This window comes from Elaeis guineensis, chromosome 1, assembly GCF_000442705.2.
Source record: "Elaeis guineensis isolate ETL-2024a chromosome 1, EG11, whole genome shotgun sequence".
Lineage (NCBI taxonomy): Eukaryota > Viridiplantae > Streptophyta > Magnoliopsida > Arecales > Arecaceae > Elaeis > Elaeis guineensis.
In genome coordinates this window covers 153350325-153413637 of record NC_025993.2, presented here as the reverse complement: position 1 = coordinate 153413637, position 63313 = coordinate 153350325, and the positions used below count along the sequence as shown (strand labels likewise).

General features: G+C 39.4%; 3 protein-coding genes across 6 annotated transcripts; 2 read left to right on the top strand and 1 right to left on the bottom strand.

Moving 5' to 3' along the window:
- Positions 1 to 27979: 27979 nt before the first annotated feature.
- Positions 27980 to 32511, top strand: LOC105039083 (uncharacterized). Of its 2 annotated transcripts, none has more exons than XM_010915080.3 (5): positions 27980 to 28488; positions 29449 to 29526; positions 29796 to 29885; positions 30025 to 30084; positions 32178 to 32511. In XM_010915080.3, exons 1-5 carry the CDS (start codon positions 28081 to 28083, stop codon positions 32334 to 32336), a joined length of 795 nt encoding a protein of 264 aa, XP_010913382.1. In that variant the 5' UTR covers positions 27980 to 28080; the 3' UTR covers positions 32337 to 32511. The 2 variants fall into 2 exon arrangements, with proteins under 2 accessions (XP_010913382.1, XP_010913383.1); XM_010915081.3 differs by having other exon boundaries at positions 27983 to 28488; positions 29823 to 29885.
- A 4257-nt stretch (positions 32512 to 36768) lies between these two features.
- LOC105039082 (aberrant root formation protein 4) lies at positions 36769 to 44993 on the bottom strand. 3 transcript variants are annotated; one of them, XR_830831.3, is made up of 15 exons: positions 44769 to 44993; positions 44466 to 44645; positions 44226 to 44375; positions 43933 to 44005; positions 42729 to 42907; positions 42575 to 42634; positions 42285 to 42438; positions 42114 to 42173; positions 41705 to 41976; positions 41554 to 41625; positions 40670 to 40747; positions 40381 to 40584; positions 38434 to 38543; positions 37989 to 38040; positions 36941 to 37025 (listed from the first exon to the last, which is right to left on the bottom strand). XR_830831.3 is itself a non-coding variant. In XM_010915078.3 (14 exons), exons 1-14 carry the CDS (start codon positions 44886 to 44888, stop codon positions 36805 to 36807), a joined length of 1875 nt encoding a protein of 624 aa, XP_010913380.1. In that variant the 5' UTR covers positions 44889 to 44993; the 3' UTR covers positions 36769 to 36804. The 3 variants fall into 3 exon arrangements, 1 of the variants encoding a protein (XP_010913380.1); XM_010915078.3 differs by lacking the exon at positions 38434 to 38543 and having other exon boundaries at positions 36769 to 37025; XR_012134760.1 differs by lacking the exon at positions 36941 to 37025 and having other exon boundaries at positions 37988 to 38040.
- A 3820-nt stretch (positions 44994 to 48813) lies between these two features.
- Positions 48814 to 51891, top strand: LOC105039383 (peptidyl-prolyl cis-trans isomerase CYP28, chloroplastic). The gene is made up of 2 exons (XM_010915523.4): positions 48814 to 49598; positions 51542 to 51891. Exons 1-2 carry the CDS (start codon positions 48839 to 48841, stop codon positions 51748 to 51750), a joined length of 969 nt encoding a protein of 322 aa, XP_010913825.3. The 5' UTR covers positions 48814 to 48838; the 3' UTR covers positions 51751 to 51891.
- Positions 51892 to 63313: the final 11422 nt, after the last annotated feature.

The window sequence follows — 63313 nt, the reverse complement described above, 5'->3', positions numbered from 1 at the left end:
GGTGGTGAACCTTGCAACCATAATTCAACTAAGCAGTGCTGACAATGTATTGCAAGAGAGATGGAGAAGTGGGATTAAACGGTTCAGGAGGGAATAGGACTGTTGTGATTTGTTGAAGATGATATGTCACTGAGAGTAAAGCAGAAGCATAGAGTTTTTAACATAATCATGACATCCATGGATTTCTGTGAGAGAATCCTACCATTATGCCCTTTCTAAATATAATTTGATGGAGAAGTTTTTTTTAACCTACTCAACTTAAATCTCTTAAATTAAATTATAAAAAAAAAAAACATTAGAAGTTTTAGAAATTTGAGCTTTAAGCCATTTTGTTTTATTAATTTTTATGTTCCATAACTTGTGATACATATCGGAGATAGAACGTAGATTTTATGCTTTTTACTTTTACGCTCTCTATTAATATTCTAGTAGATAGGAAGTAGAGTGTATACTCCTTGATTTCACTTCCTCTATTCTCCTTCTTAATATATTATCTATTTATATTAGCAAGATCTTCCTTATTTGAGTCGAATTCTCTTCTAGCTGAAAGTGGGAAAATTATAAGTCCTCTACTATTCTATAAAGATCCACTCTCTTTACTTAAGTTGGATTCCCCTGTTAGTAGAAGAGGATGAAAATTTTCTTATTTTTATGTTAGTGAAGTCAAGCCCAAATTGGATTGGGCTCCTCTCATAATTAAAAGAAGATACAAGATGTGAAAATAATAAAAATAGTTTAGGAATTCAAGTTTGGTTAGGATCTAAATCTTGACCCCTACATCAACTTCATCTTCAAGTGCATTTCTAGATTCTTCTTAGATTAAAAGTTATGACTTTCCAAAATTTTATTTCTTAATTGAGTCTTAGCTGTGGTAAATCTTGCCCCGAAACCTATCCAACTGACTCAAAGTATCCAGATTAGTCCACATCAAGTTAGATAATTCTCCTAGATCATAGCTTTCCTTATTTGGGGAATTTAGCTCTCCTTGAATTAAAAGTAGAGTTGGAGAAACTCCTACTTCTCCTCTTATGAGTGAGCCTCTTGATTTTTCGATTTGAATTTCATTCTCTATTGTGAGTATCTACCTCTTTCAACATTAATAAAATAATCTTCTCGTCACATCTTCATCTACAGAGGTAAAAGAAGCAACCATCCACACCTTAATCTTTTAATATACTTCAAGCACTGAAAGATTTTCTCTCATTTGCTTGTACTACTTGCCAATCTGGACCATGTACTAGAGCTCCACAAAAGAAGGATCTTAGGCTTTGACACCAAATGGATCGGAGTAGGAAAAAATGAAAAATTTCTTTGAACCCTCTCAACTCAAATATCTTGAATAAAGTAATTAATAACAATAATTGTAGAAAGTGAAGCCTTAAGAGCTTTGTTTTCATTAATTTCCCCTATCCACAAATTGTCACACACATATATACATTTATATTAATAGAAAATTAGAGCTCATACTCTTTGCTTTACTTTCTCTTTCAAGGCTCTAACAGATGGAAAGTATTGGTGCAAAATTCCGCCGACGTCGGAGAAGCTGGATTCGAGAGGATCGCGGCCGCCATCGGGACCTGCAAGAAAAGTCTAAACCGAAGTTGGGGGTGCTCCAGTAAGACCCTCCGACGCTCAAGTCAGTACTCTGTTTCAACAGAAATGGAGCACTCGAATGGGATTTTAGCAGAGTTTCGAGATAGAGTTTAGAGCTTAGAGGAGAACATATCTGGGGAGTCTCTTTTATAAATGGGAGAGTATAACTAATTGACAGCGACGTCTGTAACAGCCTGACAGTGGGCCGTTCGGGGCCACGCGGAGTTTGTTACGGAGAGTAGTGGTGTCAGTGGGCCGTTCGGGGCTACGTGGAGTTTGTTATGGAGAGTGGAGTGGTCTCCGTTGTCGCGACTTACCAGAGAGTGGTGAGGCCATGTGGAGTTTGTTACAGAGAGTGGAGTGATGTCCGTTGTCGCGACTTGCCAGAAAGTTCGGACCGGATGGCTGAAGCTCGATTGGGACGTCTGGTGGAGCGGAATAGCTCCCTGTCTCAGCAATTTGAGAGAAGCTCGGATATCTCCGAGGTTGCTGACGGGTCAACTGTTATTGGGTGCTTTAGGTGCTGATGCTGCAGGCGGAAGTCATCTGCTGTAGAAGCTCGGACGAAAACTTTCTGCTGGAGAAGTCCGGCAGGAGTCCGATCGCTAGAGAAGTCCGTCTGAAATTTGTCTGATGTAGAAGCTCATCTGAAGACTGTCCGCTGGAGAGGTCCGATTTCATAAGGAATCCAGCAGAAGGTCGACCGATAGTGGAGTTCGGAAGGCATTGTGGAAGTTCGTCCGCTGAAGGAGTCTTGAGGATACTGTAGAAGGTCGACCGCTGGAGGAGTCTGGAATTTAATTCTATTGTAGAAATTCGGACGAAGATCGGTTACCGTGGAAGCTCGGATGGAGACTTCTTATTGTAGAAGCTCGAATGAAGTCCGCTCATAATAGAAGTTTGGAGTAGAGATCCGGCTGGTGGAGCCCATCCGTTGTAGAAGTTCGTTTGGGATCCATCCGTTGTAAAAGTTCGGACGGAGTCCGGCTCTTGTAGGAGCTCGGATGAAATTTGAAAGGCAGTCGACCACCGTAGAAACTTGGATGGAGTCTGGTTACTGTAAAAGTCCTGCTGCTGGAGAAGCTCGGTCATTGACGAAGTCCAAAAGAAGTTCGGAGTAAAGTCGATCATGGCTGAAAGAAGTCTGGAATAGATTCGGAGAGTAGTCGATCACTGTAGAAAATCGACTGATAGTGAAGCCCAGAGAGCATTTGGAGCAGTCCGATAGATGAATGGAGGAGCTCATTATTGGAGAAGTTCGGATGGTACGATAGGAGTTCGTCCGTTGGAGGAATCTAGAGGACACTGTGGAAGGTCGACTGCTGGGGGAGTCCGGATGGTATTATGGAAGCTCGGACAGCCAGGGGAGTTCAGAAAGACGTCACACAAGGTCGGAAGCCAGAAGAGCTCTGGGAGGGTCGGTCTCTTACGAACTTCGGCTGGGGTTATTTTATACCCAACACCAGTCGCCCTACTTCCGAGTTCGGATTTCGAATGAAGAAAGTACAGAGAAATTTTCACAGCCGAAGTTACCTCTCTCGATTTTCATACTCGATTGTTTCCAGATATTTTGGCGTTTGGCGCGCTGGTGCTGTAGTCTTTTCAAATCGAGACGATCCGAAAAGATTTTTTTAAAATTTTTGCTGGAGCGTTGCTCTAGGTATGGCGCAATAATGATTCTGTCAGTCGTCAGCCGCCTTCAGCCGTCTGCCATGATGAGTGGGACACGTGGCGGTTGTAGATCGGCCAGAGAAGATCTGCAATCATCATTGCGCCGGACTCCGTTGCCTATTTAAACCCGCTCCCCTCCTTCTGGGGTTTCACTTTGCCTAAGGTTTTCTTCGATCCCTCCTTCTTCCCGAGAGTTTCGTCCTTCTCCAGCGTCCCTCTCGGCCTTAGACGTTCTTCGAGTCGACCCCCATCTCTGCATCTCTCAGACCAGCCTAGGTTAGTTTCAGAACCCCCTTCTTTTTTTTTTTTGCTGTTCTTTCATTTTTCCTCCTTTGCATTCCGCCTGTTCGGTTTTTTGCGAGCACCCTGTTTCTTATTTTTTCCAATTTTTTTGGGATTTTTAGGATTTTCACTTGATTCAAAATATCCTCCAACACTTCCTCCTCTAGTAGTTATAGGAGTTCGTCCGTTCTAGCCCCCCAAAATCTTAGTTCTGTAGATGAACCTCATCTGATTTTTGTACCAGACACCATTTCCAGCTCTCTGACTCCGGATGAACTCTCACTGATTCGAATTCAGTACGAGGTTCCTCCGGAGTACGAGCTGGAGCTTCCCGGGCCAACTGGCCGGGCTAGCGCCCCTCCCCCCGGCTGCTTCTGCTTATATCAAGAGGCTTTCCGCGTCGGACTTCGACTTCCGCTTTCACCTTTTGTTATTGCTCTTTTTCACTTCTTAAACATTTCTTTAGTTTCTGTAGCGCCAAACTCCTTTAGATTTCTGATAGAATTTCTTTTCCTCTATAGTTTAGCTGAAGTTTGGCCAACCCTTTCTTTGTTTAGAAATTTTTATACCTTTAAGCATCACCCCTCGGCAAAGGACTGGTGGTACTTCTCCTCCCAGTTCGGTAGAAAGGAGTTGCTAAAAGGCACCCCCTCTTCTATCCACAACTGAAAGGAGAGGTACTTCTACGTCCGATATCTGACCTTGGAGCTGGGGTTGCCCCCTTGGGGCTCCCTGAGGGATTCCGTCCGTCGGGCTTCTAGCTTCGGACAGGATGACCTTGAAGCCTCCAATAAACTCGAGGCTTATCCAGCTCCTCTCCTCTTCGACCTCCTGAAGGAGCAACTCTTATTTAACGTCGGCCTAAGCCCTCTCAACCCTGTCGGTTTTTTTTTTTTTTGGTCATTCGCTATTTTTTCTTTCTTCTTGTTCTTTTTCTAAACTGTGCCGATCTTCTTTTATTGCAGATATGGATGCTAACGCAGCTCGAATGTTAGCCCAGGGTCTTAAGGCCCACAAAAGGAAAGGCGCCGCATCCTCGAGGGCGACGAAGAGGGCCAGGGTAGAAGAGACTAGCTCGGTCGTGCTTGCCCAGACGGCCATTGCCGTCGACGCCCCCTCCGACATCGAGCTCGCAGTCCCCCGGGCCTCTTCAAGAAGCCCTCCGACCGAAGTTCCCGCTCCAGAGGCTCATCCCGAGGAGGCACCGGGGGCCGAAAGGAGGAGGAAGAAGACGTTGGCCTGCAAGAGCCGCAGCAGCAGGGCTGCCATCGAGGAGGCCGACGGCTCCGAAGAAAATCCGAAGGAGAATCCCTTCAATAATAGGGATTTAATAAAGAGATTGGTCAATGGGTGCATCCTGCCCGAGGTCGTCCATAGGATCGTCCACGTCGATCTTGACCAGTGGGTCTGGGACTCTCTGGGGTCCTTTCTCGAAGTAGGTCAATTTACTTCTTTTTTCTTCTCGCTTCTTTACTTAGCTTATTCCTTAGCTTTTATATTGACTCCCTGGCCGCTCTTGCAGATTGGACACCAGCTCATCACCAACATCGAGGCGATGAACAACGCTAAGAAGGAAGCGGTCCAGGCGGAGGAAGGTCATCTGGCCAAGGCCGCCTGCCTCAAGGAGAAGATTGCCGAAGTCGCGAGTCTCCAAGAGGCACTGCAGAAGGAGGGACAAACCTCGGCATATCTGAGGGCCGCCTTGGAGGAGGAAAGAAAGAAGGTGGAGGCCAAGGTCTCCGAGCTGAAGGCGCAGATCCCGACCCTGGTCTCGGAGGCAATGGTCCGAGCAGTGGAGGAGTTCAAAACCTCCTCCGAGATGAGAAATTTGAAGGTCCAGTTCGGCCAGGCTGTCTTCATCAAGGGCTTCAAACTCTGTCAGGAGAAGGTGGTTGGAAAATTTTTCGAGCTAGACCTCGGCTTCCTGGATGAGGTGTCCGACGACGAAGTCGGACCTTTTGAAGCCGCTGTCGATCTTCCTCCAGTCGGGACTTCTTCGACTGCCGCGGCTGCCGTGGCCGACCTTCCAGGGGCGTTGAGCTCCTCCACTTCTGCCCCAGAGGTCCGAAACCTCTAATTTTACTTTTTTTCTTTGTTGCAACTTTTTTTCGTTCTCTTGTACTTAAGAACTATTTAATCAATGAAATTGAATTCTTCTTTACAGAGAGCTCTTTTTTCTTACTCTGCATCTTTTTTCTTCTCTTTTATTTTCGTGCACTAATTTGTGTTGTGACGCTCTTGTCTCCCAACAACAATGCCCTACCGAAGCTCTTCCCCTACCACAGAGGATTTCTCTGAAGTCGATGATCTAGGACCTCAGAAGGAAAGTTCGTCACCTAACAAAGAAATCAAAGAAGTTGGATGACAAACTTCACCAGCTGAAGAAGAGCCATTCAGAAGCCACCACAGAGGTTACTCGCCTTCGGGACCTCCACAAAAAGGACTTCATGGACTATATTTGGAAGAAGGCTAACTTCGTGAAGAAGCTTGAGAAACTCCGAAAATACGCCAGCGACCGATCTTGGACTCAGGCTTCCAAGATCAGCTCCCTTGGGGTCGAGCTGGCGGCTGCACGGGAGAAGATCGATCAGTTGGAAGAGAGCTCGTCCTGGCTCACGACTCAGGCCAACCACGATCGGGACTGGTCGAAGAAATTCTCCGACCTCCAGAAGTAGCTGTAGGACGTCGAGGCGAGCTACAATGCCTACCGAGTCGGCTGGTGCGGATAAGTAGACGACTACCGAAGGAGGCTCAAGATGGCGACCGACGAGGTTGCCCGCCTTCAGAGGCAGTTGTCTGAGAGAGTCTAGGCCATTTCGATACAAGGCTCCGACGAGCTCCGTTCCTTGAGGGGGACCATGGAAGAACTGTCCATGGCCCTTGGGCAGGAGAAGGCCGAACTGCAGCAACTGAAGATTCAGCTGGCCTACGGCAGCAGGCGGTCAAGGATGTCGAGACGGAGTCCGAGGTTCTGAGGAAGAGGCTTCGAAAGTCGGAAGGCGAAAGCCGGCGGTTCCACCAAATGTACCGAGAGATACTTTTAAGAAAGAAGGAACTGGGAGAAGAAGTTGAGAACTTAAAGCAATCCCTGACAATGGCTGAAACCGAGAGTCCGAAGTCTGAAGAAGCCGAGCTTTCTTAGAGCTTTTTTACCTTTTATTCTATGTATTCTTTTCATTTCTGGTTGTTTCTTTTTTTTTTTTAACCTTCAAAAACTTCTGTAATGCATTCTTTACTAATGAAATAAAATAAAATTTTCTCATCACCTTGTATAATATTGCTTTGTGTTGTCGTTTACCGAACCTCTCTTGTTCATGACCAAAGGTCTTTTCGAGGTCATTTGAGTTTAACGCTTCCCGATGTTCGAGTTTGGGGCCCGAACTTTTCGTTACTTTGAAGAAGTCTATTTTCTCCTGCTAGTGTTGGGCTCCCCCTTAGAGACTGAAGATTTTTGACAAGGGTTTTCTTCCTTGTCGAGATGAGGTCCCTTGAGTCTTGGATGTAGTTCATTTTTTTCTTATCTCTGGTGTAGCTCGTCGCTTTTTCTTTTTCTCTCCCTCTTTCTTTATGTTTGGGCGAGGATTTTTCTTCTGCTCCTAACGGGATTGTAGGGGTGTAGAGGAGCTGATGAGGGGCTTTTCCCCTCATCCGACTTCAAACGATCAGATCTTCATTTGTGTCAGGACGAGGTTCTCCTCCTGTTCCTGACACAATCAATTTTAGCTCATGTTAGGATGAGGTCTCCCTCCTGTTCCTAACGGAGCTGCGGGGGCACATAAGGGCCATTGCAAGGGCCTCTCCCCCCATCCAGTCTCTGAATAATCGGGCCTTCGACCTTGCTCATGTTAGGATGAGGTTCTCCTCCTGATCCTAACATGACTGTGAGGATGCATAAGAGCCGTTGCAAGGGCCTCTCCTTCCATCCAGTCTCTAAATAATCGGACTTTCGACCTTACTCATGTTAGGACGAGGTTCTCCTCCTGTTCCTAACATGACTGTAGGGGCGCATAAGGGCCGTTGCAAAGGCCTCTCTCCCCATCCGGTCTCTAAATAATCGAACCTTCGATCTTGCTCATGTTAGGATGAGGTTCTCCTCCTGTTCCTAACATGGCTGTGGGGGCGCATAAGGGCCGTTGCAAGGGCCTCTCCCCCCATTCGGTCTTTAAATAATCGGATCTTCGACCTTGCTCATGTTAGGATGAGGTTCTCCTCCTGTTCCTAATATGACTGTGGGGGCGCAGAAGGACCGTTGCAAAGGCCTCTCTCCCCATCCGATCTCTAAATAATCAGACCTTCGTTTGTGTCAGGACGAGGTTCTCCTCTTGTTCCTGACACGCTTAATTTCGATTGTCTGAAGGAGCTACTCCCTGTCGTTATAAGCTCATACCAAAAGAAAAGATATGCGAATATGAAATTTTTATTTAAGACAAAGTTATCGGTAATACATTCGTAGATTTTTCAAATTTCATGGTCGTAGAAGGTCTGCTCCTTTGAGCTCTTTTAGATAGTATGTTCTGGATCGGACTACCTCCTTGACTTTATACGGACCTTCCCAGTTCGGGATAAGTTATCCTTGGTTCTGAGGTTGTGAAACAGCGGCTCGCCGAAGTACTAAGTCCCCCGCTCTGAAGGCTTTGCTCTTGACCCGAGAGTTGTAGTAGCGGACTGCTTTCTGCTTGTAGGCCACCATCCGAACTTGAGCTGTCTCCCACTTTTTTTCTAACAAGTCGAGGTTGGCTTTGAGATCCTGTGAGTTACGCTGCTCGTCGAATGCCACGACTCGCACTGACGGAAGCTTGAATTCGATCGAGATCATGACTTCTGTGTCAAAGGCTAAGGCAAAGGAGGTCTCCCCTGTGGACAGTCTTTGGGTAATTCGGTATGCCCACAACATATGATAAAGCTCATCTGCCCAAGTTTTCTTTGCCTTTTCAAGTCTCGCCTTGATTCCTTGCAACAGAGTTCTGTTAGTAACCTCGGCTTTGCCATTTGTCTGTGGATGGACTACTGACGTGAAGTTATGGAAGATGTTTAAGTCCTCACAAAATTCAGCAAACTTTACTCCAACGAATTGTCGCTCATTATCAGTAATGAGAGTTCTGGGTAAGCCGAACCTACAGATAATTGACTTCCAGACGAAGTCCTGCACTTTAGCTTCTGTGATTTTCGCCAAAGGTTCCGCTTCGACTCACTTGGTGAAGTAGTCAATTACCACTAGGAGAAACTTTCGCTGTCCGAATGTCATGGGAAAAGATCCGAGGATATCCATCCCCCATTGTGCGAACGGCCATGGAACACTCAAGGGTGTAAGTTTGGAGGCGGGTTGCCTTTGGATATTCGCATATCTCTGACATCGATCACATCTTCTGACATATTCGATGGAGTCGTGGTACATTATAGGTCAGTAATAACCTTGTCGGAGTAGTTTGTGGGATAAAGATCTGACCCCCAGATGACTTCCGCAGACTCCTTCATGTACCTTCCACGTGGCAAAGTCGGCTTCAGAAGGCCAGAGATATTTCAGGAGGGGCAAAGAGTACGACCTCTTGTACAGCTTGCCTTCATAAATGATGTATCGGGAGGTCTGGTTCCTAAGCTTTCGAGCTTCTTTTGCATCATGAGGAAGAACCCCATCCTTGAGGTATGCAACCAGTGGGTCAATCCAGCTGGGTTTATGACTGATCTCCATCACAAGCTGCGGTTCTTCCATACTTGGATACTTCAGAACTTTGAAAAAGACTTCCTTGGGTAGTTTAGCCGGAGCCAGTGTAGCCAACTTGGAGAGAAGATCGACCCTGGTATTTTCTGCTTTTGGAATCTGCTTAATGTCAAAGTTGCAAAAGGCGGGGATGATCTCTTTTACCTTTTCGAGATATTTGGCTATACTGTCCTCCCGAGCTTCATAGTTTCTGCTGACTTGTCCCACTACCATTTGGAAGTCGCTGTAAACTTGAAGCCGATCTACTTCTAACTCTTTGGCGATCCTCAGTCCTGCAATCAGAGCTTCATATTCTGCCTCATTATTTGTCGCAGAAAATTTGAAGCGCAGTGCGTACTCCACGATAATTCCTTTCAGATTGATCAAGATCAGGCCTGCACCTGCGCCTGACATGTTGGAGGAACCGTCCACGTAGAGGGTCCAAAAATCATCAGAGAGATCTGTTCTTCCTTCAGGGGAGTTTGGCTGGAGCCTGGGTTGTCAGCTTCACCTCGTTCAAGTTCGGCCTCTTCCGGAATAGTGCATTCCACTATGAAATCTGCTAATATCTGGGTTTTTATCGTCGGTCAAGGTCGATAGTTGATGTCGAATTTTGTGAGCTCGACTGCCCATTTCGTTATCCTTCCGGAAGCATTCGCTCGATGTAGAACCACCTTAATCGACTGATCGGTGAGCAGTGTTATGGTGTGCCCTTGAAAGTAAGGTCGAAGCCTTCGAGCTGCAATCAACAAGGCGTAAGTTAGTTTCTCTAACTTAGTATACCTGATTTTGGCGTCTCACAATACTCGACTTATGTAGTAGATCGGCCGTTGAATTTTTGCTTCTTCCTTAACCAGAACTGCGGCGAGAGCCACAGGAGAGACCGCCAGATACAGGAACAACTCCTCTCCGAGTTCGGACTTTGTCAATAGCGGAGGTGAGCCGAGGTAGCTCTTTAATTCTTCGAATGTTTGCTAACATTTAGTGGTCCAACAGAAGTTCTTCGGCTGCTTAAGAGTCTGAAAGAAAGGTAGGGACCGTTCGACCGACCTTGAGACAAAGCGATTCAAGGCTGCTACTCTCCCAGTAAGGCGTTGAACTTCTTTTATTGACTTTGGAGCGGTCATTTTCTGGATGGCACGAATCTTTTCCGGATTTGCTTCAATCCCACGCCCCAATACTATAAAGCCCAAGAATTTTTCTGAGGTTACTCCAAAAGCGCACTTGGCTAGGTTCAGCTTCATCTTATATTTTCGAAGGACACTGAAGGTCTTCTCAAAGTCGGCGATGTGGTTCATTGTGGATTTGCTTTTTACAAGCATGTCATTCACGTAGACCTCCATGTTGTAGCCGATCTGTTCTTTGAAGATTTTGTTCACCAGCAGTTGATAGATCGCCCCTGTATTTTTTAGGCCAAAAGGCATGACCCTGTAACAATAAAGACCACGGTTAGTAATAAAAATAGTTTTTTCTTCGTCCTCTGGTGCCATCCTGATTTGATTGTAGCCGAAAAATACATCCATGAAAGTGAGAAGCTCGTGGCCCGAGGTTGTATCCACTAATTGGTCAATTCTGGACAGAGAGTAACTGTCCTTCGGGCAGGCTTTGTTCAGCTTTTTGAAGTCTATACACATCCTTCACTTGCCGTTCGCCTTCTTGACGAGAACCATATTGGAGACCCAATTCGGGTAGTTGACTTCTCTGATGAATCCGGCTTTCAAGAGTTTATCAACTTTCTTAGCTATTGCTTTCTGTCTTTCCGGTGCATGACCTTGAATTTTTTCCTTCATCGGCTGATGTTTGGGATCAACAGCTAGACGATGTTCCATGACTTCCGCATCAATCCCCGGCATGTCCACCGAAACCCAAGCAAAAATATCCATATTTTTTTATAGAAAATTGATGAGCTATGTCCGTACCTCATCTCCCAAGTTGGAGCCGATCTTCACCACATGCTCCTCATTCCCATCATTCAAAGGAATTGAGACAAGATCTTCGATTGGCTCACCCCGTTCTTCAGCAAGATCGTCGCGGGTGTCTAATCCATCAACTGGACAGGGGTCAGACTGACCATTTTTTTGTAGGGCTATATTATAGCAGTGTCTCGCCAGGACTTGATCTCCTCTGACCTCTCCGACCCCTTAGCTAGTAGGAAATTTTAATTTCAAATGGTAGGTCGATACCACAGCTTGGAGGGCGTTGAGGCCAGGTCGGCCGAGTATTGCGTTGTAGGCAGACGGTGCCCTTACTACCAGAAAATTCACTTGCGCTCTAGATTGTTTTGAGTACTGATCTGCAACTACGATTAAAGTTATTACTTCTTCCACCGACACAGCATCGCCAGTGAACCCCACCAATAGAGAGCTTATCGGTCCTAATCGACCATCTAGAATCAATATTTTTGAGAATGCATCGTAAAATAAAATATCGACAGAGCTTCCACTATCAACAAGAATGCGGCGTACATCATAGTCAGTAATATTTAAAGAAACTACAACCGCATCATTATGGGAGAATTGAATCTCCTTGGCATCTTCTTCAGTAAAGGTTATAGATTCTTCAGTCCTCTGCCGCTTGGGCGGTCTGGCCGATCCACTGGCTGCTCCCCGCCAGGGTCCTCCAGAGATGGTATTGATGATCCCAATTGGAGGTCGATCTTCAGACTGTTCTTCCCTCCTTGACGGCTCTGGCTGTGGTAGGGCCCTCGGTCGATCCTCCCTACCTTCAGGTCGGTGTCAGATGAATCTATCAAGCTGACCTCATCTGATGAGCTCCTCGATCTCATCTCGGAGCTAAATACACTCCTCCGTGTCGTGGCCGTGGTCACGATGATAGAGGCAGAACTTGTTAGGGTTGCGCTTTCCGAGGTGTGTGCGCATCCTTTCCGGCCTTGGCAGCTGCTCCCTAACCTCCATCAGCACTTGAGCTTTTGGAGCATTGAGAGGGGCGTAGCTGTGGAATCTTCCTAGGGGAGAGCTCCGTCGAACCCTACGGTCCGGACTCCTCTGCCTACGAGCTCGGAGAGGAGTTCGGACATACTTGTGTCTGGGGGGAGTTCGAGAACATGGCTGAGCTTCACTCAGCCCTTTTTCAGCTGCGGGCTTGCTGGAGTCATCCGCCTGCCGCTCTTTCGCGGCTTCCTCATCCTTCAGCTTGAAGGCTTCCTCTTCTCGGGCATATCTTTCAGTCCGAACCAGCAAATTAGCGAAGTCTCTGGGATACTTCTTTTTCAGAAAAAATAGAAGATCGTTCTTTTGAAGATCGCTCTTCAGAGCGGCCATTGCAACTGACTGGTCCAAGTTTCGGACCTCCAATACGGCGACGTTAAAATGGTTGACGTAAGTTCGGAAGGATTCTCCCTCCTTTTGCTTGATGTTGATGAGGGACTCCAAACCTCTCCAGGGACGCCGGCTGCTGACGAAATGAGCCGCAAACTGATGGCTCATTTGATCAAAAGAGAAAATAGTATCCAACTTCAGTGCCGAGTACCAATTTCTTGCTGCTCCCTTCAAGGTAAATGGGAAAGCTCGGCACAGGATGGCGTCTGGCACGTCATGGAGCAGCATCATTGTCCGAAAGACCTCCAGATGGTCAATCGGATCCGAGGTTCCGTCGTAGCTCTCAAATTGGGGTAGCTTGAAGTTCGACGAGATCGGTTCCTGCATAATCATTTGAGAGAAAGGAGGATCAGTATAGATATCCTCACCGTAAGCAGGGAGAGCATGGCGGAGCTCTTTGATCCACCGGTTCATCTCCTGAAACCTTTGATCCAGGAGATCCTCTCGACTGTGAGTCTCAAGGGTCTTCTGGCAAAATGAAGGTAGGAACCCTCCAGGGGTGGAATCGTGATCAGACAGAGGGCTCTCCACCCTCTGCTTCCCCTTTATAGGGAAGACAGGGCGACTGGCCCAAGTGGGCCGCCCGATCATCGAATTCTGAAACTCCGGTGATGCTCTTTCCAGCCGTACAGATGCCTGCGGCTGCTGCTGCTGCTGTATGGCCTACACTACTTCGGTGAGGCCCCTGACCTGTTGAACCAGCAAGTCGAACTGCTCCATGCCGACTGTCGTTGCCGGAGGAGGAGGAGCCTGAGAAACTGGAGACGAGGTCGGAGCTTGCAGATCTCGCTGAGATCTGGCCACGGAGGTCGTAGATCACCTGGTGGATGCCTTTCAGGGAGGCATCAGGTGGGGATCTGGCAGGAGAAGAGGAAGAAGATGTCGAAGAAGATGATCGGAGACAGTCCCGTTGAATACTCCTTTAAGAACAAGGATTTTGCGAAGATACAGTGTCCTTCTTCTAGCACCAATTCTGTTGGTACAGAATTTCGCCGACGTCCGAGAAGCTGGAGTCGAGAGGATCGCGGCCGCCATCGGGACCTGCAAGGAAAGTCTAAACCGAAGTTGGGGGTACTCCGAAAAGATCCTCCGACACTCAAGTCAGTACTCTGCTTCAATAGAAATGGAGCACTCGAATAGAATTTTAGCAGAGTTTCGAGATAGAGTTTAGAGTTTAGAGGAGAATGTATCTGAAGGATCTCTTTTATAGATAGGAGAGCGTAATTAATTAACAGCGACGTTCGTAACTGCCTGGTAGTGGGCCGTTCGGAACCACGCGGAGTTTGTTACGGAGAGTAGTAGTGTCAGTGGAGCGTTCGGGACCACGTGGAGTTTGTTATAGAGAGTGGAGTGGTGTCCGTTGTCGCGACTTGCCAGAGAGTGGTGGAGCCACGTGGAGTTTGTTACAGAGAGTGGAGTGATGTCCGTTGTCGCGACTTGCCAGAGAGTTCGGACCGGATGGCTGAAGCTCGGTTGAGACGTCTGGTGGAGCTGAATAGCTCTCTATCTCAGCAATTTGAGAGAAGCTCGGATGCCTCCGAGGTTGCTGACGGGTCAACTGTTGTTGGGTGCCTTAGGTACTGATACTGCAGGCGAAAGTCATCTGCTGTAGAAGCTCAGATGGAAACTTTCTGTTGGAGAAATCCGACAGGAGTCCGATCGCTGGAGAAGTCCGTCTGAAATTTGTCTAATGTAGAAGCTCATCTGAAGACTGTCCGCTGGAGAGGTCCAGTTTCATGAGGAATCCAACAGAAGGTCGACCGATAGTGGAGTTCGAAAGGCGTTGTGGAAGTTCGTCTGCTGAAGGAGTCTTGAGGATACTGTGGAAGGTCGACCGCTGGAGGAGTCTGGAATTCAATTCTATTGTAGAAATTCGGACGAAGACCGATTGCCGTGAAAGCTCGGATGGAGACTTCTTATTGTAGAAGTTCGGATGAAGTCCGCTCGCAATAGAAGTTCGGAGTAGAGATCCGACTGGTGAAGCCCGTCCGTTGTAGAAGTTCGTCTGGGATCCATCCACTGTAGAAGTTCGGATGGAGTCCGACTCTTATAGGAGCTCGGATGAAATTCGGAAGGCGGTCGACCACTGTAGAAACTTGGATGGAGTATGGTTACTGTAGAAGTCCTGCTGCTGGAGAAGCTCGATCATTGACGAAGTTCGGAAGAAGTTCGAAGTAAAGTCGATTGTGGCTGAAAGAAGTCTGGAAGAGATTCGGAGAATAGTCGATCACTGTAGAAAATCGACTGATAGTGAAGTCCAGAGAGTATTTGGAGCAGTCCGATAGATGAATGGAGGAGCTCATTATTGAAGAAGTCTGGATGGCACGATAGGAGTTCGTCCATTGGAAGAATCTGGAGGACACTGTGGAAGGTCGACTACTGGGAGAGTCCGGATGGTATTATGGAAGCTCGGACAGTCAGGAGAGTTCAGAAAGATGCCGCACAAGGTCGAAAGCCGGAAGAGTCCTGGGAGGGTCGGCCTCTTACGAACTTCGGTTGGAGTTATTTTATACCCAACAAAAAGTATAGCCTATGATTCTTTCTTTCACTTTCTCCGTTCCCCTTCTCTAAAACTATGGCAAATACTTTGAGCTATTTGTGCTGGTAAGCTCTTATTATTTGAGTTGAATTCTTCATCTAACTAAAAAAGAAGTTGCAAGTTCTCCACTATTTTTAAAGGCTTACTCTCTTTATTTAAGTTGAATTCTTTTTCTATATTATTCTATAAAGATTCCCTTTATTGGAGTCAAATTCTTTTCCTAGTTAAAAGAGGATAAAAACTTTCCTCTTTTTATATTAGTAAAGCATAATTCAAACCAGATTGGATTACTCACCTAATGTAAAAATGATACAAATTCCAAAAAATAGTAAAGATATTAAAAAAATAAAATAAAATTTGCAATGAAACTAGATATTGACTCCTATATTATCTTTGCCTTCAATTGCATTACTAAATTTTTCATGAATTAGAAGTTATGGCTTTCCAGAATTTTGATGCTGAGTCATTAAAGTAGCGAATCTTGCTCTCAGAGTTTATCCTTACTGATCAGAAGTGACTAGATTGGTCCACAATGAATTTCTAAAGCATGTGGAAAGAAGGCAAGAGGTGTTTGAAGGGAGTCGGTGAAGTAGTCATATATCAAAAATCTCTGGAAGAAAACCATTTTTCTCTTCTGCTTTGCATTGAATTAGGAGAGCTCTCTAAATGGTAGCCGTGTAGGGACAAAAGAACAGTAGATCAACTACAGAGTTTGGTTCTGATTTACAAAGAGGATGATCAGATGCAGGATCCAATCTTCTTTCCTTTTGTTGTTTCCTGTAATAAATTATTTTTTTTCTAGAGCTAGCCATACAAAAATCTTGAATTTTTTTTAAATAATATGCTTCTCAATAGAAGCGGCAAGGGGATAAATAATTCCTCCTTGTTAAGAGATTTGTAGAAAAAATCTAATAAGATGAGGCAGACTTAGATTATATGGATCAGATTTGGATTCAGATCTAGTTAGATCATAATAGGATAATGAGGGATTTATATCGATGATTCAAATCGTTGGATGTGATCTACTACTTCAAAATTATTTGCACACTAAAAATCATATAATACCCATGTATCAAGTGATTAAAAGATATATTTAATTTTATTTTATTTAAACTATTCAATTTTTGACTACTTGATGCATAGATTAAGGATCTTCAAATCATATGATTGTTTGTGTGCATATATTTTTGAGGTAGTAGATTATATTCAATGGTTTGGATCATTGATGTAAGACCCCTATTATAGAGTTCTAATCGGATCGAATCTGACTCCAAATCTGATCGATCTGATTCTAACCTAACTTTTGATAAGATTTTCTAGAAAGAGACTATTTCCAAGCATGTAATTTTACGCCACAAATTTTAAGAAGAACATGTTTCAGTTAATTTAAGCTTACTTGCAAAATGCAAGAAAATAGTCTATTTTTACTATCAATGTAAATGATATGCCTCCATTAGTTCACTTTATTCAAATCATAATTATCAAGAAAATATGTTTTCTAATTAGTTAAAACTTTTTTAAAATATATTCAAGAAAGAATTACCTAAAAAATTCCATGAGAAAAGCCAGCAAAAAATTTGAACATATGTCGGTATGCTGCACGCATGCTAAACAGTAACCACTATTGCTATTATTTTTCGCCACTTCCATTAGTATTACCATTTCTTGTCCGTCTGTTTATCACTTCTTCAACAACTAAAGGTGAAAAATGGAAAACAAAACTATTAGATGTATTGGATATCAGAAATTAAGAATTAGTAAATACAAATCCACATGTATGTATGCTCATATTTGGGTTTGCAAGAAATGAAACGATGTGGATGAGAACTCATTACGTCTATTTTCATTCTCCACCAACCAGCAACTATATTTTGATGAGTTGTTATATCGCACTTCATGAGAAAAAAGATCTTAAATCATAGCTTGTTCACATCGATTAATCATAATCGATCATCAGTCAACTATAAAAAGTAGTCAAAAAATATTAGACCAATCAAGATTCAATTGAGCAATTTATGCATGACACTTGTAAGACTATGTTTGGCCACTTCTCACTATTATAAGAGATCACATATGGGTAGTTTCTTGCTAGAATTATTTTTCTAGCGGAAGCTATTTTGATAATTAAAGTGTTAAACATGCAAGAAATCACCGACAACCACCACCAAATCTACCGCAATAAGAAGCACATGCCAAAAGCTATTGTTGTAAATAACTTCCATTAAGGCAGCAAGAAGACCTCATGGACTATCTCTCTCGCATTCTTACGCCATCTACATGGAATGGAGTACTTCAGCATTCTATCTTAGAACTAGGATTTTTCTCATGAGCGGAGAATCAGCCTATTCTAGAGTACTTCTTTGTTTTGGTGTATCAGAGATGCTTGAAATCAGATTGGTGCATACTTCATTTTACATTGTGTATGCATATATGTATATGTACATATATGTACACCAGCATTTTATGAATGCAAATTATATGAAGGTTGGTTTGGTCCTTCTCATTTTGCGATAGTGATAAAATGGAACATTTCATGTCTAGGTGTTGTCTGAATCCAAATTGAATAAATGTTCCTTCGTTCCCTTTCATTAATTTTATCTCATTCATACCTTTTGTGCATCTTTACTTCCTTTTTCTTTTGATCACTTGGCAATATTAAATCCTCATATTTGAAACATGAAAAAGAATCTAGGTATCCCCTTTTTTTTTTTTTTGTACGTACGGATGGTCACACCACTCCGATATAAGAGCAGTCCAGAAAGTCAGCATACAAAAATTTTCACAGGATCGAGGGATATTATCACCCTGTCACCAAGCCCAGTTTCTTGAGTACTTCGCAACAAAAGATGCAATCCAGTCTACCATACTGTTTGCATCCCAGTAGATATGCCGCACCACCACTTCTGCTGCAAGGCAAAGTATCATCCAGATGTCAGTAAGAAGTAGATGAGCTTCTAGCTACCTCCTGCTATCACGGATCCATCCAATGATGATAGCAAAGTCATCCTCGATAAAGATTCTATCCATCTGCAGCTCCTATCTGACAAAGATAATATCTGTCCAGACGGCATAAAGCTCAGCTCTCAAAACTGAAGGCTAGAAGAGTTGGAAACCTCCAGCCACCAACAGCCTGGCATCTGGGCTCCAGATGACAAACTCCGCATCATCTCTCCCATCTTTAACACTGCCATCAAAGTTCACCTTGAGAAATCTCGAAGAAAGGACTTCCAAGAAATGAAAATGACCCTTCGGGTTACTGCAGGGGCAGCAAGAGAGTCCTAGAGAATGGGGGCATCAAGGGATGGAGTAGCAGCATCAAAATGACTGTACTCCATAGTCAAGTAGATCGCTCTCTCCAGTACCTGATGTGCAGGAATCACCTTACCCTCAAAGACCATGTTGTTTCTGAAAAGCCAAATCTGGTAGACGATGTAGACCAGCCTGCCCCCCCAAGTGGAGATCGTCCTATCAATAGTACTCCGACGGATCGTACTCAAGAAAGACACCAGCCAATGATCTCCGATCTTCTCCCAAGGCTGACCGTCTGTCCTTCTCCAAATTAGCTCGGCCCTCGGGCAACGTAGGATGGCGTGCTTAGTCAACTCATCCTCCAGCCCGCATATTGGGCATGAAACAGGCAACTCCATGCCTCTCTCTGAGAAGCGTGTGCATCGGAAGCTAGTCCCATGCAAGCTTTCAGAGAAAGAGACTCACTCTGTGATGGATGGGTATTCTCCAAATCCAAGCAGCATCGATCCTCCTAACCGTCGCTGATCTGCACATCTCAGAAAGATCTCTCAAAAAAATCCTAGGGACATAAAATCGGCTCCACACCCTCAAATCCTAGCTACGGTAAATAGGAACAGGGGTGGCGAGGATCCGATCAGTAAGCAAACCGTCAAATAATCTGATGATCTCCTATACTCTCTAGCCCCTACCATTGGCGTTGAGTAGGTCGCAGATATGTAGATGATCATCCATCTCACTGCTAATGTAGATCGGCCATCAGAAAAGAGAAAGATTGGAGATCCAAGCATCCTAACTCACAACCACTGAAGTTTCATCCCTAATCAGCCATCTAATCTGAGCCAAAACAGCAAGCTCGTGAGCACAAATTTCCTTCCAAAGAAAAGAGCAACCACAGGGGGCCTCAATCCGAGACTCCTGATTCCATGCGTCATACTGAGCCTTCATCACCCTACTCCAGAAACAGTCTAATTAGTTAAGAAATAGGACAGCATGTTTGAAAATCATAGCCTCCATTCTGACTAACAAAGACTGAATCTCCAGACTACCATCCCTCATAAGCTGACACATCATCTCGACAGTAGATGGATCCCACGCCCGTCATTCCTTGAGCCCCATAGAAAATATCAAAGTCACTGCTCCAGCCTCTAAGACAGGAGCTCGGGATGATCATATTGGTCAGGAGGTAAATCGAGATCAAACTAAGCACTGATCTCATAAGAGTCATCCTGCCCATCATGGAGAGGGTATTAGCTTACCAACCCTCGAGTCAGTCCCAAATCTGTTGCTCCAAGGATCTATAGTCAGCCCTTCGAAGACGTCAACTGGTGTTAAGAGTACCCAAGTAGGTCAAGGTCCTGATCAATTTTGAAATCTCCAATCTTTTTCGAATCACCTGCTTCACCTGAATCTTTATCTTGGGGCTGAAGATGATCGCAGGCTTCTGCAGGTTTACAAGCTAGTTTAACATCCAACAGTAAGCCCCGATAATGAATGCAAAACATCTCGCATTATGCACCGAGATCCATCCAAAAAAGAGGCAATCATCTGCAAAGAGAAGGTGCGAGAGCGATTGTGGCCCAGGGGTAGGCCAGTAAGGCTCCAACACCAACCCTTAAACCACAGCCCTCAACATCCAAGACAATGCATCATCACACAAAATAAAAAGATAAGTGGAGAGGAGGTAACCTTGATGAAGCCCGACAGTTGAGTGAAAAAACTTCATCGAGGCACCATTAATCAAGTTAGTAAAGATAGGAGTCTTCATGCAGTCCATGATCCAATCAATCCATCTCTCCTTAAAATTGAACTCTCGAAGGATCCACCTCAGAAACTACTAGCTCATCCAGTCATACCCTCGCTTCATATCTAACTTGATTACTATGAGGCTTCGACGGACAGAAGCACACTGCAGATCATGCACAAACTCTTGAATAAATAAGACATTGTCAGTGATGCACTAGCCACTAATAAAAGCATCATGCTCAAGAAAAATCAAATGAAGCAGAATCAGCTTCAAACAACCAACCAGGACCCTAGCACATATCTTGTAAAGAGTGGTATAAAGACTGATCAATCTAAAATACCCTAGAGTCGATGCATCTAGCCGTCTAGAGTCTAAGAGTGATCAGCGTCTTCTTCCACTCTTTCGAAAAACCTCTGAACTCAAAGACCATCTACACTGCCTCTACCACCTCCTCTCTGACAATAGACCAATACCGACGAAAGAAGAGTGAGGAAAAATCATTTAATCCTAGGGCCTTATCTATCCCAAAAGACCAAAGAGCCTCCTACACCTCCTCAACCGACACCTGACAGGTTAGAGCCTCATTTTCCATATCAGAGACATGGGTCACAGGCTAGGACCCCTGAAGGGGTAGGTCACTATCTAAGAACACCGTCCAATAGGATCTGAAGAACTAAAGACTCTGCTCTATGATCTCCTCACTATCATCCACCACCCTGTTGTAGCTCTTTCTCAACTACCTGATACAGTTGATGGACCTCCTAATCATAATAGACTGATGAACAAATTTGATATTCTAATCATCCTCCTTGATCCACTAAACCTTGGACTTTTGCCTCCACATCATCTCCTACTGACGTAGCAAAGAGTAGTGCTCTAAGAGCTTATGACAAAGCTCTCTCAAATTAGATTCCTAAAGGCCCCTTCCTGATCCTCCCTTAGCTGTAATGCTACAATGTCCACCTTCACCCCCTTGAGATGCCTAAAGATATCACCAACCTCCATACGGTTCCATCGCAGGAGCCTGTGCCTGGCTAACTCCAACCTCCAGATCATCTGATACCTCGCATCCCCATGGACCAGCATTCTCCACAGTTCCTGAACCAAGTCCCATGATCCGGGATAGAAGGCCCAAAACTTCTCAAACCTGAATGGGGCCCTAAGCAAGCGAAGGTCATCCATTGAAATAAGAATCGGACAATGATCCGAGGCAATCCTCGGAAGATGCTGAACCTGGTGCCCTAGAAATCACTGGATACACTCTACAGTGGCAAGCGCTCGATCGATCCTCTCCCAGACTCAAGTCATCCCTTGTCGATTATTGCATCAGATAAATCTATGATTCGAGTACCCAAAGTCAAACAGACCCACATTACTGATGAAGTCTCTAAATTCTCTAGAGTCAATATTATCCCCAAACTGTCTGCCTCCTCTCTTCTCATAGGACCCCACAATGTAATTGAAATCAACGATGAGAGAAGGCAAATCCTACAAAGCTATCCTGGAGATCTTGGATCAAAGCACCCTCCGCTCCCTATACTCAGTGCTCGCATAGACTCCGAAGAGCCCACCTCAGTTCCAACAGCCATCGAATCCATCGATGACAGGCACTCTCCCTCCTCCTGGATTGCCTACCGCACTCTGGTAATAGCGACCTCATAGGCAAGGTCCTGACCTCCCACCGATGCATCCATGTGAGTGGGGTCCACTCGCTTGAGAGGTGCTAAGTCCCTCTCCATTCTAAGCTTCATCCACTGCTCAACTCCACCCTCCACCACTAGACCCCCTAAAGCAGAGTCCCCCTCTTTCATCCAGATCGAAGTCTCCCCCTTCTCTCCGAAGGTCCTTGCCGAGAAGAAAAAGACCCCAGTGTCATTAGTGCCAACTGCCGCCTCCATGTGGGTCTCCGAAGAGGCCATAGCCTAGTCTTTCCCTTCTTCCTTGAGGAACCTTTCTTGAGCCCCTCAAAACTTAAATCCCTTCTAATGGGCTTGAAAGGCACTTGACCCACATCAAAATCAGGGGGCCGAGCGCTGGGGCTGGGTTGAGCCCACCCTCACCTTCGTGGCCCGCCCAACAACAGTAGGGCCCATGCCCTCTCATTAGCCCAGCACTAGCCCGCACACGGCCCCAGCCAAAAGCCCAAAGTGGTTGGCGCCTGGCCTCAGGCCCACAAAGGCCTCCGCACACATCTCCACAGGCCCCACATCAAATCCGACTATTGGATCATGCCTGGATCTAATCGGAGATCGTTGCCACACAATTTTGATGGGCTGAATCTAGCCGTCGGATCGAGATCCAGCCCTCGAGTTGGCCCGATCTGAGTCCCCATCAGCCGCTTCCTTTTCAGATTGACTCATCTTCGAATCTAGCCGAGTCAAACCGGCCGACATCTTGCTCGAGTTGCCTTGAGTCTCCACTCCGATTGCCACCGACGGACAGCCACCATCCATAGCCCTAAGTACGGCCCCTCCATGGCAAGTCCCCCACCATCCCCTCAATTTGATTTCCGTCGGTGAGATCTTGTCGCCTCTCCCAGTCCGATACACCTCCTCTAACAGGTGAAAGCGGCCGCACTGAAAGCAAATCCCCTCGAGATTCTTATAGACGAACCTCTATCAGAAAACATCAGTCGGCTCCTTGACAAGCACCCCTGGCCTCAATGGTCGGGAGAGATCGACCTTCATGCATGCTCGGATGAAGCCAAGGCATCGAAGCTCCACTATGCAGTCATCCATTGCATTCAAATCTCTGACCATGCGCAGCATCTCTCGGATCGCCGCTTCCTCCCAAAATTTCATCAAAAGCCGTTGAAGTCAGACCCAAAGCTGGGTCGTTCCAATCGCACCCTTCTTTGGAAAGAACCTTGGCCGCCATGGCTCCACAACCAAGACTTGTCCGGCAACCACCCACGGCCACTAGAGAATAGGTCTCTCTCCCTTTTGTCCTTGAACCAGAATAGAAGGAAGCCCTTGTCCGACCCATACACCACTACATCTCCCTTCAGCCTTGCCCGCAGTCAAAATTTCTTAGCCACCAGCTCTGGCACCACCCGCCAGCCCAAGCTCCTCGCAACCACTACGATGGCTGCCCAACGCTCCAAGCTCTCCCTTAGGACCTCCTCCGGGGGTGTGGCAACCTTCAGGAACCATCAGATCAGGTCATTCACCTCCTCCATCGTCGGCTCTAGTGAGATCTACACCATCCGCCCTTGCACAGCTCTCCTCCAGCTCGTTTCTGGCTGATCATCCGTCTTTGACGTCTTAGGGTGGTCCCCTGGCTTGCTCGGCATCCCTTCTGATGCATGCTGCATGCACTAGCCTGACAGATCGCTAGCAATCTCATGAATCAGGGTCGAAGCACAAATCTCAAAGCACATAGGAAAAACAACCATAACGCTCACTATTCAAAAACTCCTCTTAGATCATCTGCTTCAGGTTTTCAGGCATTGCTTTCATCAATTCGAACCAAGGTTGATCGCATGAAGAAAATTAAAAAAATATGAAGATACAACTACATGATGAATATTATGCATGGGTCATCCACACGCATCCAACAAGAGAACGACCTATATAAGTTAATAACTACTAGGTGGGTAGCCGCGTGTTCTTCTTCAAGGCATGAAGTCAAGCAGTTCTGTGGATCTTGTTGCTTCCTTGGCTAAGTCCTCTCTGGCATTTTCCTCAAAGTTAGAGTCCTTGTCCACGCTCCTGGAAGATTGCCTGGATTCCTGTGTTTCGTCTTCTCTGTGCTGCTGCCCATGCTCTGTTTATTTTGTCCTTGGAGCTTTTCTTGTGCCCTGCGTTGATGTATCCTTTCTCTACTGTGTACTCTCTTGCATTGGTTTTTTTGACCTTGATTCTTTAATAGACGTGGGGTAGCATCCTGCCACCTCCAATTCACATCAACATACATACGTACATATATAATCAGTATTAGTACAATACTCCATCTCATGCAGTAACATTGGATGAAAAATATAACCCATTCGACTCTCTATATCATGACGAGGTAAGCCGGTTTAAATTGCTTCATGGAATGTTGTTCCATTGAGATCCACTGACCGCTGAACCCCGCCAGTTCTTAAGATTCGCATTCCACTGTGAATTAAAAAGCCTTCAATATACCACATAAGCATATAATGATATAAACTAGTTCGAAAGTTTGGAGAAGACGGGGGGTGGGTGTAATCTGGTCCCCACTTGCCTTCAAGAAGGGGAAACAAGACCTTCCTTCCACCTGCGAAGGAGCAGGTCTCTCTCTCGTGGGAAACACCAAACCAATCCCACCTAAATTTCATGTCAGCTCCTAACAGTCTTCTATTAATTTTAGGTGAAGTTATGGCCGATTTATCCAGCTTCTCTACGAGAAAAAGGGTGAACGAAATAAAGTGTCCGTATAAAGCCTAAATATAGGAGGGACCAATTAGCCTAACAATGAAATAACATATGATATTATCCAAATAAAATTAGTTGAAAGATATTATTTGAATTCGTTGGTTATGTATAGATATCTAAATTTTTTTAATAAATAACTAATATAAGATTAAATACATATCTATATAGATCCTCATCAAAAGATGAGAGAACAGAAGATATTTGAAGCCTTTAGGACGATGAAGAGAAGAATATAAGATGTTGAAGCAATGCCTCCACTGGCAGCTTTTTCTGTTTGCAGATTGTGTGGTTTGTGAATATTTGGAAGAACATGTTGCCATGATGCGAATCATCTTAAACCAAAAATTTCAACTGAATAATGGATCTCCTACGTCAATCATCATCAGTAATTATCATTAATAACCATTATTCATGCATATTTGCATGGACCAGCAATTCGCGTAGATAACATATATAATTACTATCATAGCAGCTGTGATATAGCTTGATTTCTCTCTCTCTCTCTCTCTTTTGTAACCATAGAGCTAATTTTTTAATACACTATTTATGAAATTAGAAGTAGCTTTTACCAATTATTGAGTTTTATATTTCAAAAATATTACTTTTGTTTTAAAAATAGAAAAAAATGCTAGATTGCCTCAAGGGTGAAGGGTGGCATTTGAATGAATTAGTAATTAAAGTCTTTAAATGTTGATCTCAATTCAAGTTTTGTCCCCACCATAATCATCCCAATGAACTATCTCAATGATCCCAACAGATTATCTTTGACCTATCTTCTTCTGAAAAAAAAAAAAAAAAAAAAAGTAAAGAAGAGAAAAGTTGGATTACCTTTGTCATTTTTGTTATACAAGTAACATTAAAATTAGAAAAATGCTGATAACGGTTGTTAATTGAATTTTTGTTGTTAATATATAACATAATGATGACTATATATACTATATCATGATGCCTCTGAAACTATTATAACAGTTGTCACAATGCAATAAGGAATATAATTATTTTAGTATCTTCTTACTTGAACAAGGTTTTATTTAACCATCAGAATGCAATGCGTATTCTAACATGGGAAAATTAGGTAGAATGATTTAACATCCATCAAAAAATCTACAAAGATATTAATATTCAATTTGTTAGCATGAACACAAACAAATTCTGATATCTAAAGGACCGACCAATAGTTGCATCCCTTTGTCACTAGCATTGTTAGTTACCCGTCACATTACTAGTTTTTTGAACCAAAGTATAAAATGCTTCAAACTTGTAGCTTTCTTAATTTTTTAGAATTTTTTCTAGTGAAAAGGAAACACAAGAGAACAAAGTCTATCTTTTTCTGCATCTACATGCATAAGTGGTTTTATACAAATTTTCTATGTATTATTTCTTTTTTTTTTTAAAAAAAAGGCCCCTAAAGGATTGGACTTGATTGTGAGGTGGAAAGCTACCTTAAAACCGCCCTTATATGGAGCAAAATTATGTACATAGATAAAAATGCTGAGTTTCATTTTTGCATGGTTATTGTACTTAACATTAAAAATATTGAGTTTTATGATTACATAATATTGCTCTTAACATTAGCCATAGCCTACTTCTTAAAATTTTTTAAAAAATGGCTATAGGCCCCCTGGTTTATTTACTTGTTCTATTTTAAATAACTTAGTTTTGCATATTGATTCCTTTCTTGGCCGAGGACTTGGTTTGTGATTATTTCTATAGTGGAAAATTATATAATTTAAATCATAGATCCACATGATATTGTTTGTGATTCCTAGATGAGTTGGTTTGCTAGCAGTTTTAGTCATTAAAAATTTGATTATTTTTTGGATAATAATAGTTTTAAAAAAAATCATAAGGAATCTCGTTGAAGCCAAGAATTACAAGCTTGCCTGCCACCGCACCAGAGTAGATAGAATTTTTTTAAAAAAATAAAAAAACTACTAGTGGAGGAAGACCCCAAGAGATAAGAGAAATCTGACTAAAGACAAAGCCAAAAAGCAATTTTTTGCATATAATTATGTAAAATATCGAATGTTATCAATTTCAGTACATAAATCAAATGATACAATATAAGTAAAAAATTTTAAATTCATAGAGATATAGAAAAACATATAAGCTATCATATGTGCATATCAATCATTTGAGTCCCTGAAAATTATTTTCATAATTATATATTTGATTTGATCAATGGATGAATATATATGCAAGCATACTTATTATGATGTTTGAGCAACAGCAATGAGATTCTCTATAATAATGTTAAGAATAGCAAAAAATTTTTAAAAAAATATCATTCTTTTGATGAGAAATAAAAAAAAAATATCTAAAATTTATATAGCTAAAAGTATTAAGATTCTTTATAATCATGTTAAGAGTAGCAAGAATTTCTGAAAAAAGATACCACTCTTTTGATAAAAAATAAAAAAAAATATCAAAAATTTACATGGCTAAAAGTAAAATAGCTACTTTTGAAGTAACAAAAAGAAAAATAACTTCTGAAGTGAAAAAGTTAAAATAAAAAAAAAAATAATAAATTTAATAATAGTATAGTGTCCTATTTTTTAAATAAGCAGCTGTATATATAATGGAAGTGGCATAATTGGCATGGCGCTGTAGTATTGCAGTTGAAATTTTGAACTAAAACAATATGCATTTTATAGTTGTACGTTCCCTTAGCTGCACTCAATTGATTATTTTTGATAAAAGAATATCTTTTTATTGTTATTGATTTTTTGTTATTTATTTAGAGAAGACAGTGAGGCTGGTACTGGTACACTAAACCATTAGCTGTAGTTTAAGTGGGCTGTGCATCCCCCAGTCAGTAGTCTTTGTCGCATGCTATACGCCATGTGGCTCGACACGGAATGTAATAAATATGTCTTTCCATTTTGACCGCTTTAGTGACTGCTGATAAACTGACCTGATTTTTGCTGCCAAACGGGGTGAGAAGGAACTGTGCACTTTTAGGAAAAATTCCAATATTTCTGCCGTAGCTGAGACACGACATATTCTCGATTTTAACTCCATATATATATATATATATTGGATGGAGGGAGTTTTTTTTTTTAAAAAAAAGAAAAGCAACCCTATAAAAAAAAAAAAAGAAAATAAAAGCAACCAAATTAAGATAAAATTCTACTGTATCAAATCTACCGTAAAGAATCATAATTGGTTGAAATGGTTTTGTGGATAACGGACCGCAGCGCGAGTTAACGATAACTTCTAAACCTGGCAGTATTAAAACTCCGTCCGAGTCTCACGGAACTCTACTTCCTAATCCTCCCGCCATTAAGATAAAAAGACGAAACTACCCTCGGATCGGTGGGACTGCCGTGCCTGTTAACTAGGGGCAATACCGTCCGATCGGGCAAGCGCTTACAGGCAGTTAGCCCTTGGCAGAAAGGGAGGGGTCCGGACGCCCCCTATTATTTTATTGCGCTTTATTCCCTCAATATAAATACCCCAAAAGGTTTTTGGGCTTCCATCCCCACTTCGTTCCTCCCATCCAATCCTCCACTGTCTCTCTCTCTCTCTCTTCTGGACTTCCTCTCTCTCTAGGGTTTCTCCGAGCTTCCATGGCCGAGGTCGACGATCCCGACGATCGCTGCGGCCACGCCACGGAAGATGAGGGCGCCGTTACCGCCGCCAAAGTGCTCATGAGTTTCAAAAACGGCAGGTTGCCGCTGGCGGCGCCCCCGCCGCCGCTGTACTGGGGATCTAAGGGGAAGAGGTCCCGGACGATAGCGATGGCGGGGATACTGGAGGCCAGGAGGGAGGAGGAGGAGGAGGAGCTGGCGGCGGCCAAGGTGAACGGGAAGATGAGGGCCAGCCCGCCGTCGCCTCTCGACTATCGTGGCGGATCTGGCACGTCGACGAGTGGCGGCGAGAACGGGCCGAGCTCGCCGGAGGAGGTACCGGCGGTGAAGCGGCCGAGGCTCGGCGAGCCCCTCGCCGTGCGCGGTGACAGTCCTCGTCCAACGAAGGTCAGACTCCGCCTCCTATCCCCTCTCTCTCTAGTCTTTTCTTCATTCGTATCACGAAAATACTCCTCCGAAGAACCGAAATTGACTGCGGTACGCCGGTTGGACTCCCATGCCCCTTCTTCCACATATTTCTTTTATTCTTATCGCTATTCTTTTCCGGAATTTCCTATCACTTGCCTCGAAATCCAATATCTCCTTCACCGATCTCACTATTCTTCTAATTTTAGCTTTTTCGTTCTTTTATTTTCAACTTTTGAAAAAATTTATCAGGTGAAATATTTTCTCGGAGTTGACCAGTTATTCGGAGGGGTATTTTTGTCAGTGAAACAAAGAAATTGGGTTTGGCTCCCAATCCGACCGCTGCCCCTTTCCGGTCTCCCCGTCCGTCCCTCTTCTTGGGCTGCGAGCGTGCTCGCATCCCCAAGTCGAAGTCCTGCTGGCACTCTAACATGACCAAAACGACCGGATTTACCCCTTTTTTTTTGGGTGGGGGTTTGGGTGGGGGGATGAAAGGATTTACTTGTTTAAATTCCACGCTCACGCCCCCTCTTTATCGTCCTGCGACGTTTCGCGTGTGGTCAGGGCCCCACCATCCCAAAATTAAAATATAAATAATAAAATGATATTTATTCCCGGGAGAAATTGGGAGGAAAGGTCTTCGTCGGGGTGGCGTCAGGTCCAAGTTTGGTTTTTGCTAGGGCTGAACTTGGTTTTAGATTAAAACCCCGCTGCAACGTGTACAAAGCCGGGTGGCGAAATGGATGGTGCTGGTGCGCTGGATCCCTAGCGTCTGATCTATCTGCAAACGACCCCCAAACCGCCACGTGGCCATCTTAGCAGCAGAGAGGCGGTGTTTGGGTTGGTTTAGTTTGTAGATCGGATCCGTGGTGTCTGGAACCCTTTCTCTGACATGTAGCGGTGTTTTGTTGGCTCGTTTTAATTTGGCGTGTTGTGTTTCAGGTGGTTTGGAGCGAGCGGTCGCCGCTGGTTTCGAGCGTTCCGGCACGGAAATCCATCAAACCTTCGGGCAAGAAAAAGGTTAGCCGCACTTTCTAATTGCCGTTTTCATTTTTATTTTTCTCGCCCAACCAACCAGTAATAAATGTTCCACCCGGAGGAAAGTTTACCCGCCGAAAGAGGTAAGGATTGAAAATGCCCCCGACTAAATGCAGTTTGCACGACCCACCACCCCTTACCGACCCAATGGACGGTTATAGGATGGGGTGGAAGATGGGGGTGGTGGGGAAAGCTGACCTAAGGGCCTATTGGATATTATTAATTATTATTAATTGTTTTAATTAAAATAGAGTGGGCCTTTTGGGTTGGGTGAGCAGGCGATCCCGGAGCTCCAGGCTATGGAGAAAGCACTGCTTGAAGAGAGAGAAAAGCTCCAAAAGGTATGTTTTTCTTTTCCCTTTTTCTTTCCATTTGAATCAGTTGTTTCTGGTGGTTCTTGCGTGGAGAGAGGTTTATATGATTACTGGCTGGCTTGGAATACTCGCTGACAAAAATAAATGGGGATGGATACGTTAACAGGAGGTGGAAGAGCAGCGGAAGGATCACGAGGCGCTTTTGGATCAGAACCGGAGGCTGAAGGTGACCGTACCACCCCCTCTCTCTCTCTCTCTCTCTCTCTCGGGGTTATAGCTTTCTCTCTTTCCTTCTTCATAAGCCCTGTCCGATCTCAAGGGGCTGCACGGGGACAGGGTTGTATCTTTCGCTCAAAAGGACGATTCACTTTCCTTCGCGCGAAGCCACACTTGCATCGCGCGATGGTTGCTTCGCTGCGTAGGCGGATGAATGGGGGGTTAGGGGTTCTTTGAGAGCTGTGCGGAGCGTGATCCGATGGGTGACGTCGCGTAACAAGATCTATTATTCTTCCGCGCGAAAGATACAACCCGAACCCGGCTGTGTGACTGTCATGTGCCAATTGGCACGGATGTGGGGGCCCACGCGTTTGTGTCCACGCGACCCACTTTGCGAACCAATAGGCGCCTGACTCGTCATCACGAGAAAAAGGTCTAGGCTGTCTTTTTTCCAAGCCAAAGACATCATGTGAAGGCCATAGTTTGCATTGAAAGATAATATGTTTGGGCTAATCCGGTAAATTAAATAACTCACGGACCGCGGACTTCCGTTATGGCTAAACGTGCTTGGGGATTTATATGTCGTAGCCTGAATTGCCATTTATCCATACTTATGTATGCTCATTAACACATCAGCTGGGCCATAGCCTGGCCGTGGACGTGATCACATGACGGAAGAGACGTTGTTATATTCTATAGCTGACTTAAGGATATATGACTTGAGTTGCACTATTTGCATGACCACATGAGGCGGATCTGTTAGCCGTACGCTGAATAATGAACATGCACCGGAAAGGCTATCAAAATCTAGATCAATTCAGTATTTTTCACCTCCAAATTTTCACAGATGTGCATGCAGCTTTTGATTATGCAAATGTATATTTAATGTAGATCAGGATCCATGTGGAACTTGTTCCTGATGTGATGCATTGCCATTCCTTTTGTGATATGAGCATAGATTGACTATGTATGTTGGGTGCTTAGATGAAACTCTTGCTTTTATTAGCAGAACAATTGTTAACAATCTTTATGGGATACATTGTGCTATTATATGCTCTCATAACCTGTATGAGCTGAATATCATGAATGGGATAACTTGCCTTGTTCATCGTATTCTTTCGGTCGATCAGGTCATCTATATATTATATATAATGATTAGTAGATGACGCATTTTTAGTTCTTCCCCTCTGAGTTTTTAACACCACCAACTGGACGTCAGGGCAGCCAAGTGGCAGTGGTCTCTGCCTAAAGTTGTTCTTTTTAATTGAATTAGTTTTATAGCTGTGTGCAAACATTGTAGATAATCTGGGTGGTCTAGCAGCATCAACTATGCTAGTTTGCTTGTAAGGACACCTAAGTGCCTAAAATGCCTCCCTGTCATGACATTTCACTGGCACGGACCTTCTAAAACTTATGCTTGTAATTAGTTCGTTTATATATGACTTTCATATCCTTCTAGGTTTCATGGTTTATTGTCTTAAATGGAACACAAAGATGCTAGATTTGGGGAATCCTAATTTTCTACTAGGTTCGTAGATGCACTTCTTTACTGCAACACTGAGATGCTTATTAGATGCAATGGATTAAACAGAAAACAAATTCACCATTATCATCTAACAATTTCCTCTTAGAAGAAGGTTGATTGGTTAAGGCATTGCTACTAAAAGTGCCATGATTTCTTCAACTTAAGATGTGCCCTTTTTAGCTTAATCTCTTAGTTGTTCAATTTTCCTAGCAATAGCATTTGACACAATGTAAAGTTCATTGAGACTGTAGATTTCCTCTAAGAATTGTTTAAGTGGTAAAGCCAGCAGTGGTAGTGGATATTCGACTTGACATTATTGATCAATTTCACCAGTAGATCTAGCATTTAACGGCTTCATGTTAATTATCTAGTCCTGTCATAAGCATGCTTTTAGCTATATCTTAGGTCAAGTTGGAAGCATACATCGAGATAAACAACTTTCTATGGAGGATTATTGTCAAAGTTCCATCCTTCTTTGTTTCTCTTACCACATGACTTGATTTTTATTCATGCCAATCTAGTCACTAAAACCCTGAAAAATAAATTGTTTCTTAGTAAGCCTTTTTTGTTTCGTGTAGCTGAGCTTGGAGTTGCTGCAGATGAAGCGTACGGTTTCTATGGTGCCCATAGAAACGAAGCAGCCTGAATCATCCAACCATATTGCCCTGTCTTCTCCTGTACAGGATCACGGAGATTTCGTCCTACCTGATCTCAATGAACCCGTGCTGGATTTATAGAGGCGGGGCTTTGCTGACTCATTTGACAACCCCAACTGTACATAAAAAAGAGCTCGGTAGAGGTCATTAAAAACTGTGGAGGTTTGACAGCTGATAGAGAGGGCACAGGCAGTAGAATTAGCACCTCAAAAGAAGTACCAGAGAGGAAGCATATTTGTTTTGTTGGTTATTTAATGCCCCCATGTTTCTGCAGCTATTTCACAAATTTATTCGTTTGAGACATGTAATTATTTTATCAGTCTAGTCGAAGTAATCTTGTGAAAACAATGAATTGATTTTTTTCTGAATCATAAGGTTTTTGGTATGCAAGGAATGATCCGTTCTTCTGTTCTTATATGGTTTCAATTAAAAGAAATATCCCTTGTTGGATTCTTCTTTGAGCTTGAACACACGGCCAACTGATGTTGTGTAGACTCTGTGCCGCTTAATCGGAAGAACCTTTGTGGCTAAACCATCTGGACTTTAATGCTCCCATGTTTCTGCAGCTATATCACAAATCTATTCGTTTGAGACGTAATTATTTTATCACTCTAGTGAAAGTAATCTTGTGAAAAAAATGAACTGATTTTGTTTCTGAATCATAAGGTTTTTGTTATGCAATGAATGATCCATTCTTGTGTTTTATGGTTTCAACTAAAAGAAATATTCCTTGTTTGGATCCTTCTTTGAGCTAGAACACACGGCCAACTGATGCTGTGTAGACTCTGAGCTTGAACCTTTGTGGGTCAACCATCTGGATTTTCTTGTCTCAACATAAATGGGACTCCTTCCTTTTACACTGCCAGCCCTTGAGTGTAGGGGTGGCATTTGGATTAATATATATCAATATGAACTCGTTTATCATACAGATGGGTGAAACCTTTTGAAATTTTGAAATTTCTTTTTATTGTATATGTGATCAGGTGAAACCTTCCTTAGAACATTCGCGAAGAACATAAGCGGTTAAATCAGAGTAATAGGGATTTTTAAATAAATTAAACAAGTTAAATAGATATTAAATTGGTAAAATGGGTCGACTCATGGCTTGGTTCAATTATTAAATGGGTTAGAATGGCTAAACGGATAATGACTCTAACTCCTAACCCATATGATTAACAGCTTAAATCAGGTCAATCTGTCTGTGATGTGGATCCATTTATGCTAAACCTAAACCTGCTTAAATCAGGTTAATTGCAAGCCAATCACAAATTGGGACCCACACATAATTCATCTATTGAAATCTAGTCTAATTCCTTGTAATGAAAGTTAGAACACTAACAACAGGAGAGATGAGGTTGGTGCAAAATCCTTGAATTACAAGGATAATTTCTTGTAAGATCTGATCTCTGCCATCACATACTTTCTAGGATTGTATGCTTCAGGATTCCCACTCTCATCTTAAACCATTCAGGCATCCGAATAGCTCCCAAATCACTAGTGCAAACGATGCCCTTGAATGAAGTATTTGAAGAACTATTAGTTAGACCAATATACATAGGATCAATACTGGTATAATGATGTAGTTACAACTTAACAGGGATCCAATGCTCATGAATCAACTAAAATCACAAACTTAACTAGGATAATAAGGGTACTTAATGTTGTCGACCCATCCTTGGTAGCTTCAATCAAGTTCTGTACTTCCCCAATCTGTAGTTGAATAGATGCACGGTCTACTAAAGATCTTGGAGAGATACGTTTTTACTTTACCCACCCTCAGATTATGTGAGGAAAATGATGAGATCGATCTCCAAGGATTTCCATCATAAGTCCTAGTTCTATTAGGATTGCTACCTCCTCCTTTATGTAACTAGAAATAATGTTCTAATAAGATGGTTCGTGATTTATTAAAATAGAGTTTAAGAAATTTCTTTACTAGTAGTAGTCTAGTTCAGATAAAAACTATATCCTAATGTGTGAATTTTATGAAGAGTCTTCCATGAGTCTTGCTTTAAGTTGTGGTCAATTTAAAGATCAAATTGGTTTTCCGATGCATGGTTCCAAGTTACGCTCGAATCCCATTGCAACAGCACCGCAACGTTACTCTTTTCGGCGGTCGAACTATAGACAACGGTCTTTTTTTTTTTATGCAAGTAGACAACGGTCTTTTTGATGGGGATAGGCAACAGTCTTCGTTGCCCAGTCCAACCATTGGTTGGAATTTTACCAAATGAAATCCAAAGAACATGAATAGTTGCTATAATGAAACTCAAGGGATGATAAATGTAAACTCATGTTACTGTAAAGATGAAAAAAAAAATACTTTGCATATTGTTTTGAATAAACATTTATGTTTACACAGATTGATGTAAAAATAATTATTTACTTGCAAACATCGAGGACACAGTAGCAACAGTAGGATTATTCTTATCATGCACACAATGTAATTAAGGCGTCTGAAACCATTCTGTTGGCTCTTATTCTCAACCATGTTAATATAAGCTAGACCAAGGCTCACAGAATGACAGATCTTGTCTGAGCCTAAAGATTCATTAAAAATGCATGCTTTAGGTTTACAGGAACTAAACCTAACTCAATTGTTAGTCCTCTTAATTAAATTCCGGATGCTTATAATTTCGCAGTACCTCAAATTATGGCTTGATTCTACTCTGCGTGTATAAACAAACTTCATCATCCTTAGCAACTCTTGTGATAAGAAGTGTTAAATTACTGGCTAATCACTTTAATCTCTCTCTATCAACTTTGCATATATTTTAACTATTCATTTCACGAACTTCAGCATGTTGTTACTTTCTTTTTAATCATATTCTGGACATATTCCGCTTTATTGAATCCCCTACCTCGATGGGATTTTCTTGGAGGCTCCATCGGAGCTCACGTTATTTCCAAGCAACCTTCGACGTTCCTTGCGGGTAAAACTATACGATCACCATTTTTCTACTCACGAACCCCACATTTTGGCATTGAATACTGATAAAGCCTGCGACCACTTTTACGTATCTTCCTCTTATTATCTCACAAAAATTATATATAATAACGTCCAGGACCAGCTACCATGCATGGTAACCACCAAATTTGTGAGTTACGAGCCTTTGTTAAAACGTAACCTCTTTGGTGCGACCTTGTCTTTGCTAGCCAGCCATGTCTAGCATAAAGAACCACATATCAAGCTCAAAGGAAGGAGGATTGAGTTGAAGGTAGAGAACTCGATGAAGATTGCAGGACCTTCTCCAAGGCTTCTAGCAGAAGTTTATCATCCAATTGGATGCTCTTGGAGTACATGCTGAGTCTCAGCAGAATGCATCTGCTCCTCTCGGGAGGAATAAATTGTGTCAGGGCTGTTACTAGAATCATTCCATGTTATTTGTAAAATACATAACCACTTTTCATCTTATTTAGAAGGCTTAAAAAAAGGGAGGAGGAGGAAGAAAAAAAAAAGGGAGACAGAGTAGCTGCCATGACTTGTGGGTCATGTTTGAGTCTATACCCGGAATCTATCCTCAGGCAGACCCGATCAAATGTTCAAACGTGCTCAAACTTGATCAACATTTCAGCGACAATGCTATCCTGTCATGAAGGCCCTCCCCAGGGTTTATATCATTCAAGTACTTCATATTTTACAACTTTTTTTAGTAACAAGTACTACAAAAGGAATTGCTATTAGTCCCAGAAACTGGAAAAAAGCCTCAAAAGGACTTCTAAGTCCAAGCAACGGTCAAAACCAAGTTGTTCCGGGAGATCAATAACAAAGAGTCAGTTATATGGAAACTAGCTAGATGCTCAGTGTAAGATCATAAAGATTACAAATATTAAGAAATTGACTCCATTGAACAATGCAAAATATTTTTCCAGATAATGTTGATCAGTAATGCATCCCTTCATCCGTCCCCATCCATGCATACACATACTGGTTCATGGTATATCCTTCATTGATAACCAAGTATAACTACTACCTTATTGTAAATTTATAGATATAAAATCAGTTCTTACATTCTTGTGCGTAACCTAACTTGATGTTGCTTAAGAGGCAACTTAACATGCCAACCCCCTCTAGATTCAGGGAAACAAATAACAAGTGTAAGGCCAAAACAGTGCTTGCTAAAAAGTCTGCTGGCTGTTTTCCTGTAAGGAGGGCTACTGCAAAGGAATACATCGTGTCCAATGTGCAATATGTTTTCACCGTGAAATACCATACAGTAGACATTTCCAAATTTAGCTACAAACCTTGGGCACAAAAGGGAAATGCAGTGGCTCTCTACTCTTGTTTGATAAACTTCTAAAGGAAAAGCCTATACAGCTGCATTAACCGGAGTTCTCAGCAAACTCTTCCATATTAATTGACATGCAACAAGGGCTGATCGTTTCATCATGAATAGAAATCTAATGTCAAAATCTATTGTATGCTAAAAGATTTTGTTTAATGGTACAGAGAGGTGTAAAGATTTTGGTGTTTGTTACTGACAATAAGCACGAAATGTAAAGGTGACAAAACTGGAAACAAGTCCGTAGATCTTTATATAAATTAAACCTATGCAGAATGTTTCAGCTTGTCTTCAACCAATTCAATACAACGATATAATACCAGCTGAACAGGATTTAAAGCACAAAGAATGTGATCCGCAATCTCACTGTCATCTTTCTCATTTTCTGCTCGAATTCCTGTGACCAATGTTCGTAGAGGTAGGAGCCACTCTGAATAAGCTTTATGCAACGTATTTGCTGAGAGGATACCAGTGTGGTTTGTTTTTCCTGCAGTCAATCCATGAATGCTAGAGCCATTAGACATTTAACAAAACCATCTTGTTCTTTAGTCATCACAATTCAAGGAACGAATAAAGATCCCTTCCCCACCCCACCAACCAAAAAAAAAGGACCAGGGAAAGATAAAAAAGAAATAAAACATGAAAGACATGAAAGTCATGATTTGAAACTTCGGATGTGGATGTCTAATTAAACACAGGAAGGCGGCAAAAGACATGTACATTGTTGGACAAATGATATAACAATCAAAAGATAAACTTTGAGATTCGATGCTCCAAGACACCATAGTGGGTGACTTGACCAACTAATACAGATCCATACACAAATGTGTAGATTTGAGTAGAACAGGATTGTAAAACCCATTAGCCAGAGAGTACGCACTTCTTACTTCAAAAGCTTGTAACTCTGACAATTACAAAGCATGTATTGTCAAATGTTTTCCTTTTTCAAAGAAAAGCTTAGTGTATGCATAAATAGTTTCCAAATGATTTAAACCAAAATATACCATTCTGCCAAATTCTTTTCAGCTGGCCGTACATGGTCATTTAAACAATTTTGATTGTGGCCAGTTTATTCCAAGCTAAGCATAAAGATGGCACATTTTAGCCTATGTTTTAGTAGAACTCTTATTCAAAACCAAGATTTCAAATTTTGACACGAACAATAGTTGTGCACAGAGCAAGATAGCAAGCCAACTAAAATATATCACAGGTGTATGGTCATACAACAACATCAAAATGGATTCTCATAGGGTAATAGCAAGCGTATTAGGTGCTTTATTTTTGTTGAATTCAACTTAGTCTGGTCAACCTCGAAAATCACTGATCAAAATATAAAACGCAGAAATTTCTAAGCAACAGGCCACGTAGTGGAAATATCTAAAAAAGAAATAAGATAAACAGACATACCAAGCACATTCATTCAAAATACACAAACTAGTGTGTAACATACCTGTAGATTCTGTTATCAAAATAAACCTGAACAAGTTGAGAGCAGCGAGTACCTGCACGTGCAAGCAAATAAGTATCTTATAACATATTGATACAAATGCCTGATTGAAGCAAGCACACTAAAGAGAGATAAGGGTACATGTTTTACAACGTGGGCATTATCATAGTTTGGAATAATACCTGGAAACTAAAAAAATATCAGCAAAGATTGATTTTCATTTTAGGACAAGCAAGCACATTATCTAAAAAATAGGTATAACCCTTGTGACTTGCTCGTGATCACATATCTCATTTAAATGGTAAGCAGGTCCTATGGTTGATCACATGTCACTTGTCTCACAGCACTTTGTTGTCAGATCACAATTTCTACCCCTTGAAGGAAAAGCTTTCCTTGGGAAGAAACATGATTCACAAAGGATTTAGATTATTAGAATGCCAAGTTCAACCTGGGAGAAGTTTTATTATCTGTGTAGGCCCATGGCTTCTAGCGAATCGAAGAACTCATCATTATCCCTTCAGAATGGAGAACCTTCGATAGAGAGGCCTAAGTTAAGAACTGAAAGAAAAAGAACACAATCACAACCATGATGCCTTAATCCAGCCATTTGTGAAACAAAAATAGATAAATATAAATAATTAATTTTTGTTAATCACTCACGTTTTGGGCCATAACCCTGGTGTATAGCAATGTACAAATTATTGTAAAATTTACAGAAAGTCCTCTTCATGGCATACAAATTCATTCTCTGTAGTTTAACAGCAGGGGATCAATCTCAACTCATTTTACATAAAACTTTTGAACTTGACCTGATTTAACAATAGGGAGGTCATTTCATATATAGAAGACTAAATCTAGTTATATGGCTGGATTGGAAGGACCAAATCCATGCCTAGGATTTGATCAGAAGACTAAAATCCAGACAGATGCGTATGGGCCAGACTAGAGGACAAAATCCAAGTTTAATTGTTCTAACTTTAACTTGGCTAGAATCCAAGAACTAATCCTATATTTAACTTATCAGGAGTCCGAGGACAAATTCTAATTGCACACAACTAGATCCAAGAGGAATAAACTCATGTTTAAAGTTGGTGGCTTCAATGTGTTAATCTTAATTTCTTATGATTGAACCAGCAGGACTAAATCCAAGTTCAATTTAAACAAGCCCAAAGGGCAGAATTTCAATTGTGTGCAAACCACCTAGAGCTCAAGGGGTTGAATCAGCAAGATTCCTATATGATTTCAACTAGACAAAGTAACAACCTTTTCTTTCAGACCTTGTCAAACCCTCAGTCTGGAATTAGTTCTCTGAATTCAGCTACAGATATCCTGAGCATAATTCTGTGCCTATTTGATATGAAATAACCTTAATGTTTTCCAACTTGTGTAGTTAACCAAAATCCACCCCCATGTCATTAAACTAGACAATGTGCCTCACACCAATAAAAAATGAAAAGAACCTCTAAATCCATAAATTTGGCATGACCAACTTGTTGATCTGATTGGTATGGTATACACTTCATGTTGTCAAAGTGAACTTTAAGATAAAATAACCATATATAATTAAAATGGAATAGGAGAACAGAATTGATCCCCATGTCGTATAATGGATGCTTATGTTATTGAAGTGGAAAATTAAAATACAGAGAACATTGCAGTCCATAGACCAGGAATGACGGGCCTCTAAGCCCCGGAACCAGGCACCATGTTAAGAAAATGTACGAGACATAAATCCTGAAATCATGTGTTTGTTCATCAATTTCTATTGGAGCAATGCCCTTGGTTAAGTCATTGAATATGAGTCAGCATTTTATCAAATTCAAGGTTCTATATTGGTTTGTGGTCTTCTTTTCTTTCAACACTTAACTAAGGTCTCTTGGTTCCGGTTAATTATTGGTTCTATCAAATTCCCCATTCTCAATGGTGATCAACAGAATGTATTTTTCGTCCTACTGGGTGCTGTGGATTCAAAGGATTAATTAATGATACCCTCCTATCACAGATCTCAATAGGATATACTCCAAATCCTTTGTGAACAGTAAGAAATTCCTTTTCCTTCCATGTGGCGGATTGGAGATTCCAGAATTGCATCTCATATACAGTCAATTAACCCACTGCATTGTCAATCTGATAAAAAGTTAACCTTTTCGTAAAAGATCTTTCCAAGAGGGAAAGATGTAAAATGCTTAAATCTTTTTCATTTTAAACCATAGTGAGCTATTAATATTTAAGATGTTTCAATCAAATGATGAGAAGTAGAAATTTAAGCCATCAAAAAGATATGCAATAGTGTTGGTCCAAACTAATTAAAAAGGTTTTCATGCACCTGCTGACGGATGCAGGAATCCTAAAACAATATATAATTTCCATAACAACATAAAATTTAATGTAGTACCGGCTCACTATGCTCAGGGAGGGGAGGAGGACCCCCTTTAGGAGGCTTCAGCATCAGCTCCACTATGTCAAGGGCATGAGAGCTCCAAAATGGAGAACCTGCATTTGTATTTTGTATGTGAATGATTTTATTATCTTCAGACATGTCACTTTGATGAACTTCCTTGAGAATTTCCTCCTTCACAAGATCAATAAGAATTGCAATCTGTTGTGTAAATGCAATTATAAGTGTTAATAAGAAACAAGTATTTGTGCCTACAAAGCTAATCAATTTGCTTCACAAGGCTTACCATGGAAGGCGAGTTGCTATTTGTAATAAGAGCCCTTAAAATGTCAAATCGGTGAGAAGATGGGATATCTGAGACTACCTGACCACATTTTATATGGAAAAGGATGCTTATAAATAAAATTTTGAAGAACATAAATATGCCCTGACATATAAATAAAATAAATATAACAAGAAAAAAGCCATCCGGTGAAACACTTGTTGGGAAAACTTTGTTGCACGAACCAGGAGTTCACAGAAATACCAAGAAAAGTAAAGACAGACGCATCATTTAAATTCTAACATCTCAGCACAGGAGTTCACAGAAATACCAAGAAAGAGTAAAGACATATACATCATTTAAATTCTAACATCTCAGTACATGCATAAACGAAAAAATAGAAGCATTGCTGAGGCTAGTGGCACGAAATGCTTCATAATGAAGGAAAACATTTCTTGTTGAAGAATTCAGAGAATCATCTAGTGTTCAATATAATTTCAGTTCCATTTTTAGTTTGAGATGAAATTAATTAAAATAGAGCTTGACATGGACATATATTTTATAAGAGCTTCTTGCTGAATAACATTTAAGAGCTTCAGTCTGAAGATTTTCAAATCACAATTTATTGTGAAAAATCAAGAGGACTGGCTAGCTTGGCAATGCCAGATTTTGTCCCTCCTACCCAAAAAAAACTTACCTAAGATCATTCTCTTTGTACCAAGCATCTTTATATACTTTGTAATTGATTAATACGATAACATCTAAAAAACATAAGACTCTTAATTCATAAACAAGGTCAAAACAGACCAATTTTAAACACACTTTTCACAATGAGACAACTAGTGTATAAGGACAACTAGCATGCAGAAGTTAAAACATTGGACATATACATGTAATTAGTAACATACTTTTCTTAATGCAGAATAAGCTTTCTTCCGTAATGAAGCATCTGAAGCGCCAATCATTATTCTTTCAACAGCCTGTAATATTTCTTTGAACTGAGCAATTAAATTAATTTAATTAGGTACTTCAGACTTCAAGGAAATAAGAAAATGCTACCTGGAGAGAAGAAAAAAGACTGGGCATAAAGCAAGAGAAATCCGTATGGTTATCACTGGACTCTTCTGAATTAATTCCTTCCATCATACACAACAGTAACTCTACACTGTGAGATTTTATTTCCCAGGGATAATCAATGGAGGAGAGTATATATTTGAACATCCCAATAGCTTGCCACCTTACAGTACGATCATTTCGGATTTTGTTCAGGACAGAAATTAACTGTTCTCCAGCAGCTTTTGCAATTTCATCAGAGATATGGCCCCAAATCACTATGAGGATCATAATAAACAAAGATAAATATTATAGACTCAACAAGGAGAATGGAAGAAGATGACTGGCATTGTACTACAGAATAACCAAAAAGAAAGTACATGAAGAGTGGAAGGTAAAATATGTAAGATAATACCTGCAAGAGTTGCTCCACTCATGACAAAGGAAAAGCAGGCCATGAAGTCATCGCCATCCTCTACATCACTTTGGAGAAGATGTATCAGAAAAGAGGGACTGGAGGTAGCGATATTAGCAGCAAAGGCTCAGAGTTATAAACTAGGATGACCTCATATGAGATGGAAGTTACCTTTAGAGACCTCATCAGTAATTGAAGCCACATCACATCCAGTTATCAGGCCAAAATAGGAGAGCTCACAAAATGGGAGGAACTTGGAAAATTGTAAAACAAGCGAACGGCAGCTTGAAACAACATGTGATTGTATACTTTTGGATATAAGAGCCTGAAAATAAGAACAAATTCAGAATTTACCATGTCATGCTATAAAAGACAACAAACAAAGGAGCAGATATTGAAGGATTAGCTCTGGAAAGAAAGCTTGACAGCAGATTGAATAAAAAGATCTGATAGTACTCAACCATGTTTTGTAGGACATAAAGACCAAGTATAGCACAAAGTTCTTCCTGTCTAGTTCCCACCTATTGCACACCACAAAGAGATGAGCTACATAAACAAGGCCATAAGAACAAAGATCAGTGTGCATATGGTTGCAACAACTAAAAAGATGCAAACCATTTTTTCACAAATTGCTTGAATGGATGTGCCTATGCTTATCGCTGCACCAAACAAATCATTGAGGGAATCTTTATCTTCATCATTAGACACTGATGAGATCGCATTCAAAACTTTCAAAATAACAGGGATCGCCACCTTTACTTGCTCAACATGACGCCTCTGAGTGTGATCTAACACTGAGCCAACAAATTGAAGATGGCTAAAGAATCATGCAAAGCAAAAAAGTAATAGACAACCAATCTAAATTCATTGGCAAACACATCAAACAATTATATATATGCACAAAAACAAAGTGCACACATGGGCACGTGCATGCATGTCTTTTCAATAAGTTTTGACACCAAACAAAGAAATAACAGAGAAACATTTAATTGCTATCAATACATAAAATTCCATATGGTGTATCACATTTTGAATAGAATTGCAGCTCGAGCTCAAGATCTTGTAGATCATAACCAATTCAAATGACTAGCAAATGGTAAATAAAAAATTCTTTTGTTGTCACAAAAAGCATGATAATCTTGGAACTTATGGAGAAAATTAATAACCAAAACAAAAAGGTAAGATTGGAGTATTAAACTATGGTTATTCAGAAGACATAAATCAATACATTTTATTATCAAATGATGGACTGAAATTACCATCATAATTAGAATCCAACCAAAAATAGTTTAGCAATATGTGAAAACGAGCCAGCTGGCTAAACAAAAAAACAAAAAAAAGCTTTTGCATGACATAAATAGGAGATTCCTTAAGTACTTAAAAATTTTGCATGACATGGATAGGAACCAAGTACCAGGTATGAAACAATATAACAAGCAAGACAGATGCAATGATAATTAGTTATAACAACAAATTCGGACCATAATCGTAACAGATATTGAGGTGTATAGTTCTAGACATCTTTTAGTGATATATTGGTTAACCATGTGCATGACCTGAAGCATAGACCTAACAAAGGTTTTGCATATGCAACTACTCCTTGCCATAAAAATAACTGTGACAATTGAAGATGACTGTAGAGAGTATCATATGATGACAAAAAATATACAAGCACAGCCCACAAAATTCATAATTAAGATGGTTGGATTACTTAGCAAAACTATTCATTTCATACACCATATAATGTATGAAAATCCAACAGTTACCGATATCTTCACAAGATACTTGTATCATATAGTGACTAGCCATGAGAATGTACCTTTCGAGAGCCTGCTCAAGAGAAGAATAAAATAAGTCTGTTCTTGTGACTCTCTGATATGGGCATCTATTGCCTAAATTTTAGAAACATGAAGATGTTATCAAACCAGATAATAAAATGGTAAACATAGAATATAGAAACAATTAGCAAGAATTATTGGAAACAAAGATACTGAGCAATTCTGTTGTGCAATTCTTTATATGTCCAAAACAACTAACAAAATGCAGAGCGATGCTACAAGTCCGGTCGGTATCCATACAAAACCATGCTATCGCTTATTTTAGAGTACCCACCTCACAAAGAATCGAAAGCATGTCGCGTGGGCTACAGCTGGACACGAGGAAGTCGATAATGCTTTCCGCGATCTCCCGACACCTATCCGACAAAGCTGCAAACTTTGCCACCACTTTCGGCAGCTCGAGAGAGAGTGCATCAACAGCCATCTGCGGCCATAAACAATGTAATTGAATTCTGTAATCTACGAGAATAAATAATCGGATATGATAACCAAAAAAAAAAAAATTCAAAACAACCTGATTCGAAGAAGGGGATGAGAGATAGCTCTGGATCTCGACAAGTGCCTCCTCCGAGGCTCTCTTGCAAGGAGTGGCATTCTCCCAATCGGACAGCGGAGGCTCGACGATGGAATTAAGGAGGTCGACTACGGCAGTGACGGCCGTGTCGGACTTGCCAAAATCGCCAGTTTCGAAGGACTGTGACGGTGAGGAGATCCACAAAGATGGTATAATTTAGGGTTAACAGCGAAGAGAGGGAGGGAACGAAGGCGGTGAGGAGAAGGAAAAAGACTGGGACGGAAGTGGGGTTGGAGTTCGTACCTGGGAGCAGGAATTGAGGGCTTCTTTGAGGCGAAGGGAGGAGGGAGAAGGAAAGCGATCGTGGAGGTGGGCTTGGCCGAGATCGATCCCGCCGGGGGTGGGAGGGGCGTCGGCAGACATCTCGGTAACCTCCGGTCGGTTGGCCGAAGACGAAGGGGAGCCGCTTAGAAAGGGCGAGAGCTCCCTAGCGAGTTTTTTTCGACAGCCATAAGTACGAAAGATTCTTCATCAAAAACGTAAGTACCAGTGATTCTTGGTTAGACATAGTTCAAAAGTTAATTAAAAAAATATTTTATTAATATTTTAAATTTAAAAATTTTATAATTATTTTAAAATATTATTATTTAATCTTTTAGCTATCTTAACACATCACTGTTTAATCAACACACCTCTACATACTGTTGGGACTTTTTTTTTTTTTTTTTCATTGGCTTTATCTATAGTGCATGTGGTAAACTAAATTTATCCAAAAATTTTTCATAAATATGTTGAGCTCCAATGAATAAACACTTTCAGATGGACCGTACCTAGTTTATATAAACGGCTGTGATTAAGTATTAGATGTTCATAACTATAATCTCATCTGGCAAATATTCTTGATATGAAAGTTGAGTAGATCGAGATTTATTTGAGGAGGAAAAAATGCATAGCATATCCGCCATGGTAGATTGGTGGCAGTGTTTTGTTATACTAGGAAACTAGGGACCACCAATGAAAGTGTAATTTTGCACTGCAACACTAAATACTGATATAGCAATTATTTGTTATCTCAAATAAAATTAAAACCAACAAGGAAGTTATTGTTAATTCTTCATACAATGAACACACTGAGTACTTTGGGGGAACTCCCCAATACTTATTCCCATCCCATCGCAATTGTGGAGCCGATGAAGTTTTGGCAGCCACTCGAGAGCAGATAGCATGGTCTCAGATGATAGAAAGCAGCCCCTTTTTCTTTTTGATGAAAAATGAGAGGTTTCTCATCAGAAATTTTATATTGAAAGATATAAATATTAATTATATGAGAGAGATCTAAAAAAAAAAATTTTGAAAAATCTGTCCATTACAAAAAGAGATATTACAAAAAAAAATAATGAAGGCCCCTCAATTTTTTAAAAAATAAAAAAAGAAAAAACTATGCCCAAACTAATATATTGAATTATGGAATACTACGATCCTTGTCTTTGGCCATTTCTCTTTCCATCAATTTCTTTCAGGGTTCTTATCATTACTAGTTGATTCTTATCATGAAGAGTGGCGGCGAAGTTAGAGATGAGTCAGGAGTGCAGAATACATCAAAGAAGTAGTTGAAGTAGGATGTGTCTATGGTGTACATGGGGTAGCTCAAGACTCCATCATGATGTTCAGTAAGTGACCTTTGTTGTGGTAAGTGCTGAAGATCTATGCTCATGAAGTGTCGAGAGAGAAAAAGCAACCAAATAAAGAGGGTGAAACTTTCTCACTGGGAGACTTAGCCTAATTTACTAGAGTCTAGACCCTTGGAGGAGTCATTCTACAGAGTGTCTGGCGTTGAATTCTATAGATGGGATTCCCACGTATATGATTTGTATTTGATGCAACTATTTGAAAGATAAATTAAGAGTCGAAGTTCCAAAGCTCTCAAGTCAGACACCTTTATCTTTTAAGGGACGTGAGAACTCTACTTTTGAGGGTCAAATAAACTTTCATGTTCCATTCCAAACCTTCATATTTTTTATACAAAAATATATCATTGTTAATAAAGATATGCCCTAAATTTCTCCTCTTTGTTAGCCTTGCATATTCTTTAGGGTCTTGCCCTAAGGAGTATGCGGCCATCACGTATCCGATTCGGATACTAGATTTGAGATGTGACAAGTTAAGAAGGTCATTCATGTACTTATTGTAAAAAAAATATCTAAAACTATCAAAGAAAATAATCTCAAAAATAACTTACTAATAAAGGGACGCAATATCTCTAGCGGTCACTCTCTTTCTCTTCATTTGGTAGGCTCTACCTTATCGTTGAACTAAAAAATGCAACTCTTTGATCAAACCTAAGACTCGGTTTTTTCTCGTCCACCTTATATCCTTTGGTATGGTGCTTCCATAGCACATATGTTCTCAAATTATTCTTTTCAAACATCAGAATGAACTTTTGTCTCGTAACTATATCTAGATGATTCCGACTATTCTGTCAACAGAGAGTGCAATTATTTTTTGAAAGACTTAAAAAGATTTTTTGTGTTATGAACAAACTTAAAGAAGTTTGTAGACTTAAAAATCTTTGGTACTTTATTCAAAGTCTTGTCTTTACTTATAAGCAAGTCGAATTCCCTCTTTATAACACCTATCTTTTTCTCTTCTTAAGGTGGGTGTCTTGTTTGATGGTTGATGAGATCGAAGTAGTAGGTTTTGAGTCTAGCAATTATTAGAGAAGAGGGAAAAGTTTGAGGAGAGAAGAAGAAGAGAGGGGGCCTCATCATGGTATGCTAGAGGAGAAATTGGATTTGCACTGGACTTTCACAAAGCTAGAGCAAAATAACCTTTCATTACCCTGTAATCTATGATTCTATAGGCATCATATAGAAATATTATAAAGTATATTAAAAACATAATTAATACATGCAAGGGAGGTCTATTATTAATTTTGTATTTCATATATTGTTATTTTGATGTATAGTGATTATGTTATAGTTCTATGGTCATCAGTAAAAAATATAGAAAGTGAAGTTGTTCATAGATTCTTACATAAGGGCATAAATTTGTTCGGATCCACACTAACCTAGAAAATATGATATCATGATTTATTTTGTTCATAGATTAACATATACAATGCATTTAAGCTTGTGCAGCACTATGAATGATTGTAATCTTCTATTTTAAACAAATACTTTTATATGTTTGTAGATATTTTGATTAATAATTTCTACTTTTAGAGTTGTATTTAATTTTCTCTTTTTTTTAATAAAATAATAATAAATTAAAAAAGATATTATAATTGAAAAGATTAAAATGATAAAATGAAAGAACAACAATCCCCCTAACAAATTATTAGCACTTCATTGGGGTGGAGGGGAGCGTTGAAAAAACAAAATCTTGTAAATGGCATGAGATTATATACAGATGGAAAAGCTACAATTCTCTTCTATTAAAAAAAAAAAGTTTCAATTCGCTTTTCCAAATGTGTGGTTCTAAGTTTTTTTCCTTTTCTTAAGAAAAATCTCAACATGGGGATAGAAATAGAAAATTTGATAAAAATATCAAATTAATACTAATTGTTAATCCACTTCCAAATTAACCTAAAACATGGATGAGATCTATTTTTTCATGATTAGATTTTGGTGGAAATAATGCTCATGCCCCATGCCATCCCATTCTTTTAGACCTATGAGAGCCACTTTCACCCCTTTCTACATACAAATTATTTTAATCTTCAGAAAAAGAATGAGATGAAAGATCATGAGCCGCTATTGCACATGAAAATATTTTATGGATGAGTTTCAATAATCTCTTGATCAAATATACTATCAGCATCTTTACCATACCACCAATGTCACCCACTGCCATACTATAGCTGCCATCTTTGTTGCCTTTGCTACATCATCAATGTTCATTGTTATAACCATATCAACTATCCTCGCTGTCTCTGTCACCACCAACATTAATATTATCGTTACTACCTCCATTACCATCACTATTATCTCCATGATTGTCATCATTTTTATATTTTTTAAAAATAATTAATTATGTTAAATTTTTGGAAAAACTTATAATCCCCCCTCCATCCAAAAAAAAAATTCAAAGGCAATTTAGTTTCCATCACTCATATGGGTTAGGTAAAATAAACCGAGCTGTTACTTCTAACCCATTTTTCCAAAGTAAACCGTTCGATCTCAAGACCAATTGTTCTTTACCCCACCCCAAAAAAAAAAAAAAAAATCAATTCTTACGCAAAAAAAAAAAAAAAAAAAAGTCAATTGTTACTATACACTGTTCTTTTCCTATACAGGACTCGCACAGATATTCTCTCTCCTCCATCTTTCTCTCTCCTCATCCGGGCAACACCATGTCATCCACGACTCTATGCCATGGGCTCCCCCGCCACCGCTCTCTCCTTCCCTCCCCAACTCCACCACCACCGCTGCCGCTGCCTCCTCTCCCCACCACCCCTCTCTAAAAGCCCTACCCCTAATCCCATCCCCATAAATCCCCACCCCCTCCCCAACCGCCGTTCCCTCCTCCTCCTCTCCTCCTCCTCCGCCGCCGCCTCTCTCCTCCCCCTCTCCGCCGCCGCGGACACCGATGCGTCTGCCCTTTCCCCCGCTCCCTCCTCCCCCTTATCCGCCGCGGTCACCGAGCGCGTCTACATGGACTTCAGCCTCTGCCCAAGCTACTTCCGCTCCGACCGCCCCCTGGGCTCCGACCTCGCCGCCTGCCCCGACCCCGAGCCCCTCGGCCGCGTCGTCTTTGGCCTCTACGGCAAGCTCCTCCCCCAGACCGTAGCCAACTTCAAGGCCATGTGCGCCTCCGCCGCCTATCGCGGCACCCTCGTCCACAAGGTCCTTCAGGGCCAGTTCTTCGTCGCCGGCCGCCAGGGCCGACGGGAGAAGGGTGAGGTCCGTCCGCCGCTGGAGCTTGCGAGGAACATGGAGACGGTCGACCCGAGGGCGTTCCAGCTGAAGCACTTGAGGCCGGGAACTCTCTCGCTGTGCCTGTCCCAAAACGACGATGACGAGGCGATCAGACTCAATCCTAATTACCACAATGTGGAGTTCTTGGTAACGACGGGTCCCGGCCCATGCCCGCAACTCGACAATGAGAACATTGTCTTCGGAACCGTGCTTGAAGGTGAGTCAGTTTCAGTACCAGCTGAAAAATGTTTGCATTTAATGTATGGAAATCGCCTCTCTACTATTCAAAAACATATTTTTTATGACTCAAGTTGGAGGAAGAATGCTAACTTGTACTGAAATGTTGGTGACGAAATTCTTCATTTTGTTGCAAAGTCTGATTTATGATTTCTGCAAGCACCTGAGTTTCTCAAATGGTCAGTACCATGTTAACCTTTATAAAAACCCAGAAAAAGATGTTTCTGTATAACCCTCTACATTACTGAGTATCTGTTTTGAGTCGCATGCTTGAATGTTTCTGTCCATATATACTTGATACAAATGTCATGTGATGCAAATAATTCTATAGAATTCAATTCTATTAAGTGCCTAAAGCGGCATTTCAAAATTTGGCCTATCATAAAGCGTATATTCAAAATTCTCTTTGATGAAACCATTTGTCATATTTATTTTGTTCTTTTTTGATCTTTGTTGGGTTTGTTAGGTTCATATGAGAAAGGAGGTCCTTCTTGCGATGTGTATAGCAGAAAGCAAAATGTAATTTCCATAAGCAAGCAACAGAGCTTGGCTTGATCATTATTTGTCATTGTGAGTTTGGATGTGATAACTGTCTTCGTTGATTGGTTGTTAGTCATTGGTTAGTTGTGAATTAGACTACACTTTAGGTGGTAGACAAGTTCAACTACGAGTTCAATACACAAATTTTGTGATCCCTTCTTCTAAGTTTCAATCTTGATATAATTATCCACATATGCTTAAACCACTTCTATTGTTTTTATATGGTTCTATGATTGAGTGAAAGATTTTCTAAGCTAGGTTTGGTCTGATCTGGATCGGTTTATGACTATTTGGAGCCAAATGATTCAAAACAGGCCTAGCTTTAGACCATGAAAACCATGTGATTAAGTGAGGGTTGGATTGTGTCTGATTAGTTCCTCTATGGATGGAGTCACTATTTTATCTGATCATTCTGCCGACCTAGAGACAGACTGGTTTTTGGGTAGCATATATGTTTTTTCCAGGTTCAAGACTTTCCTTGCTGTTGCTGGTAATATTAATGGAAATTGAACAATCTGGTAATGCACTTGGATGTCTGAAATGCTGGAATTGGTGATTCTTAGTTGGTAGTTATTACAGAGGAGCAGTTCAAAATCTGGCCATACACAACCATCTTTTTTTTAATATGGTGCTCTCGTGCTTGGCTTGAAGGTTGATAAGGTCAGAAATTATCCAGCATTCTCAGCTTCTTAAGAAGATGCTATTTAGAATTGTAAGAGCAGATGATGTAAAGTGCTAAGAAGAAAAGAAAAGAAAGACTGGCATCATTGTTGTTAGGATAGCCAGTTAATTTTGCTGATGCTGCAGAAGATTTACATTTTGTGATAATGTAACAGCTCAGAAGATTACCTGTGACAAGGCAGGTTAAGGAGATTGCAGATGGTGCGAGTAAGAACTTCATAAAGAACATATCCTTAAAGTTTCCTGTGTTCTGTAGTTTAAATATCTTACAGTATGCTCCTTTCTTGTGTTGCCTTGCTGTTTAATTAGTGTCATATTGTTTTTCCTTAAAAATTGACCCTGGATATCATGTCTAAGGAAGACTTCATGACCTCAAGCAGGGGATTTGGCAGATTTACACTCACTGGAACCCTGCAATTTATAAATTCTCAACTGAAGTGAAAAGGCCATTGCTTTTCTGAGGAGTCAATCCTCACTCATATATTCTCTATGTATAGAGCAATTTCCTTTTTAGGTTTTTACTTGATTGTCAAGATTGCTGCAATATTGTTCCTTTCTATCAACTGAACAGATTGGTTGGTTCTTATGATGAATAATGTATAGTTTCTATCTTGTGAAATAGACTATCACTTTATTTTTCAGATGTTATTAAAGTAGCAATATGTGCAAAGAGCAGCTCTGATGATTTGACTGTTATTCCAGGACTGGATGTTGTTACTACTATAGCTACCATTCCCACCTATAAGCCAGCTGAAAGGATTCGTCAGTTCAATGATTTTGCTGAGTTCATTGGTGATGAGAGAGCTCAGATAGCTCGCACGATGTGGAATCGGCCTCTGAAAACAGTTTATATCAGTGACTGCGGAGAGCTCAAGGTGGCAAAGCCTTCCCTTTCGCCTAGTTTACCTTGACATGTTGGAGTGATGTATATAACTTAGAGCGAGTTAATTTTATTGTACCTGGGTAAATAATACTTCTCCTTTTTGTTTGAGAAAACTGTAAATACATGTATGGATCTTTTGCTATGGCTTATAATCTTATTGATTTGCTTATGCTTCTTCTACAGCCCCAGGATATCTCTTTTCAGCAGCATGACATTGACTAGGTCCAGGATGCATATTCTTTTATCTTCATAGGTCTACGGAGCTTCTTTTGTAAAGTAGTTCACCAAGCATTTCTCCGAGTTTGACAGCATAGATTCGCTAACCCTATTTACACCTTGACCATTGCTAGATGTTTATTTTAGCACATTAAAAAGGCTAATGCTTGAATGTTACGATCTTTTATTCAGGAAAGATAAAAGCAAAGCGAATATCCTTGCCTGTTTTCTGCAACTCTTTTGATTTTGCATGGTTTTGTAGTGAAATTTTTCATGAAAACTTGTTAGGTTCATGGATATGGATCTCACTTTTGGTTACTATTGAAAATGTAAATTAATGATGCTTGTCGTTAGTCAACTTGCTGAATATCTTTGGAATTCTCTCAAAAGATTGATATACGAAACCATACTCGATAGATTCATTTAAGCCATCTAATCGAAGTCTAAAAATAATGGAAGAAAATAAGACATCACCTTGCATTCATTCTTTGCTGGGTGCATGTTGTAGCTGTCTCTCTCGGAAGCCTTCTAGTAAAATTAGTAAGTGGATGAATATATCTAAGCATGCTTGCTTGCTGGCCGGTATTCTGAAATAGCTTTTTCACCAGCCAGGCATGCTTGATTGATATGAAATACCTGATTGATTTTGTCGGAAATATTGAACCATTAAAACAAAGGTTTTAGATGTTTTCATGGCTTTTCCCCATCGAATATGATTCGTAAGTCTCATGGTCTCAAGACATACGTGCACGCATGCACATGCATCACAAACAATTGAATAAAAGAGAATGAAATTTTTTTCTTAAAAAAAAAAAAAGCGGCGCACCACAAATCCTCATAGCTTCAAATTTTAGTTTGCGGGCAGATGAAATGGATTGAGATTTAAATTTAATTAAAGGAAGATAGTTTTAAAATTAATTTAGGATGATTGAAGATCGATTTATTTAAGCAAAGTATTGGAAAACCACCACATATTAGAAATGACACGAGTACAAACAACAAAGGATCTAGATTTAACTTCAATTGAAGAATGATGGTTTTAAAACATATCCAGCAAGAATTTAAAAACTTTATGAGAAACAATTGAATAAAAGGGAAGGAAAAGAGAAAAGAAATACCGTAGTCCCTCACCACTCCAAATTTTAATGTGCACACAGATAAAAAGGATTGAAATTTAACTTTAAATGAAGGCAAATGGTTTTAGAAACTTCAGTTTTCATTTAGAGGTAGATAAAATGGAACGATATTTAATTTAATTGAAGGAAAATAGTTTTGAAATTAATCCAGCAAAAATGTTAAAATTTATGGATCGAGATTTAACTTTGATTGAAGGACAATAGTTTTGAAATTATAGATTGAGAATAGTTTTAAAATAGTTTTAATGTAATTGAAGGAAATTATTTTAAAATTAATTTAGTGAAAATTTAAAGCATTTTGGATTCAGATTTGATTATAACTAAACAAAAAAGTTTTAAGGTTGCGTTTGGTGCATCACCAGACAATTTTAAAATATAATCTGGCTTGCCTTCAAGATAGATTGCTATCATTAAATTGTCAGTAATATCGACTACTATATTTGGTACATATAGGTAATATTGCAGTAAAATTACTGAAAATCTTGATTGACATGTTTGGTATGATAATCAGATTACCGGTAACATGAAATCAAATTTCTAAAATATCCCATTAACCTTATAATTATAATAATAATAATATAATATAATATATTATTATATATAATGATATTTATATAATTATTATAATATAATTTAATATATCTTAATATAGTATATTATAATATTATATTATGATATTATAATAAATTATTATATTATATTATATTATTTTAATAATATAATAATATAATATATCATACTATATTATTATATATCATAATATTATATTATATATTATGTTATATGAATAAAAGATATTATTATAATATATTATATTATATTATAATAATATAATTAATATATTGTTATATACAATAATATTTATATAATATATATTACAATATATTAATATAATATATAATTTTATATGATAATATCATAATAAATTATTATAATATAATATAATATACTACATTCTTATATATAATAATATTATATTATAAACTATGTTATATTAATATAATATACTATATATTATTATAATATATTATAATAATATATAATAATATAATATTAATGATATTAATATAATAATATAATATAGTATATTAAAATATACTATATTTTAATATAGCATATTATAATATTATATTATTACATTATAATAAACTATTATAATATACTACATTATTATATATAATAATATTATATTATATACTATACTATATTAATATAAGATAATATATATTATTATAATATATTATAATAATATAATATTATATAGTAATATAATAATATAATAATATTATTATATAATTTAATGTTATATATAATAAAATTTATATAATATATATTATAATATATCATATACTATATTATTGTAATATAATTAGTTACTATAAAAATATAATAATGATATAATAATAGTATATTATATTATAATATATTATATCATATTTTTTATATAATAATGGGAGGGTGAGAGCCACTGGAGGAGGGGGAGAGGGATGGATTTTGTGTGATTTTTTTTTGAGAGATAATTTTTGTTAGATATATGTCCTATAAGTCAATCTGACTGACATATTGTAATACTTTTGGGACACAATTTTATACTTAATATATTTTTTTATTAATAAATGGGTAAGTTTTATTTTTATTCAAGTATGATGTATCATTGAATCGTCTATGAAATTAAAATTTTGATACACATACTTAAGGTGTTGAGAATTAAAAACATGTATAATTAATTTTTAAATACTTTCGATCATAGTATCATCATGAGGATGGTGATCGATTTAGATAGACTGGCACATAGATTGCTTCCTTCGGGGTAGATGAGTCTCTGATCTACAGTGTAGAGACACTGAGTGACGAGTGCAGGTAGTTGTTAGAGAACAACTAGTACTGAGCATGATTATATGAGAGATTATTTGGATTTCTACTCGATCTTCAGTGATTATCTCGATGCTATAGTTGTGTGAATGGTCCTTTGACCTGCAATGGTATGACTGCTCGCAGTGAGACTGTTGAAGTTTGACTGACACATAAACATGATCTCAATAAGTCTTTGTAGTAGATATTAACGATAGTTGGTCTACTATAGGAGTAGGATGTACATCTAGATAGAATCTATCGATCTTGATAGAGAGAAGTAGTCCTATAAAATTTGAGAGGCTAAATCCAAGAATCTGTAGCCACAACAATGTGATTGATAAAAAATTTTTTTTATGAGAATTACAATTAGACTTGAGCTGATCGAATCTATCATATGACTGATGATGAGGTTTGACTATTTATCCATGACCTGCCATCTAGTCGGGATTCACGATAGAGGGACTGAATCACATGTTAACTATATCTTGAGATTTTTTTTCGATTCTACTAGGTTGCCACTGCATACTGCTAGGTGTCATTGATGGATTGTGAGAGTTCACTAGGATTGCTCAGGATCGATAATTCTTGATGAATTAGAGTGGAACTATTCCGACCTATTGAAAGGAGTTTCAATGATACTATGATAAAGATCATTGTATATCTCACTACCAGATAGAATTAAACTTATGGGGTTACATAAAGAAATTAGATCTGGAATAAGCAATTGGGTTTATGAAGTCTCAATTGGATTTAGAGAATCCTATTGGATTCAGGATAACCTTGCTAGCACATAGTTGAACCTAATTTTTTCTTTGTATTTGAATTTATTATTTGATAACATTAATTTAATTTTAATTACCTGCTAATAATTTAAATAAATTAGATTCATTGGGCTCCAATTATTAGGTGCCTAGGGTTTTGGATCAAATGAATTAAGGGTTCAAACCCTTAATCAATTTTCTTGATAGTTTTAATTGGACGCCACTTGATTTGATCAAGTTGGGCATGCACACACTAAAGAGGGCGTGTGGACCTGATTGGGGCGTCCCATGGCAGCCATATGGCGTGTGTATTTGTGGGTGCAAAGGCTTCAAAAGTTGGTGCCTAAAGATCTCCTAAAGGAGGTCAAATAACTAAAGAAATAAAGATTCCTAATTGTATTAAGTGGTAGTTTGGTTTTGAATAGGATTCAAACCTTATGCTTATTTAAAGGGGCCTTCTCTAAGGCTCTTTAGCTCTGAATTTTAGCATCCCATGCCTCCCTTAGGAGCTCCCCATGCCCCCTCTCTCTTCTCCCTCTCTTTTCCCCTTGAAGTCCAACACCCAAGGTGTTGGGTGTCCCACTTCTCTACATCCAAGAAGAGCTTATGCGCCCTTTTGCTTGCTGATTTTTTTAGTCCTTGATTGCTTCATAATCAAGAGAAAAAAAGTAAGAGAAGAAGAGTAGAAAATATCAAAAAAATGATCAAAGAGTTAATCGCAATCCAGACTTCGTTCAGATTCGCAGGCTGATTGTTCTTAGAGAAGAAGGATCAACACCAAAAAAGACTGTTCCAGGCTGATTCTGAGTGGATATCTGTAGAGATCGAGCACTTATATGGTTAAGAGAGAATCTACTCTCTTTCAGATTCAGATTTAGAGAAAAAAATTATGAAACAGGTATGTGATTCAATCATATATTCAATTTCAGCATAAAATTCAGCATGTGTTCAATTTCAACATATGAAGTAGATCCTTATGTTCTATATTTTATGCATGCATGATTAAGATTAACAGATATTTTAATTTTTTATTTCACTATATTATTTTAAATTTTTTTTTTGAAATATACATGCATGCCCCGACACGAAATTCCAACAGCGGTATCAGAGCCATAAATTTTATATGCATGAACTTGACATACATATTTTGAAAAAAATTTCAAAATCTAATTTTTCTTGATATATGAGATGTATAGATGATTGCTTTGAATTTGAAATTTATTTTATATTTAATTTTCAGATCATATAGTTGATATGTATTAGCATGCATAGATCTGAATTTTATTCTAGAACAATTTTTAGTTCATGTTTATGCGATATATAGATGCATGCATAAATTTAAAAATTAAGTTGACCTGCTTTATGATTCATACATGAGATATGTGATTGCATATTTAGGTTTGAAAATTATTTTTAATATGATTCATGATTTATATATGAGATATATGACATCATGTTATGATTTGAATTTTTGTTTAGATCTGAATTTTACATACATATATGAGATATATGTTTGTTTGTTAAATCTGAAAATTAATTTCATGACTTAAAACTTAACTTTCATGCAAAAAATTTAGATCTGAAATTTAGTTTTAAAATCTAAAATTTATATTTGTGCATGAAGATTTTGATTATGAAAAAATCAAAAATTAGATCATGTAATCAGATTACATCTAGGATTTTTAATTTGAACATAATGGGTCTAATTCGTTTAAGTAATTGATCAAATCGAGTCAAGTATTGATTAGGATTAGGTCAATTAAGTTATATGATTAAGCAATTATTGTTGATCAAATTGATTGAATCTCATGTGTAGAATCGATTAATCTAAGGACCTAATTCGGCTCGATGGTTTGAGCCTGATTCGCTTAAGCTAACGTACTTGAATTAATTGACCTATTGGTATCTAAGATAAATAATTGAGAGGTAGTTATTTAATTGATTCTATTCGCTGATCTGGCTAATTTATTGGTGTCTAAGGAAAGCAACGGATGGACCCCTATCAATCTTCACTTATCTAGTCAATTTGAAAGATTAAGTTTTAAATAAGGTTGCTTGATGGTTTGGTTTAGCCCATGCTAATTAGATTGGTCATATGATGACTGATTAGATGTAACCTAAATCTAAATCTCTTCATAAATATTAAGTCCATAAGTCTTCCATCATTGTAGATGTGCAGGCGTGCTACTGGTGTTGATTGTTCTCAGCTAGTCATAGTGGTTCAATTACACCAGCAATATGCAACCATTCTATTAGCAAAGGGTTACTTCAGGATAAGGATGGGGTTGGGCCCAATAACTGTTAGATGAGGGTCCTAATAATAGCCTTGCACCTACTTGTGAATGGTGGATCGAGCTTAACTAAGGAGTGTGGTCAATAACTGTTAGGTGAGCCCATATGACTTAGAGATCAAGTCGCTGCAATATGTTTAGAGAAGTATTTGGGTGAAGAGTTGTCCATGTATCGATGTGCGTATTACCAATAATTGTTAGGTGAGGTACATAACGTCGGTGGGATCACAGCACCTATTAGAAATCCAGTTGTCGCGTTAAGATTTTTATTTTCCATCTGGAGAATGAAGGGATCCAAAAAATTAGTGGAAGTTATTGTTTGCATCTTAAAATTATAAAAAATAAATATAAATTTAAAGTACAAAAATCTAACTTGAATCTCTACTCTTGCAGTTAAACCATGTCGACTTCAAACCCTCTAGCCCGCATCCTTGAATCTAATCGTTTGACCAGAACAAACTATAAAGACTGACTTAGAAATCTCAAGATTGTCCTGACTTCTAAAAAATTAGATCATGTACTCGATCAGAAACTTCTAGTATTACCAAACCATCCTATTGCAGAGCAAAGGACTGCTTATGAAAAGTAGATGGATGAAGATAGTCGGATCAAGTGTTATGTGCTGGCATCCATGACAAATAAGTTGCAGAGCCAGCATGGGCATATACCCACTGTCAGGGTTATGATCACTCACCTACAAGAGTTATATGGTGAGTAGAGCCGTACAGCACACTTCAAAGTGTCCAAGAGATTCTTCAATCTGAAGATGTGTGAAGGACAGTCAGTCCATGAGCACTATATGACAGTGATCAAGGATATCGAGAAGCTTGGGAAGCTCGGGCTTGATATGCAAAAGGAATTGCAGATGAATTTTGATCCTTCAATCGCTTACTACTTCATATAGTCAATTTATTATAAATTTTTATATGAACAAACTGGATTGCATTATATCCAAATCAGTCAACATGTTGGTCTCTATGAAAGGAATCTTGAAGAGTTTAAGAGGTACTATTCTCGCTATAGAGCAGATTTCTTTGACTAAGAGAAAGTCTGATTGGAAGAAGAAGAATAAATCTGCTAAGAAGTAGAAGAAAAAGAGCAAGCCAAAGAAGGATGTTCCAAAGAAGGCTGAAGCAAAGGGAAAGTATTTTCATTATGATGCTGGCGGCCACTGGAGGAGGAACTGTCCACTCTACCTGAAGAGCCTAAAGATCCAAAAGGATGATAAACCTTCAGAAGATATACTCGTAATTGAATCAACCTTATGGTTTCTTCTACTTTTAGTTGGGTATTGGACTCTAGTTTGAGTACTCATATATGTACCTCAATGCAGAGTCTAATAGAAAGTAGGAGGTTGAGGGAAGGTGATATGATCTTTTGGATCGACAATGAAGCAAAAATTACTATAGAAGTCGTTGACACTTATCCTCTTCGATTACTGTCAGAATTTAGATTAGATTTAAAAGACTGTTATTTTATTCTTGTAGCTAGTTGAAACTTGATTTTCATGTCTGTACTAGCACAGAATGATTTTAAATTTAATTTCAATAAAAATTTTTATTTTATTTATTTACAAAATAAATTAATTTCATGTGGTCTTTTAATTAACAGTCTATATCACTTGCATATTGATGCGAATGTGAATTTGAATGAGCAAATAGTGAGTGCCATAGGTCAAAAGAGATCCAAAGATAAAATTAATCAGAAGTACTTGTGGCATCATAGACTAGGTCATATTAGAGATGACAGGATAAACAAACTAAAAAAAGATGAGATCCTTAGCTCTCTTGATCCAAAGTCGTATCCAGCTTGTGAATTTTACCTTCGAGAAAAAATGGTCAAATTATTCTTTGGAAAAAGAGCCATCGAGTTATTTATCCTAGTACACACTGATGTGTGTGAGCCATTTGATGTGCAGATCGGGGATGGTTATAGCTACTTCATCATCTTTATCGATGATTTATCTCAATATGGGTATGTATATATGATGAACCACGAATATAAAGTCTTTGAAAAGTTCAAAAAATTCAAAAATAAAGTAGAAAACTAAACAGGCAAACCCATTAAAGTTCTTCGATCTGATCGAGGAGGTAAATACTTTAGTCAAAAATTTTTGAGATATCTTAAAGACAATGGCATAGTCTCTCAATGGACTCCTCTCGGAACACCTCAGCTCAACGGAGTATCCGAAAGAAGGAATAGGATCCTATTAGATATGGTTAGGTCTATGATGAGCTTCACTGATTTATCCTTATATCTTTGGAGATATATCTTATTAACTGTAATTCATCTATTGAATAGGATTCCATCAAAATTTATTTCTACCACACCATATAAGATATGGTACGATAAGAAGCCAAATTTAGATTATTTTAAGATTTGAAGATGTCTGATCTATGTCAAAAGACAGATGGCTAAAAAATTAGAGGATAGATCTGTATTAGCTTATTTTATAGCGTATCCAAAAGAATCAATAGGATACTACTTCTATTTTTCACAAGATCACAATATGATTATGAGTTGGAATGTCATATTTCTAGAAAAACAGTTTATCCAGGATGGTGGTAGTAGGAGATTGGTTGAGCTTGAAGAGAAGATCTCTAAAGAGCAAAGAGCTATGGATTCTCAGGAACCTATTATTTATGAGCCAGTAGTTGATGTTTCTCTACCACCTTGTAGATCTAACAGGATCTCTCGACCTCCTGAAAGGTATATGGGTATGCTTACGGAGAAAATAAAGAAAATATTCCTCATGGGAGATAAGGATCATGGTGATGATCTTAATACCTTTGATGAGACGATGTCTGACATCAATTTCAAAAAATGGTTAGATACAATGAAGTCAGAGATTGACTCGATGCACTCGAATTAAGTATGGACCTTAGTGGGTCTACCTGAAAATATAGTATCCATTAGATGTAAATAGATTTACAAAAGAAAAATAGATACCGATGTTAAGGTAGAGACCTATAAAGCTAGACTAATGGTAAAAGATTATAGTCAGTACGAGGGCATTGACTATCAGAAAATATTTTCGTCTATAGTCATGCTGAAATCTATCCACACTATGCTTGCTATTGCAGCTTATTATGATTATAAAATCTGATAGATTGATGTAAAAACTATTTTTCTGAATGGATATTTTAAAGAAGATATCTATATGGAGTAGCCTTTACGTTTCACATCTGGTGATGGTGATCACAGAGTTTACAAGCTGCAAAGATCCATATACGGATTAAAACAAGCTTCTCGAAGTTGAAATCTTTATTTTGATGATGCGATCAAATTATTTGGTTTCATAAAAAATGAAGAAGAATCTTGTATATACAAGAGGGTCAGGGGAGCGCAATAACATTCCTCATATTGTACGTAGATGGTATTCTCCTCATTAAAAATGATATTCCTATACTGATCTTGGTCAAAAGATGGTTGTCCAAGAAATTCTCTATGAAAGACCTAGGGAAAGCATCTTATATTCTTGGAACAAAGGTCTATTGGGATAGATCTAAAAGGATGTTAGGCCTGTCACAAAAATAGTACAAAGAGGAGATGCTGAAAGGGTTCAACATAGAAAACTCTAAAAGAGGACTTCTACCTCTTGAGCATAGGAGTATACCATGCTATGTACCCGATTTGATATAGCCATTGCTGTGAGTGTCACGAGCATATATCGATCGAATCTAGGCTCAGAGTGCCGAATTGCTGTGAATACATTCTTAAGTATTTGAGAAGCACTAGGGATCTGTTCCTGATCTTTAACGAATAAACATAGTTAGGAGTGAGAGGATACACATATGCTGATGATAGAATATATACATCAGGGTGTATTCTTATGCAATATTGGTTCGAAATGTTGAAAAGGTTCCAAACAAGCGATCAATGAAAGCTGAGTATGCAATAGATATGTAAAATAAAATCTAATTTTAATGTTATTTGTAGAACTGAATGTTATTCCATTAAATGCTATGACAATATACTGCAAAGATAACGGTGCCATAGCCTTTGCTAAGGAGCATAGGTCTCACCATAAATCCAAGTACATAGAGTAGCGGTATACGCGACTATCCAAAAAAAAAATAAATCAAGGTGCGAAGAGTAGACTCCACAAACAACATGGCAGACTCACAGATAAAGCAATTGAGCTAGCCAAAGATGGAAGTCCACCTTGAGAAGATGGGATTTAGATTAATAGCCAATTGACTTTAATCCAAGTGGAAGATTGTTAGATGTATATCCTAGAAGCCAATCTGGTTGATACATTGTAATACTTCTAGGGTATAATTTTGTACTTAATACATTAATTTGATCAATTAAATGAGTAAGTTTTATTTTTATTCAAGTGTGATGTATTCTTGAATCATCCATTGAATTTAAACTTCAATACATATTCTCAAAGTATTGAGAATTAGAGACATGTATAATTAATTCCTAAATACTTTCAATCATAGTATCATCATGAGGATGGTGATTTAGATAGACTGACTCACAGATCGCTTGTTTCAGAATAGATGAGTCTCTGGTCTATAATATAGAGACACTGAGCGATGAGTACAGATAGTTGTTAGAGAACAATTAGTACTGAGCATGACCATACGAGATATCACTTGAATTTTTACTCGATCGTCAGTGATTGTCTCGATGCTGTAGTTGTGTGAACGGTTCTTTGATCTGTAATGGTATGACTACTCGTAGTGAGATTACTGAAGTTTGACTGACATATAAACATAGTCCAATGAGTCCTTATAGTAGATGTTGAAGATAGTTGGTCTATTGTAGGAGTAGGGTGTTGCATCTAGATGGAATTTTTCAACTTTAATAGAGAGGAGTAGTCCTATGAGATTTGAGAAATTAAGTCTGAGAGTCTGTGGCCACAGCAATGTGATTAATAAAAATTTTTTTTTATGAGGATCACAATTGGACTTGAGCTGATCGAATCTATCATATGACTGATGATGAGATTTGATGATTTATTCATGACCTACCATCTAATCGGGACTCACGATAAAGGGACTAAATCACATGTTAATTATACCTTGAGGTTCTTTTTTGATTCATTGAGTTGCCACTACATACTACTAGGTGTCACCAGTGGATTGTGAAAGCTTATTAAGGTTGCTTAGGATCGATAATTTTTGATGAGTTAGAGTGTAACTGTTCTGATCCATTGAAAGAAGTTTCAATGATGCTATGATAAAGATCATTGTATATCTCACTATCAGATAGAATTGAACCTATGTGATTACACAACAAAGAAATTAGATCTGAAATAAGTAATTGGACTTATGAAGTCTCAATTGGGTTTAGAGAAACTCTATTGGGTTCAGGATAACCTT

Bases quoted from the DNA above. Each gene is read 5' to 3' on its own strand.
- LOC105039083 (XM_010915080.3), top strand. From the start codon at position 28,081: ATGGCCGAGGTCGACGATCCCGACGATCGCTGCGGCCACGCCACGGAA. The intron at 28,489-29,448 runs GTCAGACTCCGC...GTTGTGTTTCAG, and splicing joins ACAGTCCTCGTCCAACGAAG to GTGGTTTGGAGCGAGCGGTC. The intron at 29,527-29,795 runs GTTAGCCGCACT...TAATTAAAATAG, and splicing joins AACCTTCGGGCAAGAAAAAG to AGTGGGCCTTTTGGGTTGGG.
- LOC105039082 (XM_010915078.3), bottom strand. From the start codon at position 44,888: ATGTCTGCCGACGCCCCTCCCACCCCCGGCGGGATCGATCTCGGCCAA. The intron at 41,977-42,113 runs GTATTATCTTAC...TGATCCTCATAG, and splicing joins GAGTGGAGCAACTCTTGCAG to TGATTTGGGGCCATATCTCT. The intron at 41,626-41,704 runs GTAGCATTTTCT...GAAATATTACAG, and splicing joins GTCTTTTTTCTTCTCTCCAG to GCTGTTGAAAGAATAATGAT.
- LOC105039383 (XM_010915523.4), top strand. From the start codon at position 48,839: ATGGGCTCCCCCGCCACCGCTCTCTCCTTCCCTCCCCAACTCCACCAC. The intron at 49,599-51,541 runs GTGAGTCAGTTT...CTGTTATTCCAG, and splicing joins CTTCGGAACCGTGCTTGAAG to GACTGGATGTTGTTACTACT.